This window comes from Danio aesculapii, chromosome 8 (genome assembly GCF_903798145.1).
Source record: "Danio aesculapii chromosome 8, fDanAes4.1, whole genome shotgun sequence".
In the NCBI taxonomy this organism is placed as follows: domain Eukaryota; kingdom Metazoa; phylum Chordata; class Actinopteri; order Cypriniformes; family Danionidae; genus Danio; species Danio aesculapii.
This window is the reverse complement of record NC_079442.1, coordinates 28,859,238-28,931,326: the sequence shown is the minus strand read 5'-3', so window position 1 is coordinate 28,931,326 and position 72,089 is coordinate 28,859,238. Positions and strand designations below refer to the sequence as shown.

At 35.8% G+C, this 72,089-nt stretch overlaps 1 protein-coding gene across 1 annotated transcript; it reads left to right on the top strand.

Annotated features, from left to right (window-relative positions):
* Nucleotides 1-23,896: 23,896 nt before the first annotated feature.
* slc6a17 (solute carrier family 6 member 17) lies at nucleotides 23,897-61,729 on the top strand. Its single transcript, XM_056463620.1, has 12 exons — nucleotides 23,897-24,299; nucleotides 30,876-31,293; nucleotides 38,050-38,207; nucleotides 43,463-43,589; nucleotides 48,503-48,684; nucleotides 49,385-49,495; nucleotides 51,032-51,273; nucleotides 51,812-52,004; nucleotides 53,472-53,664; nucleotides 53,787-53,946; nucleotides 54,131-54,293; nucleotides 60,092-61,729. Exons 2-12 carry the CDS (start codon nucleotides 30,999-31,001, stop codon nucleotides 60,458-60,460), a joined length of 2,193 nt encoding a protein of 730 aa, XP_056319595.1. The 5' UTR covers nucleotides 23,897-24,299; nucleotides 30,876-30,998; the 3' UTR covers nucleotides 60,461-61,729.
* The last annotated feature ends 10,360 nt before the right edge of the window (nucleotides 61,730-72,089 follow it).

The following is a 72,089-nucleotide window of genomic DNA, read 5'->3' as shown; positions in this document are numbered from 1 at the left end:
AACACATGGAGATTTAAGCTGTAACCAGAGCCGTTCGGAGAATTCATTCAAGGGTCAGCCACACAAACAGTGCTTTCAGATAACAGCCTCATCTCAAATATGGGGCTTGAGTTGCGCTTTTAGATGCATTATTGATTCAACTTTGTATCTGGTTTGATGATCAGATGACCGCATACAGTAAGTTACTATAAATTACTGTAATTACAACTCTGCATTACATTGTCTTTAATGAGATTTGATTTGTGAGAGCAGCTCATTAACTTTGATTGTATATAATAATAGATCAGCAATAAAGTTTGTTTGAATACAAATCAGGACCGTGGTAATGTATCTTTCAAGCATGATGTTTTTAGCACCATCTAGAGGAACATTTCATTGTTATGGGATGTCATTTCCTGTTCTTTGGACCCATTCCAGGTATTCAGTAGATTATCCTTTTGATCTAAATATCCACTGAAATGTTTGAGTTTCATATATTGATTTAGGCACCATTACGTTTAACTGTGAAGCTTTGTATATGAACCTCATTCATCATGTTAGAACAATATACAAAGTATTTTAAGGGATAATTCATGAAAATTCTGTCATCGCTCGTTTGAGTTTCTTTCTACTGTTGAACACGATATAATTGAGATATATTGAGAACTGGAAGTACTGCACGGTGGCGCAGTGGGTAGCACAATTGCCTCAAAGCAAGAAGGTCGCTGGTTCAACCCCGGCTGGGTCAGTTGGCATTTCTGTGTGGAGTTTGCATGTTCTCCCTGTGTTGGTGTGAGATTCCTTTGGGTGCTCCGGTTTCTCCCAAAATTCTAAAAACATGTAGGTCACTGGGTGCTTCCCAGTGATTGGGTTGCAGCTGGAAGGGCATCTGCTGCGTAAAACATATGCTGGATAAGTTGGCGGTTCATTTCGCTGTGGCGACCCCAGATTAATAAAGGGACTAAGCTGAAAAGAAAATTAATGAATGAATGGGAACTGGAAGCCATTGACATGCACAGTATTTTCCCTCTACTACTTAGTGTCAATGGCTACTGGTCTCCAACATTGTTCAAAATATCTCCTTTTGAGTTCAACAGGAAAAAAATAACTTCAGGGTAACAAAATGTTGAGTAGATGTTTTTAAAAAAAATGTAACTTGGTTATAAAATATGAAATTAAAACCCCTCATAATTCTTCAAATCTCAGTATGAATCATTCATGTGTGATTGTCCAAAGGAAGCTTAGAAAATCATCAAGGACTGCACACACACCCTTCACACAAGCTGTTTCAGCCGTCTGGCAGATTGTACACAAGCCACAGACTACCAAAATTCATTTCACTCCTGTCTAAAGCATTACAACACCTGTACCTCATATAATGCTTTTTTATAATACAAATATTAATAATAATAATAATAATAATAATAATAATAGCATAAACAAATTAAAACAAATCTTACTTAACCCAAAATTTTCAATATGTAAAAGTTTGGGGCGAGTAAGATTTTCTTTGTTACTTTTGTTCAATAAAGATGCATTAAAAGATCATATGAAAATGACCATAAAGGCTGTTGAAGGGTATACATAAGGGTATACATATACACACAAACAATCTCAAAAAATAGAAAAGAAGTCAAATTTCAAGTAAATGTTCTTTTTCAGCTTTCAATTTAAAAAACCTACAAAAATACAGATTTTGTATTCCACATAAATATGAATCATCACACCAATTTTAATAATAGTAGAAAATGTTTTGTCAAATTTCAGTTTATTTCATTTATTAAATAAATGAAATAAATTTTGCATTTTGATTTCTATGTCAATCTAAAGGACTCGCTTTGATTTCCACACTTAATAGCTCATTCAAAACTAAGACATTCCCTAGCAGGTCTCTGAAGTAACCATCACCATTATTTACCTTTGACAAACCTGATGTATAGCTTGTCGTCCAGCATGATGTTCTTAAGAGCCAGGAAAATCCCACAAATGCACCGCCAGACCTGGTTATGATATATGGCCCATTACCCTGGACTCCATTGCGGTAATCATGCAATTTTTTTTTGCATCCACTGGGCCAAAGCAAAGAACTGACCCTAATATGCAACTTCAAACAGCAAGAAAAGCGCACTGGACTTGAGAAATACAGCCATAATCATTCCCTGTAACGACCAGACCGCTTGAAGTTTGAGACCCGAGTGAAAGTTCCAAAAGCCCTCAACTGTATATCACCCGCAGGCTTACAGACCCTTCCTGCACATTCAGCACACAAGCCAACATTGTTTATGGCTATAATGGTGCGATATTGCCTGTTTTCATAAATATGGCAACCGGCAAGGTTTAATGTAAAAAAGATGAGCACAATCTTCTGTGCTACATCCAAACGCTGGCAAAAACAACTCATTCACTTCATTAAACTCCACTTATACGCATTTCTTAAACAACTTAGTGACTTAATTGGGTTGTAAAGTCAGTTGTAGCTTACATTAACACGGATCATTAGAGTTCAGCTTAAAGTGTTAGGTTGTTTTTTTAGGGTTTGTCCAAGAAAAGAGGCCGTGTGTGGTGGCTTGTTCGTGTAGACAGTATTTATGTCTTTATCTGATGGAGAGGAGCACAGAATCAATAAAGCAACAGAGCATGAAGACAGGCGGGCAGAGAGAGGAGACATAATACTGCCCACACTAGAGCGGCTGCGGCACCTTCATTTATCATCACTGTATAGATCTATATGTGTGTGTGTGAGAGAGACAGATTGTAAGACAGAGATAAAAATGAAACCGTATAGGGGAAAATTTACTGCAACTTGGGAGCACATGCTTCACATTAACCGGTTGCTTGATCATTTCTAGCATATTGGCAGTTTAGTAGCACATATTAGTGCCTTATGAAAATATGATAGATTCTACCTTATTCCTGAACATAACTTCTATAACAACTACATTGCTCAATAAGCAGTAATTGAGGTTTACTCAGCAAAAAATCTGAAGTTGTCTTAAATAGTACACCATGACATTTATATATAAAAAAAAGATTCAAATCTATATCATATTTGAATTAAAAAGAAAATAATTTGATATAATAATTGTAAAATCATTAATGCAATTATTCATTCATTCATTCATTTTCTTTAGGCTTAGTCCTTTACTTATCAGGGGTCGCCACAGTGGAATGAACCACCAACTATTCCAGCAAATGTTTTACGCAGCTGATAGCCATCCAGCTGCAACCCAGTACTGGGAAACCCCCATACATACTTGCATTTTGTTTATTCAATTCACTAATACCACATGTCTTTGGACTGTGGGGGGAATTAAATTATAATTAAAAATAAGATTTAGATTATTAGATTTAGATTTAAAAAAATAAATTAAACTACATAAGTCAGAAAACAAATAAATAAATACAAATTTAAATGGAATAGTTAATGAGTACATAAAGAAACTATTTAGATGTAAAACAAATTATGAAACATTCATTCATTAATTTTCTTTATTCGGCTTAGTCCCTTTATTAATCTGGGGTCACCACAGTGGAATTAACCGCTAACTTATCTAGCATATGTTTTACACAGCGGATGCCCTTCCAGCTGCAACCCATCACTGGGAAACATCTATACACACTTATTCACATACACTACAGAAAATTTAGCTTACCCAATTCACCTGTACTGCATGACTTGGGCTTGTGGGGGAAACTGGAGCACCCGGAGGAAACCCACGCGAACACCGATAGAACATGCAAACTCCACACAGAAATGCCAACTGAACCAGCCGGGGCTTGAACCAGTGAACTTCTTGTTGTGAGGCGATTGTGCTACCCACTGCACCACTGTGCTGCCACAAATTATAAAACAATATAATGAACATGTAATAATACATCTTAATAGAAGCTACATACATTCTAAAGGATATTTTACACAATTTATAGTATTATGTCTTCATATTATAAATCAAGTCTACATATAAGAATTTATAAAGATGTATTTACCCTTGCGCCAAGATGATCATATCTTGGGGGTTCATGAGTCAGTAGTTACATACCATCATTATATATATATATAAAAATGTTATATTAGATAATGTTTTGTAAAGAGGATTAGACAAAAATGACAGTATTAACAATTATTTTATTTTCAGAATAAATTTTTCCCTTTAAGTCATGATTTATTTACTTTTCATAAAGGTCTGTTTATGTTCATTGATAAAGATATGAGTTATGGCCATGATAATCCTAAAGATAAAAATCCATTTCAACTAAAACAATAATAAGTGGCAATCAGTGGTGTAGTCCTAAAAAAAGGTGGTGTACTATTACCCACCCAACCCGCCCATGCTGAATTATAATTTTACCTGAACGTTTCAGCGAGACATCATTCAGTTGACTTCGAAAAACAAATTAAGATGAGAGTAAAAAAGACATTTGGCATACAGTTAAAGAGGATGCGAATACACGTAAATTAGGGAAGTCTAATCAGCAAAACAGGTGAGTATACTGAGGGTATATGCAATTATTGATCCTCAGAAGTCGTAATACCCAAACAGCTAGTGGAAAAAAGTAGGCATACTGAGTATACGTGCGTATAGCCCCGACTACACCACTGGTGCCAATCAAATTTCTTCCAGCTGATATTGCATAAAAACGTTTACAGCCAATCAGATTTCATCTTACTTTAATGAGCTCGAGCCTTTAAAGCTGCAGAAACTTAGTTGTGTGATTAATAATAATAATAATAATAATAATAATAATAATAATAATAATAATAATAATAATAATAATAATAATAGACCTTTATTTTATAGTGTGAACGGGCTGGGGCATATTTGTCTGTTTTGTGGATGTGAATACTCCATCCTGAATTCCAATTTACGTGTGTGTGTGCGTGTCTGTCATCAGCGAAGAGCCTGAAGAGAGCGCTAGGTTCTTTAGTCTTCAAAAGGTGACCTTTACAGTGCCTGAGTAAATCTGCTCTCACACATTCACACAGCCATCACCCACACCTACACTGTATTGTATGTGTCCGGAGTAATAATAGATGCTTTTTAATGTTCACTGAAGGGTTTATGATTTCAGTTTCTTCCTAGTAAACATAAGTATTGAAGCCTAGCTCGTTTGATCACAGGTTGTCCAGTCTACAGGTACTGTATAATCTATTCAGTCTATTCATAGTTTTTTTTAACAGGGAGTCCCAATTAATACGAATGTTAAACAAATACTATGATTATAAAAAATACAAGCATTTAATAATTTTTTTATTGTAACAAACTGAGCTACTGTTGATTCCAGGTTAGATAGGAGAGGAAAGGAGGACACAAAAAGTTGAGCTCCGGTGTTCTAGAATAGAGATTGTATTTATAGTCCCTCATTTATATTTGTTTGCTGTAACTGTACTTATGTTGGGTCTCGTTTTACCTGACTTGAGGCCACAAGAGGGAGCTGAACATCCACATGGAATGAGCCGTGTTTCACTGTTGCTCCTATACTGATGCATGATGGGTAAGTAACATTTGGCTGCTTTATCCATGAACAGAGGCATTATATTTAATAGTGCCTTTCTATTCAAAGTGATATGAGCCTTGCTTAATGCTTGCTCGTTTAAATTCATGAAGTTCTTTATATCAATATATACATTGTTTTGACCTTTAAGGGATAATGTATCCAAAAAAATTGTGCTTTTAACTTGCATACCTTTGAGCCATCCATGATTACGTTTTTCTTAACTGGAACATTTCTATTATTTCCGGTCTAAAGTTTGGGGTCGGCTGGATTTTTAAATGTTTTAAAATAAGCTTCTCCTGCTCATCAAGGCTTCATTTATTTCATTAAAATACAGTAAAATTGTAAAGTTGTGAAATGTTATTGCACTATAAAATAACTGTTCAAAATTAGTTTATAATTAAATTTTATCATTTATAACAGTGATTTTAAAGATGAATATTCAGCTTCATTACTCCAGTCCTCAGAGTACATAATCCTTTAGAAATTACTCGAATATTAATTATAATATTAACAATAATAATTATTATTTTTAATAATATCAACGGTAATACTAATAAAAGCAATAATGACTGGACTAATATTTTCATTTGAATCTACATACAATAAGAAAGCAGTTATTTAAAATGTTAATAAATATTCAACTTTTTTTTTGATTTAATAAATGCCGCCTTGATGAACAGAATAATTTTCATTTTTTTAAAAACATGAAAAAAAAACTGGCCACAAACTTGAGCAGTACTGTGTGTACTCTGGTTGATCACCAATATTGCCCATGCATAAACACACCACAGAAAATATAATATGCCCCTTATGTCTGTCTCTAACATAAATAAATAAAAAAAAATGGTCATTTGTTATATTAAATGGCAAATTAATTAAATTGAGAAATGAAGTTTTGTAATTTTCTCATGCAGACAATATGACCAAACAGCATTACAAGCAATATTATGAGTCACATTCCCACCACAACTGTCAGACACAAGACAAATTACAGCAATTGCCATTTATTTATGTGTTATTTTGTATGATGATCCCAGGTTAATTAAATGCTAACACATTTTTCTCACTAGTTTTTTAAGAGTTGATGTCAATGGTTTCTGTTGTTTTGAGGTGGCTTGTCGTCAGCACTGTTTTAATAATGTGATAATGACTCATTATAATGATAATGGAGATGTATATTTCTAGGGAATATTAGTTCTGCTTGCTAAAGTATTACATCCCAGCCATTTGCTGTCTTTATGCAAATGAGATTTCTGAAGCATACAGGCAATTATCCGTCTTACCTGCAGCATATGTCTTGTTCCTGACTGGTTAAACAGGAGATGTGGGGCTGAAATAACATCAGCAACAAAGTTTACTCAATCCAGATCACTATATAGGATAGTTCTTATTTTGCATTTGTCCTACTCTTTATTTATTTATGTATTTATTTATTGTGTGTGTAACAGGCCTAAAGCACAAACTATACCTCGGCGTATAAACGTGCACAGTTAAGCACACAATACAAAATGTACAATATACAAATGCATGATACAAATGTAGAGCATATGAACACAGGTGCTCAACACAAGCACAATAAAATCATTCATCCATATCCAGTGCCTGTGCTTTGTCTTTATGAGCTACAAAGATGGTATTGTACTTATTTAAAATTGAATATTTATATCTATAGTGTATTTTTTTAACTGTCACCCAGCTCAGATATTTGCGCACGTAAAGGCCAGTGTGCAATTACAATATCCTAAAGAATGAACATGGCATCTGTATATAATGTATATGATGTTTGAATATATACAGCTCAACACAACATGCATGCCATCGCATATGTAAATAAACAGTCATAAATAAAGCAATTTCATTATTGGCTGTTGTGCTCAATGACACATTACATAATTCAAGTATTCAGCATGTTTCTTATAGAATTTTACATAAAATTAATGTGTAGTTTAAAGTATTTGGGTTTAATTGCTTGGTATTTTCATGCAAATTAAGTTCTGCATTTGATTATTTTGGGGGAAAGTGAGAAGTCATAAAAAACTACATGGCTTCTTTCTGTTCAGGTTGACATTTTTTTTTTTATCTTTTCAAGGGAACAAATAAAGAGTGGAGAGACACACACACAGAGAGAAAACATACAGCACGCACACACACACACACACATCTGGGGCCTGTACCATGATACTGGCTAAACAAACTCAGGATAAGTTTTGAGTTGAGTCAATGACACTGATCATCAACTTTCTCTGTTTACAGGCTTTGATCCTGAAGTTCAGAGTTCATGGAGCATGTGCACTTTAAAGCAGGCCTGAATTAGCAAACAGCCAATCACATGACTTGAACAAAAGATACAGGGAGAGTCAGCGCAATTCAAAACCAAAGATGGAAAAATGTAAGTAAAACTTTTTATACAGCAAGATGAAAAGAGCTGTCCATGAAAGAGAAAAGCTAAAAGAAAACAGCTTGCCAAGTTGGTTTGTTTAAATAAAGAGACTCAAATGTCTGAGCTCATATGTAATCTTTTACAAACGGTATCTTCTGATTTAAAATAAATAAATAAACAAATAAATAAATAAAGATTTAAACTGCAGCTGTATATACAGTTGAAGTTAGAATTATTAGCCCCTCTGAATTATTAGCCCCCTGTTTATTTTTTCCCCAATTTCTGTTTAACGGAGAGATTTTTTCAACACATTTCGAAACATAATAGTTTTAATAACTCAAACTGATTTATTTTATCTTTGCCATGATGACAGTACATAATATTTGACTACATATTTTTCAAGACACTTCTATACAGCTTAAAGTGACATTAGGCAAAGGCTTAATTCGGTTAATTAGGTTAACTGGGCAGGTTAGGGTAATTAGGAAAGTTATTGAATAATGTTTTTTTCTGTAGACTATCGAAAAAACTATAGCTTAAAGGGGCTAATAATTTTGACCTTAAAATGGTTTTAAAAAAACAAAAACTGCTTTTATTCTAGCCAAAATAAAAAAATAATAATAAGAAAAAATATTATCAGACATACTGTGAAAATTCCCCTGTTAAACATCATTGGGGAAATAATTAAAAAAGAAAATGGTAAAAAATTTCATTAAATTAAAATTGCTCAATTATAATGGATTGCATGTATAATAATTATTTAAATAATCTAAAATAATTATAATAAATTATTATCACTGGGTTGCTTTCCTTACAGTTGATTGGTGGAGTCTCCGTTTGTAATCCCTAATCCAGAGCATAACCTGTCCTGGAGCAGGTTAGCTGTGCAGCGTACATTTAAAGAGCCCCTATTATGCATTAAAAATTTCATATTTTGGTTTTTGGGCTCTCCAACAACAGGCTGATATGTATGCAAGGTCAAAAAACTTTATTGTTTTATGTATTTATTTTTACCTAATTATCCCAATGACCCTTATATGATTTGTTCAGCAATTAATTTGTTCCCAAACCCCTCCTCAGTTGGTCCGATGACAAAATACAATTAAATACACATTTTGCAAGCTAGAGAAAGAGCTTGAGTTCCGGGTGGGGCTAGAGTTCCATATCCACGTCATGCCGACACAGCTAAAGATTCTTTACAGCTGTGATTCATTAGAACCACTCTGAGGCGACTTTTTTATAGAGGAATAAACATGGTGCACTTTCGGCTTTAAGCCTTAGCTGGATATTTCACTTCACTTAGAGCGGTGTACAACCCATAATAGGGGTTCTTTAAGTTAAGATACTTTCATGGTACCTAAAACCCAGGTCTGGTGCAAACTAAACTCAAACTTAGCTGACTATCCAGCTACCCTGGCTTAATGGTACAGACCCGTGATATTACAAATCAATCTAAAACATAACAAAACAAATACCCCCAAAAAAACTAAACAAAAATATGACATAAACCAAGCTAAACAAAAACAAACGAACACACATGGAAAAAATAAATAAAACAAAACCCAGGAGATTCCCTGACAGATTCTTTGTTTCTCTATTAAAAGGCCTCTCTGTGTGTAAAGAACTCCTACTCATTAAGCTGATGGACGACCACGTGGGGCTTTAGGTTGCAGATTATGAGCGAACTGTGCTGAAGTGTATTCCCTCTAATGGAAATTGCAGTCGTGATGTGCACTTACACCAGCAGAATTTCAACAGATACACTATTTTTGCATGTCTTGCTCTAGTTTCTGTGACATCATTACGATAATCTATGTAGACCTATCCAAAATAAAAACAGCTCTTGAATCAGGCTTTATAGATGGCCATGTGACATGAATGATTTTTTGTGCTATTTATGCACATTTGAAGAATCTGACTAATCGCACAATTGTTCAGTAACACAATTTAAAATGCAGCATCTCACTCGTATTGAGGTTCCTTTCCTTAATGATAATAATAGAGCTACATTTTATACTATGTAGATATATTACATAAGCAGCACTCACTCACTCACTATCTGATCACTATCTGGCATCTCGCAGACTCCCTGGTCCATCTGTTAGGTCCTCACACCTCCTTCTATTTCTGTAATGAGGGCTTAGCAGTGGCTTAACCCTCTCCATTCACTGCCCATATAGTGTCTTATATAACAGAGAGACATATTAAAAAATGACTAAAGCAGAGATGGCTGGCTGGCCATTAATGCGCGTTAGGATTATTATGTGCGCTTATTCTGGACACTTAGCTCCGCAAGGGCATTGGGGAACTGGTTTGGGGCAGGATTTGATGGTGCACACATAGCCATTAATCAAATCGGTTATCGTGTCCATCTACTTTTATTATCATCATCACAGTATAAATGTTATGATGGGATTTTCCATGATTATGCGTAAAGCAAAACCGGATGTGACGTATTTTTGTTTGAGGTTAAGATTTTATCCCATTTTAATAATCTCATCTGACCACTGGAAGATGGATTATTATATTAGCAGCCCTAAAAATATTACTGACCATCCAGCTGTTGGAGTCACATTTTTTAAAGACAAGATTTAGCAAGAATTGTGTTTTTTTGGTGAATAATTTCTTTCAAGCTGTACTCAATATGATCCCAAAACACAAGAAAATTAAGACTTCGGGAAACTTTGAAATAAAATGAATGACCACTAATTCCCAAATTTTGTATTTAATTCCATTATATTCATTTTCTTTTTCGGCCTAGTCCCTTTATTCATTATATACTTAGTGTAATTAATGTAATTTATAATGTAATGTCATTTAATTAATATTTCAGTTATTTCCAGATCATATATAGATAATATTCAAGCCAATTTTTACTTCATGAATGTACAAAAATCTCTATTCATGCCCTATGAGGTGTTCTGTAAAGCTAATCCAAGTTAGCAACAGCAACCAAGAGAGATGGAGCTTAACAAAAGGTTGATTATTTTTGGTAGAACAGTGAACTTTTCATATTATTTATCATTTAATTTTTCATCAAAGCGTAGCATATCATAAAAATGTATAGTATCATAGGCCTTAATACCAAACAAATATATGAAACCAGAACCATAATCCATACAGAATGACACCTTATTAAAGGTTTAATGCAATGCGAGTTGGAATCAGAAACCATAAAGAATAACAAAACCATTTAGTTCAAAATCAAAATGACAGGCTGTTCTGGATTCTGTCTTTATGGATTAAGTGTTGCTGAAGGATGCATTAAAAATCCTGGCAGCAGAAAGCTTGCAGTTTCTCTGTTAACACTGTGGAGAGAATGTCTTATTCCTGCAGCCTTTGGAGTACAAATGAAAGATATATTTGGGGTTTTATCTTTCACACATTCGCGCTCTTATCTTGCTTGACAAATGTTGAATCCTTTCATGTTATATCTGTGATTCAAAATGCACTCAGTGCTCATTTAATTATGCAGTGTGTGGGTTTTCAGTGAAAATGATTGTATTGAATATGAAGTCATCAGTCTTCAGCTCTGGGATTTGATGAGTAACATCATCCCTATACATTTACTTATTTAATACAAAAGAGCAATGCACCAGTGGACTACATTGTGGGAAAATAACCACAGAATACATCGAAAAATGTCAAAAGTAATATAGAAAATAATCATTTTACATGTTTTGTTGTTATTTAACTAATGTGTGTGTCTCTGTGACACAAAAAGTCTTATTGTATGTTACACAGGTATATTTGTGGGAATTGCCAAAAACACAATATATGGGTCAAAATTATTCCCTACTGTATATACACTCAACGGCCACATTATTAGCTACATCTTACTAGTACCGGATTGGACCCCCTTTTGCCGTATTAACTGCCTTAATCCTTCCTGGCATAGATTCAACAAGGTACTGGAAAAATTCCTCAGAGATTTTGGTCCATATTGACATGATAGCGTCACACAGTTGCTGCAGATTTGTCGGCTGCACATCCATGATGCAAAACTCACATTCCACTGCATCCCAAAGGTGCTGTATTGGATTGAGATCTAATGACTGTGGAGGCCATTTGAGTACAGTGAACTCATTGTCATGTTTAAGAATCCAGTCTGAGATGATTCGCGCTTTATGACATGGTGGGTTATCCTGCTGAAAGTAGCCATCAGAAGATGGGTACACTGTGGTCATAAAGGGATGGACATGGTCAGCAACAATACTCAGGTAGGCTGTGGTGTTGACACTATGCTCAATTGGTACTAATGGGCCCAAAGTGTGCCAAGAAAATATCCCCCACACCATTACACCACCACCATCAGCCTGAACTGTTGATACAAGGCAGTATGGATCCATGCTTTCTTGGGGTTGACACCAAATTCTGACCCTACCATGCGAATGTTGGAGCAGAAATTGAGACTCATCAGACCAGGCAACTATTTTCCAATCTTCTATTGTTCAATTTTGGTGAGCCTGTGTGAATTATAGCCTCAGTTTCCTGTTCGTAGCTGACAGGAGTGGCACCCGGTGTGGTCTTCTGCTGCTGTAGCCCATCCGCCTCAAGGTTGGACGTGTTGTGCATTCTGAGATGCTCTTCTGCATACCCCAGTTGTAACGAGTGGTTATTGTGTTACTGTTGCCTTTCTATCAGCACGAACCAGTCTGGCCATGCTCCTCTGACCTCTGGCATCAACAATGCATTTGCGCCGACAGAACTGCCGCTCACTGAATATAATCTTTTTTCTCTTTTATAATCTCCATTCACCGAGATGGTTGTGCATGAAAATCCCAGCAGTTTCTGAAATACTCAGACCAGCCCTTCTGGCACCAACAACCATGCCACACTCAGTCACTTAAATCCCCTTCCTTCCCCATTCTGATGCTCGGTGTGAACTGCAGCAGGTCATCTTGACCATGTCTACATGCCTAAATGCATTGAGTTGCTGACATGATTGGCTGATTAGAAATTTGCATTAAAAAGCATTGGACAGGTGTACCTAATAAAGTGGCCGGTGAGTGTAAATATAAACTAATGATTTTTGTTAAGAACTCAATTTTCACAAAATTTAGATTGTCAAATACATAAAATAAATTTTATTTCATAAAAGAACTTTCAGATTTTTTTAATGAACAATTATTATTATGAATAATTATTTGCTTTGACCAAAGTTTAGCATCTATTATCAGTGTACCCTTTATATGTGTTTTGAATTGACAGGTTAGGATACAGATGGTGTTGTTCTTCCTATCATGCGCTTAATACCTCTACCATTTTCAGTTACTTTTCAATAAAATATCAACTTCATCAACATCAATCCTCACACATAAGTCTATTTAATAATATAGGACTTCCCAAAAAAACATGCCCTCTTTAAAAAAATGTTTCCCTGATTACATTCAATAATGACACATATCTAACCGGAATCCAGCCTAAAGCAAAAGCACCCCTGCAGCTTCACCTTTGCCACTGGCAAATTCTGTATCTCCATTCTGTTTCTGATACGTAATGCTGCAGCAGGAGATTATGACGCAAGCGGCCCTTAACAGAAGGCTGTTCCTAGTGCTCAGATCAGCATCGGCCTGAAATGTGCCCTGTTGGTGTAACACAAACCCTGATTCATGACAGCTGTATCTCAGCCATGTTCCCTGTCATCTTCTCAGTGATTAAGGGCATTAGTTGTCAGTTACGCAGCGATTGGTTGCTTTTCAGCTCCTGCAGGGATTGAACATGCATCATTAATGATTCGATTCATGTAAACCTATAAGTCTGACTTCACTACGAGAGAAAAAGGATGAGGTTTGCATACACAATCAGACAATTCCCTTTCCGAGCCTCTGAGTCTCTGACAGACTGGGCAAAAGGTACAGGTTGCTTGTCAGGTACAAGGCTTGAGGAAGTAGGGTTTGTCAAAGGCAGGTAAAAGGCGCAGAAAGTAAGACACTACAGGCCATTAAATTTGTGTTTAGGTTAAGAAGTGAGTAATGTCTTGAAGAAATAAGAAAGTATACAGATTTGTGATATTTATTGTTTGTTGAAAGTAAATTGTTGATTCCAATTGGTTTTCCTTTAATATTTTATAGATGATTTAAAATAATTCACTTAATGTTCATAGTTTAATAGAAGTGTATAGGAAAAAAGGTGGATATATTAAGGCTTACGTCTTTCTCTGCTACTCTCTCAGGCTTTGTAATGTTTACAAGAGAAGCACGTGAGGACAGAAAAGCAAAAGCACATCTTTGGATCACACTCGTGCTGACCAACACACAGCAGACTGGCAGCTCTACAAAATCTCACCCTTACCGCTGAGCTCTTGGCGAGAGATTCAGAAGCTTCAATTTGCTGTTGTGCGAGTTTGTTTAGAGATTTTTCATTAAAAAAAACTATATTATTTTGATTTATTATCTACGATGGTCAAAAGGGCTCAAACAGCCATTTAAGAAACACATGCAAATATAAAACTATTTGAGAAAATCCTAACTTCAACAGTTTAACAACGCGCATACATGCAAATATAAAAACATGCTGTAAATAGTACAGACCACAAGAGAAATGTGTTGGTGGACCCCCCAAAAAGTGACGCAGCAAGCTACTTCCTGTTTAGATTTAGCTGTGTAGTCAGAGATCTGAATAATGGGTTAAATGGTCTGGTGAGTGGTGAGTTTAATGGTCTGGTCACATGGCAGTATTTATAATACATGTATTACAAATACGTATTTTAAATACAACATAGTATATTGCCATTTGTATTTGCTAGGGTTGATGAAAATGGCCAAATATTTTGTATCAAAATACTTTAGTGTCTTGTATTTTTGTATTTTTAAAATACTGGAAATACTTCTATTGGAAATACTGGAAATACTTCTAAGTCTACATGATGACATCATAAGAATGTTGATTTCTTATATATCCTGTAAATCTGGATTTGAACACAAGCACAAGCACAAACTGTTAGATTTTAATTTACTCCAAGCAAAGCATATTATTGCTTTAAATTGGAAAAAAACTCAAAGGCCATCCTGTGTCCCTTGGATTAAAGAAATGACTAGCAATCTTGCTCTGGAGAAGCTGACATACGTACACTGTTAAAGGAAAATTACAAGATTTGTATAAAATATGGACCCCCTTTTAACACTTTTTGAACCAAGTGGACCATGCAACATTTTTTGAGGTTTGAGCTTTCAAACCCTTGTTGGCGTCTTATTGTATTGTTCAGATGTCTTACATTTCAGCAACAATTAACAAATTGAACCAGTAACACTGGAAAGCTGTGAAATGTAAGGTACAAAAATGCAATGAACATTGTTATTATATATATTTTTTTAATTATGTACTGTTATTATTTGAATTCATGTAATTTATTTACATATTTATTTTCAGATTTTTAACCATTTGTCTTTCTTTATGTATTTTGTTCTGTAGTTCAAAAAAACCCAATAAATATATTTTGGAAGAAAAAAATTATATATATTGGGGAAAAATGAAACATGGCAATCTCACTTTATTTCCAATAACTTGCAGCCCTAGACACAACATTAGGTTAATACAACCCAGCATTTTTTCTATGGCATAGTTAACTGTACTTTCCCTCTCTCTCTCCCTCTCCTTTATCCCTGCCGTGTCATAATTTTCCCAGATAAAATGCCCCGTGCAGCCATGTTGTAAATTCAAGCCTTGCTGCATGGCCCATTAGGCCAGTGATAAATATCCCCTCCGCCAGCGTCCTGAAGTCTGTGTGCGTGCAAATGAGCCTGTGAACACACTGTGAAGTCTTATCAACTCAGAGGCGGGATGCAGACTTCATGGACGTCTGAGTGACAGACACCGGTTGCAGTTTTTAGAATACTCGTTAAAAGCATTTAAAAATACCCCCTTTTTTGCCTTGTTTTTTCTATACTAAATGTGGTTTTCTGCACAGGTAAAATCTGGTGTGATGCATGAAACTAGCATGTGTGTGTTAGTGAAAAGCATCCACACAAATGCACTTCGCTCAAGGTCACAGTGACGCCAGCAAGTTCTCAATAATTAAAGGCTCTCTCTGAGACACTGATGCAGCCGCACAGCATGAAGAACAGCAGAGGAAATATGTTTATACTGATGCTACACTGCACACACTATATATATTGCACAGTATTAGTTTAGTATCATTTGTAAATAATACAAATTTTATTTTTACATCAGTAGCTTTTTTTGAATTTACGATATATTTATATAGATATATACACACACACACACACACACACACACACACACATATATATATATATATATATATATATATATATATATATATATATATATATATATATATATATATATATATATATATATATATATATATATATATATATATATATATATATATATATATATATATATACATACATACATACATACATACATACATACATACATATACACATACATAAAAATTTTTATGCATGTATTTTGTCTAAAGGGGTATACAGCTCTAAAATATGCACTATATCATAATCATACGTTGTGGAAGACCATAACAATCAGCAAAAATTCTTAAAACACATCCATTCATACTATCCATTCAAAATACAGTGTATTCTAAAAGTGTGTAAAGAAATAATACAGAAAACACTTTGTAATGTTAAGCTTTTTGTCATTTTGGGCTAGTTTATGTTTATTTCATTTAAATTTAATTTGTTTTTCAGTTTTGGATTTTATATTTGTTTATTATTTTTAGCATTTTAACTAACAAATATATTTTTTGTTTGTTGCCAAAGCAACATTTCAAATGATCTTTTTTAAGTTACAATATTTCAACTTTGACTAATTTCAGTTAGCACTTCTCTCTTTTTTCTCATTTATTGTTTTAGTTAACAATAGCAGCAACAATTATTTGAGATTTAAGATGCAGAAACTCAAATGGCATTTAAATAGCCTATATCCATATCAGATAATGCAGATATGCAGGTAATTATATTGCCATTTTCTCCCACATATGCTTTTTTCTTGTATGTTGACAAGATCTAAGCGTATATTCCTCATTCAAAAACTATGTTCGCAGCAATTAGGGCTTGTAGCTTGTAATGCCAGTTATTTACTGTGTGTCATTAGGGATTTGACTGTTATGAGTGAATAAGATGCTGGTGCTGTGGCTAATGATGTGTGCTGTGTTTGTCTGAAGTAAAAGTCTTTAGTTGTCCCTCTACTTAAATTGGCACCCCTGGTAAGTATGAGCAAAAATATGGCTTTACTGTTTCACCTTTTGCTCAAAATATTAGCAAAAAACTTTGCTGTCGTTGAGAACAAACTATTGCAAACACAAAAAATAATAATAATAATGTAAAAAGAGTGCCACAATTACTGGCACCTCTTGGCATTCACATAAGTCCATATGAATTCTAAAAATTTTTTGAAGTATTTTTCCATGGATATTTTACTTTTACACCTTGGGTGACGAGAAATAGCATGGGAAACAGAGCAATCTCATTTAGTCATTCATCACAATGTCTAACATCAAAGAGCAGGATGTTATTTGTGGCAAAAGGTAACTGAGCTTTACAAAAGCGCATACCAACCTTTTTCCTATACATACCATGATGCTTTAAGTGAATTAGGACTATATTCTGTTAAACTAGACAATCTGTGAGGTGTTTTTTAAAAAGCTGTATATGGCAAGGTATCGTAATTCACAGATTATTCTCTGAATATTTAAACAAAATTAGTAGAACGAACTACTTTCAGCACAATCAGCAGACCATGAATAACCCCCAAAACTCTAAACGAGTATTTCCACAGCACATTTTACAGATGTGTTAAATATTAATGTACTTTAGTTAATTGAAAGGGAAAATAATCTGAAACAACAAAATACAATGAACTCAAAAGAGCTTTTGCCACAGATACACTGTAAAAATTGATTAGCTACTTTACTTAAAAAATAATTTAGCAAGCTTGAACTATTAAGTTGACTTAATTTTTTCATTTATGCACATAATTCATTTACTTTAATTTTAACGCAACAGATTTACTCAGATTTGCTTTTTATTACAGTGTATGCTTGTGATTGATGTCAAGTTAAAATACCAAACCTAATGTTATTTTCAATATTTTATAAAACAAAGAAAGCACATTCATTCATTTTCCTTTGGCTTAGTCCCTTTATTCATCAGGGTTCGTCAACTTATCCAGCAAATGTTTTACAAGCAGATGCCCTTCCAGCTCCAACCTAGTAGTGGGAAACATCCATATATATTCATGCATACACATACACTACACTCAAAAAAAACTAATTGGATGAACTTAATTTAATTGAGGGCAGGATTTCCATCCAATAAATGTATTTAGCATCAACTACAAAACAAACATTTACGCAATTAAATGCAATTGAGTTGGTCCAACATGATTTTATCAAATAAAAGTTTAAATACATTTGTATTTTTATTTAACGTAAACTCAAAGGTCTGATAATATCATGTGTGTCTATTATGTGTTGTACATTTTAAAGTCTCTTCGTTTTATTTGAAGTTATCCTAAACAACTTAAAAAGACATTAAGCATATTTCATGAGTTACATATACAGTTGATATAGACCTGATCTCAGAACTCACTTTAGGACAGTTATTGCATGATATGAGCAACAAACTGCAGTTTTACTAATTAAGCTGCGGACACCAAAGGCATGGGTGCCTCTGCAATGTGGTAACCTCAAAACTCAAAGCATTACATGAAAATCTTCTAAATCTTCAAACTAAAGTGAAGATTAAACTCTAACAAGTCTTTCTGTTAACTTTAAACACCTAAGATTACTTTTTTTAATCAACATTTCGCTCTCTTAATTTAATCCTACGCAAAGCATGCTGGGAACTACAAATCCCCTAACCAGGTAGTTGGACCAACACAATTGCTTCATGTTATCCCAACACAAAATGCTTAAGTTAACTTAATGGTTTACAAATATAAGTGGACTGAACATAAAATAAATAAATTGGCCAAAAAAATAACAAGAATTGTGTTGTGTCAGCTCATTTTAAACAGGTAGTTTGAACAAGCAGCAATAATCATTTTTGAGTGTATGGTCAATTTAGTTTATACAATTCACCTATACCACATGTCTTTGAACTTTGGGGGCAACCAGAGCACCCAGAGGAATCCCACGCAAACACGGGGAGAACATGCAAACTCCACACAGAAATGCCAACTGACCCAGCCGGGACTCGAACCAGTGATTTTCTTGCTGTGAGGTGACAGTGCTAATCACTGAGCCACCATGTGGCCCCAAATAAAGCACAGAATATTAGAAGTATTTCTCACTCAGTTTCACTATGTATGTTGATTATTTGTAGTTTTGAATGGATGTTCCCTAAACCACAAGTGCGACCCTTAACGTAAAACACAACGGAGAAAATAGAGGATAACATTATGCAAACACATTGAAAATATCCATTTCCACCATCAATACAATAAGTAAGTGTTATAAATCAGCCTGGAACAGAATCTGGTCCTAATGCAAGTACCACCACCCCCCTCCCCCCCAAAAATATCTACAAAATTCATAACTGGAAAACTGCAAACCTTAGTTAAGCATTGGAGTCAGAAAGTCTTCAGAACTATAATCTGACATCAACAACTTCACCACAAAAACCGTCAATTGTCTGAAAGATTTCTGAGAAGAAAAAAAAAGTCTATATTCCCATCCAAAAACTCATGCATCTTCAGTTTTTTAAATATTTTGAGCAAAAGATGCAAAGGTTTATTTAATTTTCCATAGCTTTACTTATTCCATATACTTTCTATTTACCAGGAATGCTGATATTAATGGAGGGCTCTGTAGGTGACGGGTGTGGTGTGGGATTTCAGATGCCAAGCAGGCAGGCATCACTTTTACCATGATCTGACGTGCGTGTGCCACCACGACTCATTCATGCCACCAGAAAATAAGTACACACAAACACACACACACACACACAAAGCGAATGAGTCAGAATCATATGATCTGCAGTTGCCATAGCAACAGATCCCAGCAGTGGCCCTGGCGAGGTGAGTCACATGAGAAGGGTGAGGAGCTCTGTGTGCTCCATCAGAGAGAGCCAGAGCCTCGTGATTCACACACACACACATACACACTCGCTCACTGCAGGGCTGAGGATGCTCCAGTGTGCTCAAAGCTACAGGCTTCGGCACAGAGAGGGAATTGCTGAAGACTTCAGGGCTATTTTTAGCTGTGTTTGTTCACGTCTGCATGCAGCATCCTGGTGTCTAAGACATCTGTGGAAGGAGAGATGCTCAAATCCTCACCGAGCGTTTACCTATGCATACGTCTGAAGGCCACGTGGGGTATGACGAGGCCCACAGCGAATCTACGCCCATCTGTAGATTTCCACAGAGCAGGAATGTTGTGTTTATTAACCCGTTGATGTTCGATCCTCAAAGGGAGCCAATTAAATATGCATTTTCACTAAGTTCTTATTGTACACGTATAAAAATAACCTCAGGGTTTATTTTCTACATTTATGTTTTTATCTCACATATAAAACTGCCATTTGTTGGACAGAATGTTTGTCCATATTTTAAACAATAAATATACCTGTAACCCAGCAGGCATTTTTTGTATTTAGAAGATGTCTAATAGAAGTCAGCGCCAATAGCCTAGTGGTTAAGTGCGCTGACATATAGCAACTAGGTGCTCACGGTAACCAGAGTTCAATTCCTGGCTCGAGGTCCTATGCCGATCCTTTCCTTCTCTCTGCTCCCAATGCGTTCATGTCTGTCCTTCACTTGTCCTATCACATTAAAAGTGAAAACCCCTATATAAAAAAAATGTCTAATAGATGTCTAAACATAGTCATCTTGGCTAAATTTAAGCTGCCAGTGAAAATCGAAAAGACATCTAAGACTAGTCATCAAATAAACAGAAATGAATGACAACACATACAATGTCTAATCTGTTTATTTGATGACTAGTCTAGTTTTGAGCTATTCTAATATGTCTATTAGATTTTTACTGACAGCCCAAGTTTAGTCTTGTTTTAGCCAAGATGACTACATTTAGATGTCTATTAGACGTCTAAAGTAAACACAAAATTGTTTGCTGGGAACTTTGTTAATAGTACTTGGAAGCATGTCATAATCATCAAGATACACACAAGGATTATAAAGCTACAAGGCATATATATGAAGAGTTCAGATGCAAAAACCTCTAAAATGAGTATTTTTAATCAGCCTCCTATGTTTATGTTCAGTTATTTCACCTAAAAGGCAATGAAAAGAACTTATTCGTCAGTATAAAAGTGAAATTGCTGAGCCTACACATAGGAGTCAAAGAAAAATGCTTATTTTAGATGCATTTCTTCATATTTAGATATAAATAATGTGCTTCCATACATTGTTGTTGTGGTCAATGTAATATCCATAGTCATTGTCAATGATTTTAATTAATTTATTACTTTTCAAGAAATTCATCAAAACATTTCAGAAACTTGTATTTAAAAATGTAAAAACAGAAAGGTTTAATTGTCCAAACATTTGAAATATTTAATGTTTCACTTCTAATTAGTTCCACATTGTCAGTAGATTTGTAACTATAGAAAGCTGACAATACAAATTACTTGAGAAAGTCATTCTGCCCAAATGAGTTCATGTTAAATTCAGCCACGTCCTCGCATTTATTTGTCAAATGTAAACTTTCTTATACTGTACTGATGTTTCTAGTTCTACATACATACATATATACATATACACACACACACACACTTGACGTCAGAATTATTAGCCCCCCTTTAAATTTTTTTTCTTCTTTTTTAAATACTTCCAAAATGATGTTTAAGAGAGCAAGGAAATTTTCACAGTATGTCTGACAATAGTTTTTCTTCTGGAGAAAGTCTTATTTGCTTTATTTTGACTAGAATGAAAAGATCAAATGTACGTCAAATGTATTAGCCCTTTTCAGTTTTATTTTCTTTGACTGTCTACAGAACAAACCATCACGATACAATAACTTGCCTAAATACCCTAACCTGCCTAGTTAACCTAATTAACCTAGTTAAGCCTTTAAATGTCAGCTGTATAGAAGTGTCTTGAAAAATATCTAGTCAAATATTATTTACTGTCATCATGGCAAAGATAAAATAAATCAGTTATTAGAAATAAGTTATTAAAACTATTATGTTTAGAATAGTGTTGAACAAAATCTTCTCTCTGTTAAACAGAAATTGGGCAAAAAATAAACAAGGGGGGGGCTAATAATTCTGACTTACTACTGTATATGTGTGTATATATATATATATATATATATATATATATATATATATATATATATATATATATATAAAGAGCAAGTTTTGATGATCAATTCCAAATATTTTCCAATAAACAAAAATTCTTATTAGTGCAAAAAAAAAAAAATTGTAAAAAAAAAATGTAATTCCATAAATTAATTTAGACATTCAAATCAGATTTATCATTCATTCATTCTCCTTTGGCTTAGCCCTTTATTAATCCAGGGTCACCACAGCGGAATGAACCGTAAACTTATCCAGCATATGTTTTACACAGTGGATGCCCTTCCAGCTGCAACCCAGCACTGGGAGACATCCATACACACTCATTCACACACATACACAACAGAATTTAGCTTACTCAATTCATCTGTACCGCATGTCTTTGGACTGTGGAGGAAACCGGAGCACCTGGAGGAAACCTAGCCAACACGGAGAGAACATGCAAACTCCACACAGAAACGACAACTGACCCAGCCGAGGCTTGAACCAGTGACCTTCTTGCTGTGATGCAATCATGCTACCCACTGCACCACCATGCAGACCTTCATATTTATCAAAATAACAAAACAAACAATAGCCATGGCTTATTGATAAGCAAAACATTAGTCAGTGCAAGAAAATTAACATTCATTTCTACAGTTTTACTTTTAATACACAACTTAAACATTTCAAAGCACATTTACGACTATCTGGAGCATGAGACTGCTGTCACAGGAAACTAGAAGGAAGTATCCCATTAATTATGCTTCCAGCAACTAATAAGAGAACAGTTCTTTTTGATAACAATAACTTCTACAGATTTAACAATGGTAAAGTGCAAAAAATGTGTAAAAACAAATCAATACTGGTCATTTGGCACTATGAAAATCCAGGTGGTGTTTCTGAAAGTTCATCTGGCTCCCCTTAAAGTCTCCCTTTGGTGTCAGACACCCGGCCGCTTCTCTGGGCCACATCTGCTGATGTGAGTCGAACACACACTCACACATAAACAAACACACATCCGGCTTATGCGCTACCTGTTTGTTTTTCCAGGCTCAAAAACGGTAGCAGCAGATGAACAGCTCTGACTGGGCAATGATCTCCCACCCACAGGACTAAACATTCAGAGTCGAGAATTGAGCCATCACCCTCTAGGATTGTGCTTTTTAAAATCCTTTTTAGATCACAAGATTCATCGGACTCGAAAAATACTGTAGAACTGATTTACTGTAATTTATTATTATTAGAATTTTTTTAAATTAGTATTTTACATTTTAAGAGATGCTTTCTAAATCTTTAGAGGCGTGCAGACGTGTGACTAATGGGATGCCTTTATAAAACATCTGCTGAAGACATTAATCAGCCATCTGCGATATCCATCTCAATTCACACCACAAAATTGAAAAGAAACTCAATTGAGCCAGACCAGCCAGAACCAAGGACAATATAAATCCTCCAATGTCAAGAAGAAGAATGAGCTAGACACAATCAGACTCATCCGCATGTGAGAAGAAATAGCCTTTCTGATGGCGCACACTGACATTTCTGGGAGGAGAAAAGGCATCAATAGAGCTCTAGATTTTAACCAGTGTCATTTCTCACCGCGTTGACGGGTTTATAATGGAGTTTATTGATTTGAAACGTGGGAAACAAGCTTATCTCGAACTAAATAAGACATAATCATACAACCCAGGACACCTCTGGACAGCTTTTTCAATGACAGGACGTTTAGAATTTACTTTGCAATCGCCAAAAGGTATTTCATCAGAATTTGGACGGGATGGGATGCGCACATTACGCGCTTGCTGACGTACGAACGCGTTCGTGACTCATGCGCACACCTATAGTAATTCACTCTCTGCCAATCGCGTAAAGGAGACATAAGTTGCGCTTTGAAATTTAACCGCTTGAGGACCCTCTCAAAGAGAGGGTTGGTTAGAAGCGTTATCGCGGACAACGCCCACGGATGTGTTAGCGTGACCCCAAAGTTACTATTTTGGGCTGACGGAGAACACAATAGTGCGCGGTGGGCTTTGCGTCAGGCGGCGCGCTCACTCACTCTGCGCATTTCTGGACAGGTTCAGTCGTGAGCACGGAAACGGCACATCAACTGTCTCAACCAGGAATCATTCTACGGGAGCAGTCAAACTGATTCTTCGTGCTATTAACACTCATTGAGATCTAAATGAGCACATCTGCATCTGATTCCGATCAGTTAGGTGAGTGATTTTGGTTTCTCTTCTTCTAGCACCCGTGATGATGGAAGGCGCGATACATTTTTCATCGATGATTGCGTTGTGCCAACTTGCTTGGTATTCCAGTCATGTTTAGATCGTTTTGTCACGCTGCGCGAGGTTTGTGTCGATAATTCACAGCAGCAATTACTAGTCAGTTGTTTGTTATTTAGGAGGTTTGTCATGTTATCAGACGCGCGTCAGTTTTAGGTCAGCGTGACACAAATATTTGACCTTGAGGATGCTGCTCGACGCGTGGTACCCTTTACATACCTGACAACATGAAGCCCCGCGGGGTCCACGTGTTTGTGTTTTTAAACTATCGTATGCGTTTTGCTCGTGTCGATTTGTGTTGAAAGATGAGTGCATGAGGGAGGGTACAGGTGAATGCTATATCAATGTCCGTGACTGCAGTCAGGCGCATCCTCAGGTGATGCTGGAGCCGTTACTCCAACTTGACGAACATCACGTGATTTAATTACGCTACTCGTTTTAATGTTTTGTGCTGTAGATAATTAAATTTTAAAAGTGAATATGAAGGTATACATTTGGTATAGCATAGCATTAGGCAATACAGTAGAAGTTTGCATCAAGACGTAGTTGATTTGTGGGTTTTAGAGGTCTGAAGACATATTGACTAAAATATTGACTTTTTACTCAATACATGAAATGGCTAATCCAATTATAAACAATGTCTTAGTTACTTAATTTGTAACTTAATTTTTATAGGCCTGTATTTGAACAGTAAAGCACTTTTTAATCAACAACATTTGTAGTATCGTTTACTCATTTGACAAATTGCTTTGGGATTGTCGGCTTGGTTAAACACAGCTACAAAATGAATATGAATATATTTGTAAAACTAACGACATTGTACCATAGCCCTATTACTGTTCAACACCCCATCTGTTTGTGCCAGTGCCTGCCTTGGCTTCCATGTCAACAGATTGCTTTGCTTCTCATGAAATGAATGCTACAGCCAATAAAATAAATGCAATCTTAAGATAGATTTAATCAGTCAGAATCATGTTGAGGCTTGGCTCATAAAAACTTAAAAGTCAACAGAACATTCAAAGCTAATCTCTTCTGGCCTAATTTCACATTTGCATTTCATGTTTTTGTTCTGTAAAGCAACTTTTGACATGACAAACATTTGTAAACACTGTTAAAACATAGTATTTATATATGTCAAATGAATACATAATTAAGACAATTATATATGTACATATTTACAATGTCTATTTACCTAGCGCACATTGTGATTCTTTAGGTGAACAATTAATCTGTGTACTTTAATCCCCTGAATAAAAATGTTTGTTTTGGTAATCTTCAATCAAAGTCTGACCATTTGCTTCTGCGTCTAGTGGTGGTCCTTCTCTGCTGACATCAGTTTGACAGCTTTAGTCACAAGACTCTTAACCCTGCCCCTCTTACTGTTAGTTTGCTATGAGGGAATGATGCGTATAAAGTAAGCCCCATCATTCATTCAGTATTCTGTTTGAGTTGGAAGTACATCAACAAACTAAAATAAAGGTTTTAACAACTTCTGGTTCATGCAGACTTTAAAGGGCACCTATGATGAAAATCATCTTTTGTAAGCTGTTTGGACAGAACTGTTTAGTGTGTCCACAGTCATATTGGGGTCATATAAAGACAGTAAGGCTCTTTTTTAAAATTTCCTGATATTAAAATAGGATCCAAATCCCTCTCATTTTGAGGCCCACCGCAACATGGTGTAGGAATGCGGTTTCCCTGCCCACCGAATTGATGAAAGTCACATATTAACATGTTTCCATAGTAACGCGTATAATCATATCAACAAGACAAGACATGCGCAAAGCAACTGGGATTAAAAGATCTGTTCAGCTCTCTGTGATTATCAAATGTGATCAAGAATGAGTTTTACAAGTTTAAAGCTTTTTTAAAACAGTGCACGTTTGTAATGAATTACAGCGATTTTACCGTTTTTACTTTATCACCACAGCTGCATGTCAGTACAATTATAAAAGAAGACGCTTCAATCCCGGTTTGTGGATGTTAAATCGGGTTTATTTTGTACATTAACATAACGGATCTACAGTATACAGCAGTGGATATTAACGTGTATCCTGTCACATTTGCAGTGCAAAAACATTGCAAAGTTAAATGTGCACCCTTTGTGTGTGTGTCTGTGTGTGTGAATTTTGTAACGACATTGTGTGACTCATCATTGCAACTCTACAACAAATACATCAAATAATCATTGGGAAAGTTCTTACTGTAGTATTTCTCACAAACGTTACGTGAGATCTGCTTTCTGCGTCACTATGCTGTTTATTTGATGCAGCCGAGGCGAAGATTGAGGCACACTCTGACAGGCACGTAGGAACGATGGGTGGGGAGAACTAGCATTAAAGGCACAGGCAACAATAACAGCTACATTGTATTAAGAGCAGAAAATTCCAATGTTCTTAAAGATATAATAAATAATCTGATGGGTGTTTTGAGCTGAAACTTTACAGACACATTCTGGAGACACAAAAGATGTATATCTTAAATCTTGATAAAGGGGTAAAATAGGTGCCCTGTAAATAAAACAATCAGCAACATTTACTATAAATACTAGGTTGTTTCAAAGCAAATTTAAGAGAAAAATGGACAAACCCAATCATCAGATTACGTTTTGGGTTGAACCAACAAGCATTTTTTAGATCTCATTCTTTTAATGTTAAGTTTTACTGAAGATAATATGATAAAATGCACTGAACATCTAGTTAATTTCCCAAATGTCTTTTTTTGTGTCAACCACCCAGAGAGGCTTACATAATCTCTGCCTTCAGTTTATTGTTCTTTATTCTGTTCTGGCAATGTGTGAGCAGAATTTTTCTTCACAGTATATGCTCACTTAAGCAATTATCGTAGTGAAACAATTACAGTACTGTAAAAATAAACAATCACACACTCACAGAGATAGAGAGAGAAGGAGAGAGAGTACTATTCATGTACTTCTTCAAATTAAAAACATTATAAAAGATGAGAGATTGCCTGATAATTACCATGATTATCTTTGCAGCTGCTCAACTTTAAGTTGACATCATCACTGTGTCATTTCGGCCATTTTCTGAATCGTAAATATGGTACGGAATGATTGCTTGCTAAATTTGAACCGTGATTCTCATGACCCGTCTTGTGTATTTCAAGGATCTGTGTAAATTTGGAGCAGTGAACAGACGAGCTGCCACTCACTGTTCTCATATAGTGAGCATGCAGGTTCACAGGAAGCAGAGATGTGAGAATTTCATCAAGCTCCATTGCCTAGCAACTCGGACAGATAAAATATGTGCATTTCACATTATAACGTGCCGTTGGCTCACCAGGATATTTATCTATATGGACTATTACTATTAAAGAAATGATCTGATCTGCATTATATATTATAATCATGGCCAAAATGGTGAAAATGTAACCACCAGCAGAGAGGCTCAGATTTGCTTGTGTTTGTTGAATTCCTCAGCATCAGCTGACTGAGCACGTTCACTGCATTATGAGTGATCAGCACCCTTGTGCTTAATACACAGCAAATTGGGACTGACTGAGCACAGGGTGAGCAGCATTCTTCAGGTCTAGTTTGCTCCCTACTGAAATATAATCCTCTCCATAATGATGACGTTGAACTGACTGGCCTGCCGCCCAGACAAGCTGTTTGGGACTTCAACACTGCAAAATTTCACAGTGGGTGTAAAAGTTCAGACTCAGCTTGCGATGGTCCATTGATGGTCTATAATCACTGACAATGTCACAAAAATACAATACAAGTGCTAATTGTGGGTTTGTTCAACACAATCTCATGGCAATTTGTAACTTTTTGATTTAGTGGCTAATTCGTATGAATTCGTACAACCTAATTCGTACAATTTTGTACGATTTGCTTATCCCCCAATGACGGTTAGGTGTGGGTTTAGGTGCCACGCTTCCTTTTTAAAATCGTACAATTTTGTACGAATTAGCCACTAAACTGACAAAACGTAAAATACATAGGTTTTCTTGTGAGATCAGGCTGGTTTGTTTGATATTAACCCTTATAAAGCATCTGTAGATTATCTTTGCATTACAAGTCTGTTTAGACCGAATGATGCATTATTTATAAAATTGCCATACTGGACAGAGAACTTGAAGAGCAGAATCAAAGCTTTGATTGGGATTTAATTTGGCAAAATATTTCAGTTTCATCTAAAAATCCTGCCCACCAATTGATAAACTAAAATACAGAATACAGAATTTATTATACACCTCTAAAATGTTTTAGAATGAAACTGATTTCTTCACCTGTCTCCCAATCTACAATTTTTGGGTTACGTCTTCACCATCTTGCAAATTTTGGAAATAACCATTGACTCTGAATCTTGCCTTTTCCTATTAAATGATAATTCTTCAATAACCCTGACTTTGAATCAAAAATGAATCTTTTTTTCTCAGGATTAACAGTTGCAAAAATAAACAATAATCAGTCCCTGGTTCCCTCCTAATCTCCTGTCAATTTAGCAATGGTTATTCTATTTTATAGACATTGTTCAACTAGAGCAGGGGAGTCCAAACTTGGTCCTGAAGGGCCGGTGTCCTGCAAATTTTAGCTCCAACTTGCCTCAACACACCTACAAGAATGTTTTTAGTATGCCTAGTAAGAGCTTTATTAGCTGGTTCAGGTGTGTCTGATTGGGATTGAAACTTAACTTTGCAGAACACCAGCCCTCCAGGACCCAGTTTGGATATCCATGGACTAGAGGAATCCACTTCCTTAATTAACAGAGCAATGATTTCAACAATTCTTCATTGGAACAAAATACATGATCCTTTGATCTCCATTATTAAAACCTATGTGATTTAATATAATGGTGTAGAAGAAATGATTAAGTTATACAACAAATTTTTTTTTTCTGTTTAATCTTTTACAATTATTTTGTTACACACTTATTTCCTTTATGTACTTCTCTGACATTATATAGTTTTTTCCTTTTATACTTATATACTTACAGGTTTCTGTATGCATATAGGTTTATATTCATATATGTGTGTTTGTATGTGTGTACATATATAATCTGTAATTTTATTTTGTTTCATATTGTTATCAACCATGCTATACACATTGAACAAGTCAATGTTGAGGAATTCTGCTATTGCATGTTTACTAAAAACACAATTAAGTTTAAGTAAAAAAAGAAATTGCCTATTTTTTTGTCCTAAAGCTATCTTTGATCTCGGTCACTGAAGGCAACCAAGACAAAACCTTAACCAAAATGAAATGTCTTATGAAACCGTAAGTCCGTATGAAATAAATATTTGAATAAAAAAAGTATAACTGCAGTGATTTAGGAAAGGTAAAGGTTTATGTATGTTTGAATTTATCTTGTGTTGTGTGAATGTCCTTTGTTGCGTTCTCTTTTGGGTCAAAATGGACCTGAGTGCATTATGAGTCTTTCTGAACTGCGGTTTGTACGTTGTGATGGGCAGTGGGTGGGCATCGCCTAGCAACACAGCAGCGTTTTTTACCCTCTTGTTGTTTGAGATAAGCTGTATAGATTTTTCAGCGCTTCAGGCTGCTTCTCATTACCAAAGATAAACAAAGATGGCAAGAGCAAAGATGGTGGCTTTGTTGCCACATTCCCAAGTCACTCCAGAGATAAAAATCTCAGCTCATGCATCACCTCTCCCATATTATCATGAAAAAGCGGCCCTGTGGTTTTGATTAAAAGCTAGGCAGTGGCTGCTTCTTTTTTTAATCTTCAGTCTGTGTTTTGCTCAGATTTCATCTGTTAGTTTACACTAAACCAACATTGCTTACAATGGGCTCCTGATAATTATAATTTAAGACTAATTAAAAAAACTAATTTACACTTCAGTTAATTGTGTTTAGTTAATTGTGTCTAGTCAGTGTTGCTCTGCTAGACCTAGCAGAAAATGTTGGCTTTAATATATTGTAACAGCGTTTTGGAACCTTAAGCAACAGCCTTGGGCAATGTAGAGAGAGCAATTCATGCTTTCTGAAAATGCAGTGTCAATGTTAATGTTTAGTTCTTTTGTAAAGGAAGAACAAAATACTGTTGGGTTCATAAATTAGTTTGGATGACACATGTAGCAGAATAACGTGCAAGACAAACAAGAGCTTGATTTCAGCAGTGGTGCCCACACATTTCTCAAAATGCACAACGAATACAAAAGCGCAACTCAGTCCAAATCTGCAATAACTTTCTTCATACTGTACTTGCATTTGAAACAAAAATGCTTTTTGTTGCTAAGATGCTTTTGAAGAAATTAATTTTATGATATATTAAAATAAAAAAAGTTGTTTCATATTTTGTAAATTATTGTTTTGACTCTACATGAATCTAACAGTAGGATTTCAAAAAATTAAATCAAAATAATATTTAGACATGAGTTCCAAAATAAGATTTGCCAGAAATGATTTTGTGCAATGCAACACATCATTTGGATGATGACTTGTTCTATATAATGACCCTGCTAGTCAGGTCTTGGTGGCCTGATTTCTCATGTTTTCATTTCTCATGTTTTCGTTTTTTTTCACAGGAGCACAAACCTTCATCCTCCACACCTGCTTCAAGCCAAAAGGCAAGTTATTGTGACCTCTGTTCTCTCCTGCTTTCCTTTAACACCTTTAATTGTCGGGATAACCACAATAACGGCACAGCCATGCCCAAAAGCAGTAAAGTGACTCAGCGCGAGCACAGTAATGAGCCTGTCACGGAGTCTGTGGCCGACCTCCTGGCGCTGGAGGCCCCCATGGACTACAAGAGCAGTCAGATGAGCATGAACATGACAGGAGGAAGCGCTCCACCCATAGGCAAACCCGACATCTCTCCTGATCTGGAGGACGGTCGCCCTGCGTGGAACAGTAAACTGCAGTACATCCTTGCCCAGGTGGGCTTCTCTGTGGGCCTGGGTAACGTGTGGCGCTTCCCTTATCTTTGCCAGAAGAATGGAGGAGGTGAGTAACTCATTGATGATGTGGATTTTTAACTGCTTTGAGGCTAAAAGGATAGTTCATTCGAAATCATTGTTATAGTAAGATTGGTCTTGAGACAATGCAGATCTGAAACCATTTTTTATAAGATGCATTGATACATTGTTTAAATAGTTCTTGAACTTAAAGCTGATCTATTTTTCTGAATAAGTTTTCTACATTCATATGAAACCTAATATTTTTTTATTTAGAAAATAAGCAGAAATAAATTATCATTGTTGTAAATTCACTAGGAAACAGGAAACATTGTGGCCAATGAAACACTGCTGGGGCTGTGCATGTTAATGAATCAGTGTGGAATGTCACAATCTCCGTATTTTGTTCCAATTGGCCTGTTTTTCCCAAACTCTTATTAATCATCTGATACACTGTAAAACCCCAAAAGTGAATGTAACTCAAACCATTTGTGGAAACTGATTGCAAAAAAACATTTAAGTTTAAAAACTAATACTAATTAGTAATATGAACCTAATCCATTTGAGTAAAAGCAATTTGAGCATAGTAAAACCCAATAAATGAAAAGAACTCAAACCAACTGAGTACTGTAAAACCCGATAAGTTAAGGCAACTCAAACCGTTTGAGGAAACCGATTGCTACAAACCATTTGAGTTAAAAAACTGATGTATATGAGTACTGTAAAATTACCCCATTTAACTTGAGGTAACGAGGTATTTAATTAGCTCATTACCTTCAACACTGAGTTCAAAACTCTTTTCAAATGAGTAGAATTATCTTTCAGTAAATTTAGAGTTTGTTGGAGTTCTGGATATTGTTATTGACGATTTTACATGATTCAGGATCATTTCGTTCTTTAAAATTCATCCGAGAGATGTTGTCATAGCTGGTCTGGTTGCTCAAACCTGCTCGGGAGCAGGCTTATTTTATATAAACAGGATTAGATCGGGTCATTTCAAGCAAAGGTAATACTAAAAGCATGTACCAAATGCTGATATTTTCTTGCAGTAGTAAGTACACTTGGGAAAATAGTAAAATAGTTAAAAAAAAATTGAGAGAGAGAGAGAGAGAGAGAGAGAGAGAGAGAGAGGTACGAAGAACGAACCCTTGGTCTCAACACATTAAAGATTTGTTTTTGTATTGAACTCAGCTTCTCAGAGTCTTGGTCTTGGTCTCAACCTCTCAAGAATTTGGTTTTATCTTGGTCTCAGCACATCCTAGTCCTGATAGGTTTCAGCATAGATGGTCTTGCTTACAACACTACCCAAAAAAAAAGAGCATTTCTGTCACAATTACAAAATATTGCAAAATAATTTGTTAAATCATTGGTCATATTTATACATGCAATAACAACAAATGTGCACTTGAGTTTTTAACTGTCAAAAATGCACAAATGTTTTCAGTGCAACATTTTTTCTCAATATGAGAACCGTCAAGTAGTGTTTTGCACTGATTTCATGTGGTAGTTGAGCAGTAAAAGAACATTTCTTCCATCGGGCTACTAAAAAAATCACCATGATCCCCAAGCACTAATTTAATCTTTCAGGCAATTTGTTAAACCTATCAGTAAATACGCGCTTTAGAATTACTCCAGCATCTAGAGCTTTTAATTTACAAACTCATTTGAATCCAATAAATAAACAACCAAACACGACTAAATGAGTGAAATTTAGGCTGTCATAAGATGCAAAAAATCTGTATGGTCAGTGCATTTTTGTAGTTGCATTAATAGAAAACACTGTGGAAAATGCTAGTCCTGAAGTTCATTTGGATGACACATGCTGCAGAATAATGTGCATTTCTTAAAGCAAACAAGAGATTGATTTCAGCAGCAGTGCCCACACACATTGTGTATTCCCCAAACTACATGAAAACCTTGAACTCGTTCCAAATCCTGCAACAACAACAACAAAAAAAAATCACTTTCTCTACACTTAACTTGCATATCAGCGGTCCAGAAAAAAACCATATAAAGCATCCCAAATGTTTTCAGTACAGCATGTAAGCTAAATTTCAACTATATCTCAACCATATGTATTTGCAAAACAATGGCTTTGTGTGACTGTGCTATTCTTTGATAATCTTTTCCTCCAGTGAGTTAACCATTCCCTGCGTCCTAATATGCAAGCTTCCATACTATGTAGTATATAGCAGAATGCTGAGTGTTATGTCCAAATTCATAGTATTCATAAAAAGTAACAAAAAGTGCCCAAAATTACCTACTACTTAAAGCAACATTCTCAAAAGTTAATTAAATTGACAAAACTGAGGCTGCAGAAGATTAGATACACATTTCAATGTTTCAAATTGAGTTTCAAATTAAATGTATAACCTTTTAGACTTTCATTGGTTTTAGAAACCGAAGTAGTAATAGGATCATTCAGTCAGTGCTCAAGAACTGGATCAGTCAGTTTGGTTACTAAATGGATCAAGCAAGCTGGTTTTGTGAATATGTTTGTGGCATAACTGCTTCTATAATACAGAGAACTGGGTCTGGAAATGTATCCACATGTAATATTGTTTGCATTGTATGTTATTTTTTAAACATCATTTTCGTAGTGACCTAAACTGTGGACTGTGGATGAAAAGTTCCTTTTGGTTAAATCTAAAGTGCATTAAATGGAAGCATTTATTTAAAAATATCAATATAAATGTATACATTTTTCATATAAAGCTTCTTTTTTAAAAGACTTGCAAGCACACAAGTCTAATCTATGTTTGATATTGTACAAAACTTCACATTTTGTTCCATGAATACAAAAGTTTTTGCTTATTTGGAATGACGTGAGAGTGAGTAAATTACTATTATTATTATAACATTTAGTTTACATTTATAAGTTTGTGATATCTACCTCTCTAATGTTTTCGCTTTTTTATTATTTTCTTAAGCTCTGTAAAATTTCCACTGAGACAGACTTTTTTGGGTCAGTTGAGTGCCTTGTGTGCTGTGGTTCCTCTAAATTTATTAAGCAGAGGGTAGCAGTGTGTGTTATTTAGGGCAGCCGATGTTATACGAGCTGTTTAAAATGGTAAATTCAAGGCTGGTACAGTCTTGAATTGTGAATCTACGTCATAATTTTACTGTCGTCATTGTTCCTAGGTTGCTTAGACTATTTTTCATGGTTCATATCCTCCTTTAATCTGAAATGTGCTATTTCATGTTGTTTCACACTCAGTGTATTGCCTGGTGCCACAGGTATTAATTTTGTTTTGCCTGTATATGTTTTGTGGCTCTAAAGGTGCTGACAGCCATTTACTTGCATTTGAATCACCAGAGATCACAGTGTCAGCTAAACAATCTTCTTTAATGCTCTACTGAAGACAACAAGTACATTTATTTATATGAAGTCTATATATATCATCATATCATTATACCGTAAAAAAAAGCTTCAAAACGGAACAGGATAATCTTACTGAAAGTGAAACCTGACTCCTTAATTAGCTCATCATATCTTGTCTTTGCTCGTCTAGTGATTATAAATCTTTCCCAGAAGGCCTTGTTTCCGTTACGCTCTCATACTCTCTCCATTTTCTCTCCTCCATCTGTCCATCCATGCCTTTCTCTTCCCTCCAATCTCCTCTTTTCCAAGCAAGACCCGCTGTTTCCTTTTATTAGTCGTATGCATAAATAAAGCACAGACAAAAAGCCTCCACAGAACACAAAAGAAAAGCTGTAATCAAACTGATAACAAGCAGTCGTTCTTCATAAACAGAGGCCAAGGAAGGGCTGTTCTGTGATCATCCCTGGCTCTAATTACACTTATATGCTCCCGAGAGGATGAATTTATGGTCATCCGCCAGCAATGTGCACTCGGATTCTACAAAAGAGGTTATTTCAGGATTGTTCTTTGACTTCAAACAGAGACTGCTTTTGCTCAGACCAAACTCTTCGTCACCATGGAGCTGCTTTGACGTCAGCGGCGTGACTTGCTGTTTTATTCTGTTGTCTGTACGTTCATTCATTGATGCCTGCCGAGACTCAGGCTTTCATTAGCCTATAGCAGAAACCATCTGCTGCATATGGGTGGTTGAAATTTAGCATGCACATTTAGGCAAAACAAAACATGACGACTGAGGCATGAAACTAATACAGCATTGCTCTTGTGGTACTTGAATATGATTCATTTCATTCAGCCTAAATGTTGTTGTATAGGTTTTAAATTAAGCTGAATGTTTTAAATGGTTTGACAAGTCATCTATTTTGCATGAATGCATATTTTTTTCAAGGAAAAAGCTGAATTATCAGTGGTTAAGTGAATTTAAGCTTTTTTAATGTAATCAAAACAGAAACATAAAGAGCTAGGAAACCTATAAATATAGATCTTTCACATCTACTGCACTATTTTTGCCCTTTTTTGTCCCGAATTAATGTTCGGTTTTATTTATTTTATACATTTTTAAAAAACATCTTCCTTCTTCAGGGAAAAATAGATTGATTTGAAAATGAGAAATTATATCTGCATGTGTTAATATCACTAGGCAAAGGAAACATGGTGTTTTAAAACAAGTTAATGTTAGTAAATTTAAAAACAAAAGGTTAATTAAGTATATCTGATATAAAAAGTACTGTAGTAGTAGTAGTAGTAGTAGTAGTAGTAGTAGTAGTAGTAGTAGTAGTAGTAGTAAAACTTTATTGTCCTTGACAGGAAATTTGTTATGGGCATCGCCATATTGCTGCAGACATTCACTAAAAACAATACAAAATACAACAGTTACAAAATTTATAATGGTAATTAAGATAGACTCTTATTAAATAAACCCACTGATACAGGTACAAAGGATTTCTTATAACGGTTTAACCTACACTTTGGGACTCTATATCTACTCTGTATGTCGGTCAATGACATGTGTCTACATCAGAAACTAAGTTTGAAATGTTACAATAGACCCTTTTCACATTTACGGGTTTCTCGGTAGCGAAAGTCGTCATAGTTGGGAAAACTTAGAGCGCTGTGAATGTGAGAGAACAACAAATATTTTTTTTACAATCTTATTTGCTCAAATAATAAAAGAAAAACTGCACAATTTTGTTATAAAGACATTCGGAAAAAGGAAAGAAATTGTGTGAGACTGATAATGGCAGCCAGAGGAGAGAATAAAGAAACCTCTCACACAAGTGGTAATTAGTTTTTTGTAATTTGAAGCAAAGATGATATAATACATACATAAATACATATAAATGTTCACATCTTTTTGCTTTTTAAATATTAAAAACTTTAAAAGATTTAAGATGCTGATGACGGTTAAATGCATCGTAACAGACTTGTGAAAAGGGTCCATTAAATGAATGTGATTTTTTACAATGTAAATAATGTCAATCGACGCATAGAGGACTATGCAGAAGACATGAGTGAGCAAATCAAGGCAAAAACTAGTGTAACTCCATTCTGTCATAAATTGATTGTTTTTACTGTGACAAATTCATTATAAAAATGTAAAAAAAAAATTATAATAAATAAATAAATAAAAATAATAAAAAAACATACTGTATTAAGCAATGTTTTCTAGTTATTTTTAAATAATAAATAAACTAGGAAATGACCCATGCCAATTATATTTACCCACCAGCCTCAATCCTTTTTGTTTGCGGCCCTTCATAAGAAAAAGTTTGGGCACCCCTGGTCTACTACAAATTAAACCTACAAATAATTATATATAAAAAGAAAGCATATTAAATCAAAGCAAGGTGAAATAACATTCAGAATATAAAATGTCAAAGCGATAGAATACTTTCGAAAAATATTGATGGAATAATGTCTTCATTCAGCATAACTGGCAAATTTATATGAACATACTTATTCTGATCTCTAATTATTCAAATATGTAAATATAAATGATCACGCATTTTATTATATATTACATTTTTTACATTTACAAACCTTTTGCTGACAAAGCCTAGTGGTTTGAAGTAAGCCTAAAGATTTACTGTGACATTTAATTAGTCATTTGGTATATTAAATAATCACTTAATATGTATACCAGAATTAATTTTCTTCTAAATGCCACTGAGAAGATTTTTTGGTAAATAAAGTGTTTCACGACTTTATAAAATGTAATTTGGAATCTTGATAAATCTTGATAAAAACATACTACAGTCAATATTTTTGATCTATACATACATTTTGTTTAGCTTGACAGATTTATCAATATTGGTCTGGCCATATTATTCATTCATTCATTCATTCATTCATTTTCTTTTTGGCTTAGTCCCTTTATTAATCAGTGGTTGCGGAATGAACTGCCAACTTATCCAGCAAACACCCATACACTCTTATTCACACATACACTACAGACAATTACGCTTACCTAATTCACTTATAGCGCATGTCTTTGGACTTGTGGAGGAAACCGGAGCACCCTGAGGAAACCCACGCAAACACAGGGAGAACATGCAAACTCCACACAGAAATGCCAGCAGACCCAGCCCAAGCTCGAACCAGTGACCTTCTTGCAGTGAGACGACAGCGCTACCCACTATTATTTAATGTTTTCCAAAATTATATTCAGGCAATTAGGAAAATTTAAGGTTTAAATGAAATCAAACAACAAAATGTCACCCCTTTATAATGCATACTTTAGAAGCAATAGTAATGCTAAAGCAACATGTTTATGTTTTATGCTATTATATTGTATGTAAAAAAGTTTTTTTTTTTTCATTTAAGTGTGCAGTAGCTTGATTGATCGTGGCTGTGTTGGTCATTAAACACACTGCTGTAAAGCACATTACTCTCTGTGTTTACAAGTGTCGTTGTGTCTCTCTACAGGTGCCTACCTTGTCCCATACTTCATTCTTCTTATCCTTATTGGCATCCCACTCTTCTTCCTGGAGCTGGCGGTCGGCCAGAGGATCCGTCGAGGAAGCATCGGCGTGTGGAATTATGTTTGTCCTCGACTCGGTGGCATTGGAGCGTCCAGCCTGATGGTGAGCGAATGAAGTTCACTGAAACACACGACACAAATGAGCAATCACTCAAATGAATGCACTCCTGTTGCAGACTTTAAGATGTGCACAATTTGATTTAGCTTTTTTGATGCATGAAAATTGCTTGGAACAAAACCTAAAACAAAGGAACAGTGAAAATGTTTATGGCAAATGGTTACTAGTACCAGTATTTACTGTTACTGTTATTGGTACTTATTTTTAGATAAGAATATAGGTTGCTCATATTTTTACAGTATACTTACAGTATGTGCTTACCTAAGAAAGTACTGTTACTGTATATAAGTTACCTAAGAAAGTTATGGGTAGGCCCACATGGAATCTGTGCACTCAGAAATCTGCAGATTTCAGCAGATTTTTAGCCAATGATTGAGTCTATTTATTTACTCATGTAAATATGTGTGTACATTTATATTTATTCAGTTTTATATTAATTTCAGTAATATTATTGACTAATATGAACATTTTGGACAGGGCGACGCAGTGACGCAGTAGGTAGTGCTGTCGCCTCACAGCAAGAAGGTCGCTGGTTCGAGCCTCGGCTGGATCAGTTGGCGTTTCTGTGTGGAGCTAGCATGTTTGCCTTGCGTTCGCGTGGGTTTCCTCCGGTTTCTCCCACAGTCCAAAGACATGTAGTACAGGTGAATTGGGTAGGCTAAATTGTCTGTAGTGTATGAGTGTGAATGAGTATGTATGGATGTTTCCCAGAGATGGGTTGCAGCTAGAAGGGTATCCGCTGCATAAAGCATATGCTGGATAAGTTGGCGGTTCATTCCGCTGTGGCGACCCCGGATTAATAAAGGGACTAAGCCGAAAAGAAAATGAATGAATGAACATTTTGGATGATTTATTTACAATACAGTCTATAAAGTAATATTTTCGGTCTTTTAGTAGATATATTATATAAGAGACTTGCTTTGTTTACCAAATAAGTGGATCTAATTGGATTTGCATTGTAAACATTAAATAAAAGTTTAAAAGGTATTATTGTTTATTTCATATATTAATATTTTTAGTTATGAAACTCCCAAAATAATTCCACTTAAATCCGCAATTTTTTTTTACAAAATTCTCTGCAGAAATAGCAAAAATGTCCACAAATTCTGTCTGGCCCTAGTTATGGATTACTGTATATAAGCTAAGGTTCAGAGGTACATATTATAAGTAGTAAGTATATATAAGTAGTAGTACATATGTACATGTTATATACATATTAAGTGCAAAATGGAACTGTAAAATAAAGTGCTACCTTAATATAAATTCTGTTAAGTACTAGCACTTTTTTGATGGCTATTATAGCATATTTAGGTACTAGTGCCTTCATAAAAGATACTAGTACTTATACTGATGAGATACCTATTAAATAGACACTAGTACTTATTTATTATATATTAGCACTTGTTCATTACATACGTAGTATAATATAAAAGTGACTAGTAACCATTACATTGTTTCCAGGTAAAACACTTTTTTAAAATACTATTACAGTATTAAATACAGTATTTAAAATACTATTATGTATTATTGAAAACCAGGACTTAATCATTACATCTTAAATTAGTACTTAAAATACTGATACTTATTAAATTGATTTTGTTTACATGTTCTTTAGAAACTAGTTCATATTTATTAGATACTAGTACTTATTATTTACATTTACCAATAAAATAAATACTAGTACTCATTGATTAGCAACTAATACTAAATAATATATCATACATCACTAGTAAGATTTTTTTTATTATTATTTTACTAGCTACATTTTTCATTGAGATTTACAGTGACTTTTCTGACTATTAATGAAAAAGACAAGTTATTTAGATACAATACAAAAATCATAATGCATAATAAATAAGTACTACTACCTGATAAAAACTATAAGTATTTATTGAATCGCTACTAATAGCTAAACTATAAGAACTAAAATCTATTTTTTAGACAGAAGTGTCTAATTAATAAGCACTAGTATGTAATAAATCAAAAAGTTATACATTTTAAAAAGGTACTAATCCTTTAAGAGTAAGCAATGGTAGCTAATATATAATAGAGAAATTATAATAATAGAAAAGATACCATAAATCAAAAAAACTAAATATAAATACTATGAAAATAGATAGTTTAAATGTGAAAATGGCTTCTTATACAATGTGCAGTAAACATGTTGTAAGAAAGTATGCCAAAATAAAGTATTCATAATTGGTCATTTGAATGCATGTTAATACCAGGTGAAAACAGGGCCTATACTGATTAGAAACATAACATCTAGATTGAAAAACTCCAGACATCACATCATAAGTGTCTGTGCACATCAGCTTGCAATTGCAGACCAACAATTATTTTACCGTCTTCCCTTATTTTGTTGTCACGACTTTAATAAAAGCATTTATTTTTGATGAGTCACTATCATAAAAGTGCTCATTCACCAGCCACTGTGCTAAGACATTCATTACTCAATCCTGTTCTCAGATCAGACTATCACAAGCAGAGTCACACAACCAATCAGACAGGCTTCGATCTCAAAATATCACTCTGTGGGAACAATTCATACATTTGCTTTCAGTGCCGACTGCACCTGCTCTTTCTGGTGTCTTTTTCCTAGAATAAGCAGCTGCGCTTTGGAGATACTTTAGCAAGTCAGCAAGTATGTAAGGCCTTCTGGGAGATGTTGCTTATATTCTATAAGTCGATGCACCAGTGGAGAAATCTGCTATTGTGTAAATGCTGTGTCATCAGCAGAATCCTGGAACTGGCTTTCACATTAGTTAGAGAATGACCTGAATACATATTGTATTCAAATATATATAAAATACAATGAGGTCCACAGGGTTTTGCGGTCTGTAATCATTTCAAATTATGTAATAATTAGTATAATTGTGAAATGTTTTTAGTATTTGATTCTAATTCTAAATTATAACTACATATAGGTATATAGTTTATCACTATATCTGAATATCATTTGTATTTCATGTATTGTACATATGTGGTTTGAAGGATATAGCTGGATCCGTTAACTATAGACTAGCAAACACTTGGTTGTGTTAATATGATGCTTCACCAAAAAATTAAATTTTTTATTCACTCATTAAAGAACAGTTACTGGCAATTTAAAGGGGAACTATTATGCAAAAATCACCTTTATAAGGGGTTTAAACACAGTTTTGTGGCAACAGTCTGTGAATATAACCAGCTTCTAATGATAAAAAAAATATTAATTCTATTTTTTATAATGAGAATTCATAACAACAGTCTCCAGAAACACTGATTGGCATTCCCCTGTTGTATATGCAATCAGAGGGGCAAAGTCCCACCCATTAGTGACAATCTCTGCCTCCTTAGCATAGTCTTGTTTTTGAAGCTGCCACTATGCTGACACACAGGCATTTGTAACTCCGGCTTCTTTTGAAAATAGGCCTGGTAGCACAATCTCTTTTAAATTTAAAGCAACAGTCACCAAAATGGCACAATTAGCATTACAGCCTAAAAGGGGCAGTTTTGAAGAGTTATAAAACATTATTTGTGGGTTACTTGGAGCTGAAACTTCACATACACACTCTAGGGACATCAGAGACTTATTTTACACCTTGTAAAAGGGACATAATTAAAAGTAGAGTTTAAAAGTCAAAGAAGACAAAACATTAATGATTTGTGTGGCTCCAAATGATGCACTGATGCCTTATGAAGGGAAATGAGTGTCTGTTCAAGAAAAAATGAAGGGAAATGAGTGTCTGTTTAAGAAAATGTTTTGCTTCATTCAAAACCTCATTAGCTTGCTTTAAATGGACCGAATAATCAGTTTGCATCTAGACAATATTCCAATTCAGACAGAAATAATATTTCCAATGAATTGGAAGTGGTCACTTAAAGGTTTTCTAATGTGACTGATATGACATATAAACACTAGATTGGATTGAGAGGTCATACACTGGGAAGTTCTTTGCATGTGCAATGATATCCAAATCATATAATGATGTATGGCTGTTATGTCCTTTCAAATTCCTTTTCCACTGTCTGTGAAGTGATGCAGGACAATGTTATGGACTGATTTTTCAGCCTGATAAAAATAGCCAATGTAGCACAAAGCTTTATGTACCAACTGTTCCCCGAAACAAATAGATAATACTTTGTAAAACAAAGTAAATAGGAAGGAGGATTGGCTTAAAATGCACATCCTAAAATAGCGGGAATCTATATTTGTGTAATGAGCACAAGTCAACTTGCAATTTAAGATACGGTTTCAGCTAAAAATCCTCTTTAATATTCAGCTGAAAAACAAAATCTCAGATAGCCTAAAGTTGAGTAAATGAACAGCAAATGTTCATTCATGTGAGAGCTAAACCTCTAACCTTACTCAAAGACAATGAAAAACATGTCCATTTGGATAATACAGACCTCTAAATAAAAGCAAAATAAAAAAAAGAGCGTAGCAAAACACTCAGAGACTATATGTAGCTGTTCTGCAGCAGCCTCAGCTATTAATACCCATGACGCTAAAGCAGAAAGAATGTGTTTCAATTATTTACTAACTCGGTGTGCGGTGGACTTGTGACGCTGCAAAGAGCCATTACTGCCCTATTACAGACTGCAGAGAAAAATCATGGCATAGATTTGCAGGCACAAATTGATAAACCTTAAACATACTTAGTATTTTAGCACATTATGCATTCGCTTGTGTTGTACTTATAACTATAGACTATATAAATGGAGTAATGGAGTTAAAAGACTTCAGATTTGATCCATTAAGGCATGTATCAGATGAGACTCCAGGAGCCAGACTGTCAGCACATCAGTACTTAAACAACTGCCAGGAAGAGCTACTCTGACTGAAAAAACTGTAAACTGATGACTTACACTTTGCTGAATAAACAGAAATTGATGACACCACAATACTAGGTTGGCATGTTAGCTCATTAAGACAACACCTATGAAATTTGTGGAAAGTATGTGTAGATTATATAAGTAGCAATCCTCTCTGAGCCTGTAGTAAATCAGAAAACATCACCAGAATAAGACAGCCAGAAGTTGCCAGACTGTTAGATTGGATTTTGACAGCTCTTGCTATTTTTAGTACACATGATGTTTGATGTTCAATAAATTGTCTGCAGTCAGACAAAATGGGACTTAGACTCAATGAGACCTTGCCAGGGGATGTTTTTTTGAAAGTATTACCACCATAATTGTTTTTTTTTTTTAAAGTTGTTAACCAATGCTTTTCGTTCTCGCCTTCTCCAACTCTGCAGGTGTGTGGTTTTGTGGGTCTGTACTACAACGTGATTATCGGCTGGAGCATCTTCTACTTCTTCCAGTCATTTCAGTATCCTCTACCCTGGAGCGACTGCCCCATCAGGAGGAACGGCAGCCAAGCCAGTGAGTGCTCTTTAGTTTCTCACATAATGACCATAAAGACTGGAGAGGATTCATTTAATGCAAGATATTTCTCTTGGTACAACCCTTTGCATAATGAAATGAAATGTGGCTTTCTGATTGCTTGCCATTCAAATCGTTAGTAAATTGTACACTGTAAGTACAGTAGTAAATAAAAGTGTAGGAGGAGTATTTCAAGTTTTCTGCTTCAAAATCTTTTTTTAATTCAAAGTTACTTGCAGTTTCTTTGTAATTGCTTACAATGAATTTCTGAATGAAAGATGTTTCTATACCAAATTGCTAGCAAACTTCATTGAGGAATTAGATTTTTCTCCATTTCTTTCTACTTCCACTACAGTCATTCTGTTATACATTATCATGAATGGTGGTTGATATCTTTTAGCATTGCAGTCTCTCTTAAAGAGCCCCTATTATGCCTTAAAAAAGGTCATATTTTGGTTTTAGGGGTCTCTAACAACATGCTGATGTGCATGCAAGGTCAAAAACACTTTCATTGTCTTATAATATGCATTTTTTAAATCTAATTACCCCAATGACTCCGATATGATTTGCTCAGCAAACATTGTTCCCAAACTCCTCCTTAGCGTGATGTCAATCTGCCCTGATTTGTCTGGTGACCCAGTCTGTTGTTATTGGTCGACTGCGTTCAGCAGAAATGCCCACCACTTGTGCCTACACATCATTCGAACCAATATGAGTCGACTCTTTTATAGGTGTATCATTAGTTTTAAACATGGCGCACTTTCAGATTTAAGCCTTATTGTAGCTGGATATTTCACTTTACCTAGAGCTGTGATACACACAGCTGTAGTAGCTTGTTCTTATGACGTTTTTCTAGGCAATGGGCAATTGACTGTGGAAAGCCACATAAAACAAAACAAAAATATGATATACAGTATGTGCAGAGTTCAGCGGCTAATCAGCCTGAATCAGTTGAGGAGACGGCAACTAGTGAGACCTAGCTGTCACTCAAGTGTCAACGCCCTTAATTTTGCAGACTTAATATAAATTAGAAAAACATTCACTCCCTCACAGTTAAAGTGTAACATTTGCTAAATAGACCAAAATCGTTTTTTGTAGCAGGCTGTAAACACCTTTTTTTTTCTGCTGTAAAGTTGGCCATTTTAACATTGGGGTCAATAGAAATGTGTTCTATTTTGGAGCAAGGCCTTGCTGAATTTCAACGAACTGCAATTCAGTTATATCCATATTAGCTTCACAAGAGAGAGCTGGATGTTGCCGCTTGATTCTGCCCTATTCACACCTTGTCACATTTCCTATAGATGCTTTTTATGAGCATCGCTCTCAAGGGCATGTTGTGTGTTTAAGGCTTCCCAGAATGTCACGCGGTACTGTCCTCTGGTCAATGAGCAGAGGATGAAATAGACAGAAGCTTTGACCTGCAGTCAGTGTCGATCTCTAGCTTTCTTACAATAGATGTATGTAGACGTGCAGGTTAAGTGCTCAAAACAAAGCACAAATATTCTTATATAGCCCAAAACTGTTAAATGCTAGTGTTTTTAAATGTTATGTAGATGTTCTTTAATATATATTGCATTATGGTCACACTTTATTTTAAGGTTCAACTCTCGCTATTAGTAAACCTTTAACTATGACTTTTTTTAACCATTAACTATGAATTTGCTGCTTTTATTAATATAGTTTAGGTATTGGGTAGGCTTAGAAATGCAGAATAAGATCATGCAGAATATGTAGTTTAGAAGTACTAATAAGCAGCCACAATTTCAATAACATGCATGCTAATAAGCATAATAATGAGAATTGGTCCCTAAAGTATTATCAAATGTAATATTATTTTTGATTGACTGGGATGATTCTGTACAGCAGTGAATCATGCATGAAATGGAATAAACTACCAGCAGAACTGAATGTAACAGCGGATGCTTTGTGGTTTTGTATATGTAAATGTAAAAAATACACTGCAAAGTCAACTCAACGTTGAATATCTATGTGATGTGACTATTGTGGATGCGCACATTGTGATATCGATGCTGAGATAATATGTTGTGCAGCCCTAATCCACATGAGTTTAAACTATGTCTAAAGAGAATCAGCTTAACATGTTTAAGACCCGGTTCACGCCTGTATTCAGCACTAGATTGGCACAAATGCATCTTAATATCAGGTGTAAACAGGGCCATGTATTACAAACTTTAAAGCCTCTATGTAGGTCAAACTATAATGATTCAACCCCAAATTTTGTTGGTTTGTGCAGTGTTTCATCAACAAGTAATGATTCTGTTTCTGTATTCATTTCCAAGACACTATACTATGCTGTTAGAAGCAAAGCTTAAAGATTCCCAAAGCACTGGCAGAACTGGAAATAGCAGCAAGTGACCAAAACATGTAGGGTATTTGGATGATGGGCTCCCAAAAAGCTTATTGAATGTTTTCAATTAAAAATTCTTGGGGAAGCAATTGTTAATGATATACCCAAGTAGATCATGTTTCCTGGATAAACATCTTTTATTGATCCTAGAATAACTTTCCAATCAAGGTAGATTCGAGTATAGGTTTATAATAAATGTCCATTTAGGATTACAACAAGTTCTGGGCCATAGTCACCATTTTTAATCACTTTTTATCCTCACTCTCATTCAGTTTAATCTGGGGTCGCCACAGCGGAATGAACCGACAATAATTCTGGCATATGTTTTATGCAGCAGATGCCCTTCCAGCATCCTGAGAGTATATTAACTCATGAACCCCCAGTGCTGGGAAACACTAATACACTATTCAACTTTTATTTCACACTAATCTTAGTTATTAATTGGGGTTAGGCCCAAGGGTATCCCTCCATAGGCCCAAGGGTATCCCTGATTTACAACTATATTTTTGGACAGGAATGTAACACTTTATTTTGATGGTCTATTGGAGTTTTAGTAGACTGTCTGCTTAATATCTGTTGATACTGTTCCTTCAACAAACATTTAACTAACTATAAGAAACTTTGCAAGTACATGTCAACTTACACTAATCCTAAACCCAACCTAACAGTCTACTTATAATCTAATGAAAATTAGTTGGCATGTAGATGCAATGTAACTTTCTGTAACAAATGTAACTGGTAAACGGACCATCAAAATGAAGTGTGACCAGATAATAATCAAGGAACAGTCTTTACTATGCAAAATCTTGGCAACCTGATCATCTGTCATCACATAGGCAATTCATTTAGCTAATGTCAGATTATTGCTTTACCCAATTGTTCTAATATTTTACTTTATTATGTGTTCCCTGATGTTACTCCAGGATTCCACTGTGGTTCTAGAGCATGTACTGTATGCTCTTTTTAAAAAGGGTTTTAATTCTAAGAGTGTTAGAAATGATTTTGTCCATTTATAAAAATTGTACTGCAAGTTAGCTTGCTTATTTTTATCACAAACATTTTCTATTAAAAAATGTTTGCGATGTTCTTGGTCAATATTCCTAGGAAGCATGGTTTCAGGAAAAACAACATAATTTCAGACCATAGTTGGCTAATTTGCTTTTGGGAAATGCAACCCTGAAAAGTTTTGCTCCAAACTTAAACACACTAATCAAACTCATTCATTCATTTTCTCTCATTTTTCGGCTTAGTCCCTTTATTAATCCAGGGTCGCCAGAGCAGAATAAACCACCAACTTATCCAGCACATGTTTTACGCAGCGGATGACCTTCCAGCTGCAACACTAATCATACACTTCAGGATAACTAGAAACTATAGGCAAGTGTGTTTGTCAATAATTAATATATCGACTTATCGTACAACACATGGACATGACCTCAGTCATTTTTGGTGATACAATATATATCGGCCATACATAAACTATTCTAGCAGCATTTTATTTATAGCAGATTGTGCAACATCTCTATCTATATTAGAGGAGTCAGTATAGTTTAAAAAGTATTTACTATTAATTACTTTAGTATATTTTCATATGACAACTGAAAATAGAGCTGGTAGCAGATAGTGCAGCCTTTGTTACTTTTTCCCCCTTTGAACACATCATATTTTAAATCGGTAACAATTTAAAATATTTTGGAGCAGTAAACCTGTCAGGCTCAATAATTAAAATCAATCATTGACTTCTAGGGATTTTTGCAGCCGATACAGAGTATTGAGTGATGCTTCAATCTTTATAATGCATAAAGCACATTTTAAGTATTGTCCTTGCCCTAAAAGAATAAATTAAGGATGCAGCAAATAATCCCTTTAACACATATCTTATAACCATTTAGGTGTGAGCATAAATAATAATACATAAAGTATAGACTGTAAACAGAGGTTGCTCCACATCGGTATATATTATTGCTGTAATCGCTCACACTTGTAAACTCGTAAACAAACATTTGCGATCGGTTCATGAGATCAGCCAGATTGGCGAGTACAGATTGAGTCATTAAATCTGATTATCGGCCGATCAATCAGAGCATCCTTATTGACTTCTGCTGTTTTCATTAAAGCAGATTTCTTTACAATTCAAACAGCTTCTTTGGATATATTTTCTGCTGGAGATACCATTGTCCTAAAAACTTAAAAAATAATAAAACGTAAAAAAAAATCCTACACATACCTTAGGAATGGTATAACAGAAAATGTTGGCAGTTTTAGAACCTTGACTTTTCGAAACTGCGGTATACCTTGAAAACAGTTATCGTCCCATGCCTAATTGTGATGATATTATATTGTCATTATAGCATTATACAATGAGTGTCATAAAATGGTCTTAAAACTATGATAATATCGTTTATCGCAATATATTTTGGTGCAATATATCATACAACAAAAAACAGATATTGTGACAGGTCTAATCAGGTTTAAAATTAGACGGAAAGAGTAATCTGAGTGGCGAAATTGAGCCTGATTTAATATGAATCTTCTGTTTGGCTAGTTGTGGAGCCCGAGTGTGAGAAAAGCTCAGCAACTACGTACTTCTGGTACCGGGAGACCCTGAACATCACCAGCACAATCGCAGACAGCGGGGGTCTGAACTGGAGGATGACTCTGTCACTGCTGGCTGCCTGGATAATTGTCTGCCTGGCTGTAATAAAGGGCATTCAGTCTTCTGGGAAGGTGAGGCACACTTCTCACTGCATGAGATAATGAAACGAGAATCAACCGAGATGAGAAACACACCAATTTTCAGATAGAGCTCGAAGGAACAATCTGCATTATCAAGCACTTCTGAACAATTACACAATCACTGCATGCAATTATGATTATTTTCTCAGAGCAGAACGACTGAATTCTCCTTCAAGCTACTGTAGTTCAAGGTTTGATAGCGCTGCTGGTTTTGCAAACACTAATTCTTTAGAAAAATACACATCTACTGGAACAGTGTCTAGACAACAGGGACACGTAGTTCTCGATTTCAGTTAATCTCATCAGGCCAGATTTACCTCTGTTTTAGGTCATACAACTAGAAAAGCCTATAACACTGAATGTAATTTGTCTTTCTTTTATTCAGATTTTTTTAAACATACTTGTCATAAGTTAAGAAAGCTGATTGAATACTATATAAATCAACAACAATAAAATAATAAAAAACTAATACGAAAAGGTACAAAAAGTATGAATACAAAAGTTTTTATAAATTAAACTAATTTGCAAAGTGTAAGGATTTTATGAGTTCTTATAGATTTATTATACTATTTACTAGAAAGTCTTATTATTTGAGTTAATTCACGTGTAGATTTTGATAAATGTGTCCACAAACCATTGTAAAACATTTAAATAGAAACCCAGTTGTAATTGTCATGCTGTATTTGTGCAGGTGATGTACTTCAGCTCTCTGTTTCCATACGTGGTCCTCTTCTGCTTCCTGGTGAGAGGACTGTTTCTTAAAGGAGCCGTAGACGGCATCGCTCACATGTTCACACCCAAGGTAAGTATATGCACACACTCTCCTAAATACACATGTAATATTTATGTGATTCAATGTCTTCAGATTTATTCTTTTAGTCACAAATTTTATGCAGTGTAAGCAAAGCTTTAGATGAAAAGTCAGCATCGTAAATAAATAAATAAATAAAATGTAACGCTTTGTCACATGGTTGGACTCCCTCTTGTGGTGTGGTTAGGGTATGTAATAACTTTAGAGAAAAAGATTGTAATATCGCAAACACATACTTGACTCAAAAATGAAAACAGCCTTTTAAGATCTGCAAGACTTTTTCATCAGCCAAAAAAATAATTGAGATTTTTTAGAGGGAAACATTCTAGGATTTTTCATTCAAGTGAATGGGGCTCAGCATACACCAGGGGTGCCAAATCCTGTTCCTAGAGATGTAAACTTCCAACAAAGTGCAACTCCTGCCCAGTTCATGACCTCTCATGTGGCGTATGTCTGTCGAAATGTCCATATCTGCTGCAAGAACTGACTCAATGTTTATAAGCAGAACAAGCAAAGACTACATGTCAAGCAGCCAGTTCAAATTAGAAGATTTTGAGAGGTTTTATTTTTCATTTAACCCTACCTATTTAAACTCAAGTACATAGACAAAGAAAACAACAAGACAAAGATCAATTAAGATGTGGTGGTGCATGCCAAAACAAAAAAATAATACTACAACAACCATTCAACAACTTGTCAAGCAAGAACTAAACTAAACTGTCACACAGAGCAGGGTCAAGCATTTGTAATTTGGGCTATAAAAATAAATAAAATAAAATAACTGATTTCACCAGAGAAGACCCTTGTTTGTCAGCTAAGGGTGTGTTTTTTTCATTTAAAGCTGCTTAATGTATATGACTTTTAAATGTGAATTATGAAGCATCAATAATGGTCTATGTTGAGCTCTATACATTGTAAAAAATTCCTTCAGGGTGTGCCAACACAAATCGATTAAGTTAACTTAATCGTTTTTACAAATTTAGGTAGATTGAACACATAACAATTAAGTTGTCTAAAAAAAACAGAAGAATTGTAAATAAGAACTGCAGTGATTGCAGAATCCAGTGATCGCAAAACTTAAGAATTGTAAGAAAAGTAGTTTGAACAAACAGCAAACATATTTTTCTTGAGTGTACAAGAACAAAACTTTTTTGGTTCACTACAGTATATTTTAGTTAAAAATCAGTATTTTTAAATAGTATAAAGAATATTTTATTAATTTAAATACATTTTTGAAACAACAAAAAACATTTTGCAGAATAAAAGAGACTATAGATATTAAAGGTTCTTCACGAAGCCATAAACACCAATCAAAATAATCTCAATATATTTTTAAGCATGCTAATCTTAGATTATCTGGAGATGAGTGATTAATTAGGAAGTGTTCATTTTGGGAACACAAACTCGGTCGTAAATATATAAATATTTGTAGGCCTTCACTTATTGGTCACCTCTCATTTACTTAAATAATTATTATGAATTGAAATCAAATAAACATATTAATTGATTTAATGAATGTCATTTTAGCTGGAGATCATGCTGGAGCCACAGGTATGGCGTGAAGCAGCCACTCAGGTCTTCTTTGCTCTTGGTCTGGGTTTCGGAGGAGTCATCGCTTTTTCCAGCTACAATAAGAGAGACAACAACTGCCATTTTGATGCCGTACTGGTCTCCATCATCAACTTCATGACCTCTATACTAGCCACGCTCGTGGTGTTCGCCGTGCTGGGCTTCAAAGCCAACATTATGAACGAGAAATGTGTGGTGGAGTACGTATGACCTACTATTACACCTATATTTTATTCATTCATTCATTTTCTTTTCAGCTTAGTCCCTTAACTAATCAGGGGTTATCACGGCGGAATGAACCGGCAACTTATCCAGCATATGTTTTACGCAGCGGATGCCCTTTCAGCTGCAACCCAGCACTTGCAAACACCCATACACTCTCATTCACACCCATACATTACAGACAATTTAGCTTATCTAATACACCTATAACGCATGTCTTTGGACTTGTGGGGGAAACCGGAGTACCTGGAGGAAATCCATGCGAACATGGGGAGAACATGCAAACTCCACACAGAAATGACAACTGACCCAGCCGGGACTCAAACCAGCGACCTTCTTCCTGTGAGGGGACAGCGTTACCCACTGCGCCACCCCACCTTTATTTCATTTCTCTCATAAAAGGATATATTTGTTTGTGATTGGATTAATCGCATGCGCAATACTTTAAATCTAAATGTAAAAGCTAGGTTTTGAGGTCATGCTTCAGCCTCATGTCTATGATTTTTTTCCTTGTAGGAATGCTGAAAAGATCCTGGGTTACTTAAACTCAAATGTGCTGAGTCACGATCTCATCCCTCCTCACGTCAACTTCTCGCACCTGACCTCGTCCGACTACGCTGAGATGTACGGCGTAATAAAGATCGTGAAGGAGGACAGTTTTGCGCAGCTAGGACTGGAGCAGTGTTTGCTGGAGGATGAGCTCAATAAGGCAGGTGTTCAGCCCGTGAACTCTCTGCTTTCATACACAAGTTTCAGCAATTAGGATTTAAGATGGAGGACACTTTTTTTCTATTTAACTCAATAGACTTAAATGTCAAATGTTACAATTAGAAATGTGCCCTACAAGTAATTTCATGCTTAAACAGAAATTTTGAAACCGACTAAATGATAAGTCTTGCACATCCCCAGATGGTATTGCCCCTTAACACAGGTATTGAAACAAGCCTAGAGTGTAAGCAAAGCTCAATTATTATATGCAAATTTGACATATTGTACAGCAGGGAAAATAAGTATTGAACATGTCATGTTTTTTCCTAGGTATATTTCTAAAGAAGCTGTTGACGTGGAATTAAACTAGATTTTGGTAAAAACTCAACATAAAAATAAAACAAAACAAGAGAAATATGAAAAATGAGTTATGTGTAATAACAATGAGAAAGTACTGAACTACTGAAAAGTGTTTAATACTTTATACAAAAGGCTTTTTTGGTGATGGCAGCTTAAAGACGCCTCTCATATGGAGAATGAAATCATCTTTATTTTGTATTTTCTATTGGGTTCAAGTCAGGTGATTGGCTGGGCCCTTCTACAGCTTGATTTTCTTTCTCTGAAAGCATTTGAGTTTCCTTGGCTGTGTTTTGGATCATTGTCTTGCTGAAATGTCCAACCTGGAACTACTAAAAGATTTCAGCTGCTGTCTGAGCTTTCACTGCCTTTCTACACCTACATTTCTTCATGTGTTCAATACTTTTTCCACTGTGTTATTTCATCTTATTACACATAACTTAATTTGTAAACTAATTAATATTGTTTTCTTTGCATAATATAGATTTCTTTGGTTGTTTCCAAATTTCAAGTCAATGGCACCTATAGAAATGTTTTCTGTCAAAAATGGTGCTTATTTTCCCTGCTGTATTGCAGCTATATTGATGTCTATTTCAATTTCATCTATTGGATCGTTTTCATCATTTTCATATAATTATACATTTATTTGGGACATTTTAATCAGAATTTTTATATTTAGCCATAATATATATTTTGCATTTATTGCATTGAGATTTAGTTAATTATCATTTCACTTTATTTGTTTTAGTACTTTTGTGTTTAGCTTATAAAAGGATAAATTATCAACATTCAATCTGTCTGAGCCATCATGTTGCATTGGATGCAATGGAAATTTCATTCATGAAAGTAGGTTATTCATATTGAACTCATTACAATATATTCTGGATCCGAAAATAAAATTAACTCTTATAGTGGATCACGTTTTTAAAATTTTTCAAATGTTGACGACTGTATACTGCAAGAATAAAATATAAGCTTTTATTTTTATTTCATTTTATTGAGATTTGGAGTTATTATTGATTATTTTAGTTTAATCAATATGTTAATTATTTCTATTTTCCAAAACAAATATAATAATGTACTTTTTTATGATCTTTCTTTTTCCTGTCAGGCTGTTCAAGGCACTGGTTTGGCTTTTATTGCCTTTACAGAGGCCATGACCCATTTCCCAGCTTCTCCTTTCTGGTCAGTCATGTTTTTCTTCATGTTGATTAACCTGGGCTTGGGCAGCATGATTGGCACCATGACTGGCATCACCACTCCCATTCTGGATGCCTTCAAAATTCGCAAAGAGTACCTTACAGGTTAGAGTCCCACATTTATGCCCTTCGTATTAATATTGTTCTTAGTCATATTGTTCCAAGAGACATTATATCTGACCACTTTTGAGAGCCACAAAATAACAATCTTTTGTGTCTCCATTCAGTGGGCTGCTGTATTGTGGCCTTTTTGTGCGGCCTTCTGTTCGTCCAGCGTTCAGGGAACTACTTTGTCACCATGTTCGATGACTATTCTGCTGGTTTGCCCCTCACTATTGTGGTGATCCTGGAGAATGTATCTGTGGCCTGGGTCTATGGCACCAAGAGGTAAGCAGATGCACTGTTTACTGCTAATAAAGATCTTCAAAGAGCGCCTTAAAATAGGACTGCATCTCTGAAATCAGATCTCATCATCATCTATATTGTTTTTTCCAAATATAGTCTTAGCAATTCAGTTAGTTTTTTTGCCATGTGTCTAATTTTGAACTATATTGCTGGTTGTTTTTTGCAGGTTCATGCAGGATCTGGAGGACATGCTGGGCTTCAGACCGTACACTGTTTACTTCTACTTGTGGAAGTATGTGTCTCCAGTGTGTCTGATCATACTGATTTCTGCCAGTGTCGTGGAGATGGCCATCAGCCCTCTTGGATACAATGCATGGGTGCAAGACCTGGTTAGTTATACACTAGTCTGCTTCTTTTGCTCCTGTTTTATTCCTGTTTACTAATTATACCATGGTATTAAACTTATTCTGCAATACAGAAGTACTGTAATTTTTCCGATTCAGCTACCTATAGGAAAATGACTAGGAATTAAAAAAACGGCAGAAAACGGTGAAACTACTTGCTCTACAAACAAGTGTGTTCATGACTATACAAAAAAAGCAGAATAACATAATAAGGAAATATCTGTTTGCAAGATCAAGAAAATAACGAGCAGTTTTTAATGTCTAAAAATCAATAGGACTGGAAGTCTCAAGCCAAAAAAATTCCAACTCAAACGTTAAGAATAAGGTCAATATATGTAAAAAAAAAATAATAATAAAAAAATAAAGAAAAGATTGGGCAGTAATATATTAGTGATGAAATTTGATAATGTTATTTTATAGCAGTACCTGGTGGTGTAAATAATTATTAATAAGTAAATATTAGTTTCATTAATAATTTTACAATTAATGTGCATATTTTGTTGCTGCAAACACTACTAAAAAATTCAAATAATGAAGCAACTATACGTTTTTGTTGTTTCATTTCTAAAAAGCTTTTTGCTACACCTGTTCAGAATTTCTAAAATTGTATTCATATAAAAAACAGAAATTGCAAAAACTTTTATGGTCATAATTGTGTTAATCATTTGCTTTGCATGGAAAGGGAATAGAAATGACCAATTTTGTAGGGTGTAACGGAAAATAATGTAAAGAGCAATGATAAATTACTGTTGCCAAAAAGCCAGATATAAAGGATAATATTACCATAAAAATATACTATATAGACATCCATTGTTTAGTATTAAGATTTGGTTCCTTATTTTACATACTCCTTAGTTCCATATATGTATGTACAGGTACTACACTTGCGTTGTTATAATTTATGGTTGTTAATTTTTTTTTCTATAAAAAGTACGCAGTATTTGGTAGTTTGTATTAATTATTTTACGATGCTGGTCTTTTTTCCCCTTACTGTATATATATATATATATATATATATATATATATATATATATATATATATATATATATATATATATATATATATATATATATACATATATATATATATACATATATACACAGCTATATTCATGTGATGCTAAACATGTTCACAATTAGATATTTACACTGTGGTTGAAAGGTTTATGCTCAGAGAGTGGGCTGGGTGATTTGGCCTAAATTAAAATTCTCGATTGATTGAACATTTGAACTCGATTACGATTAATAAGCGATTTTTTTTTTTAACCCTCATAGTTCACTGACAGGTTTTGCACATTAAATATGCTCGCATATTAAACATGAGATTTCTGAATGCATTACTTGATTTTAACTAATTGAAGTTAACACACTCCATCTACTATCAATGATTATTTATTGAACATCAACGTTGAACAACAAATTAAAACACACATTGCCTAAAACCAACGATCCCTGTTGTCCTTATGAAAAAGTGAAAATAACTTGCACTTCACTTTTGAGAACAAAATTAATTATTTTCAATGATTTTCATATTAAAAGTAGAAAATAAGCAGCATCTCTTCTAAATAAAAAAACATAGTATATTCTGTAACTAATATTTCCTGCATCTTCTGTAAACAAATATTTTAATGTAAATAATCATTTTAATGTAATGAAAAATATGCCGTATCTCTGGCGCAGCTTCCATTCATCATTAATGTAGTGCAAAGTAAGGTTTGAAAATGAGTCCATGGTCCAACATGACCAGAGATCAGATGTGGCTGCAAAGTGGCCTCAGAAGAATAAATCAGCCTCAGCCTTTAACGCAGCGGGGTCACGTCACTCCACACGCAGTAGGGAAAGTAATTTAAAAAATCGTCCTGGAAAAATTTGATTGATTATACCTGTAAGTATTGACCTCATCAAGATGGCGCCGCGGATGGCCGCTTCGGCGGGGGGCTCTCCAGTGTTTGCACTGTTTTTGTTAGTCTGTCCTGTTTTATGTTTGTCAAACACGATCAGTTACACCAGGGACGAGCTGCTGAACATTCGGCAGTGCACACCAACCAATCAAGAACTGGATTTTGATTTTTGTGGCGTTTTGCGGAACATTGTAGTCGGCGGAGCAGCCGCATTGTGGAAACGCTACAAGACGCGCAAGCGTGGGAAGCGAGCCGGCGCGCTCGTCAGGCTAAGACAGCGCGGCTTCAGAACGGCGCTGCCCAGCATTCACCTGGCGAATCTCCGCTCTCTTCCTAACAAAATGGACGAACTATTTCTGCTCACATGCAAAAACAAGAACTTTAACAACTCTGCTGTCCTGTGTTTCACGGAAACCTGGCTAAACGAAGCCATTCCGGACAGCGCATTAAACCTACCGGACTTTCAGCTGTACAGAGCAGATCGCGATACGGAGTCAACGGGCAAAACGCGCGGTGGTGGGACATGCTTTTACATCAACAGAAGGTGGTGTACGGATGTAACTGTGTTAAAGAAGATGTGCTGTCCTGATGTGGAAGTGCTTTTCATTAACTGTAAGCCGTTTTATTCACCAAGAGAGTTTTCCTCGTTCATTCTCGTCTGTGTTTACATTCCACCGCAAGCACACGTGAGTACTGCACTGCAACAGCTGGCTGATCTGATCACAGAGACAGAACAACAACACCCGGACTCTGCTTTTATCATACTTGGGGACTTTAATCAGGCAAAACTCACACATGAGCTGCCTAAATTCAAACAGCACATTACATGCCCCACCAGAGGCAATAAAATTTTGGACCATTGCTACACCACAATAAAGGATGCATATCGCTCCGTCGCCAGAGCAGCTCTAGGACTCTCCGATCACTGCCTGGTTCATCTTATACCAACTTACAGGCAAAAACTTAAAACTACTAAGCCAGTATTAAGGACTGTCAAGAGATGGACCAACGACACAGAGCAGGTCTTACAAGCCTGTTTTGAATGCACTGACTGGGATGTTTTTGAAGCTGCAGCCACAGATCTGGACGAGCTCACAGAGACTGTAACATCATACATCAGTTTCTGTGAGGAGTTATGCATCCCTACCAGGACCTACTTGTCATTTAACAATGATAAACCATGGTTCACACCAAAACTCAGACAGCTTCGTCAGGCCAAAGAGGATGCTTACAGGAGTGGTGACAGGATCCTGTACAATCGGGCCAGGAACACATTGACAAAGGAGATTGGTGTGGCTAAGAAAAGCTATGCCAAAAAGCTGCAAAACCAGTTTTCAGCTAACGACCCTGCATCAGTGTGGAGAGGCTTAAAAGATTTCACTAATTACAAGACACCGTCCCCCAGTATCGACAGCAATAAACATATTGCAAACGAGCTGAATATGTTCTACTGTAGGTTTGACACCTATGACCAGACACCTCACACCCACCCGGACCATCTCCCTACACAGCCATCAACACCACATCAACACAGCCCGGACCATCGCCCTACACGGCCATCAATACCACATCAACACAGCCCGGACCATCGCCCTACACAGCCATCAACACCACATCAACACAGCCCGGACCATCGCCCTACACAGCCATCAACACCTCCAGCCATCTTCCTCTCCCCCCCTGCTCTTCAGATCAGTGAGGAAAATGTGCGTCAGATCTTCAGTAAACAGAAGAGAAGGAAAGCACCAGGGCCAGATGGTGTCTCACCAGCCTGTCTGAGAACCTGCGCTGACCAGCTGGCTCCCATTTTCTCCCATATCTTCAATAGATCACTGGAACAGCGCAAAGTTCCATCCTGCTTTAAGCGCTCCACCATCATCCCAATCCCGAAGAAGCCAAAGATCACAGGACTCAATGACTACAGACCTGTGGCCTTAACATCTGTGGCCATGAAGTCATTCGAAAGACTGGTGCTAGCATATCTGAAGGACATCACTGGACCCCTGCTGGACCCCCTGCAGTTCGCCTATAGAGCAAACCGGTCTGTGGATGATGCAGTCAACATGGGACTGCATTATACCCTACAACATCTGGACAAACCAGGGAACTACGCAAGGATTCTGTTTGTGGACTTCAGTTCTGCCTTTAACACCATCGTCCCATCACTGCTTGAGTACAAACTGGCCCAGCTCTCTGTTCCTAGCTCTGTCTGTCAATGGATCACCAGCTTTCTGACAGATAGACAGCAGCTAGTCAGAATGGGCAAAATCACATCCGACAGCCGCACCATCAGCACTGGTGCCCCCCAGGGATGTGTTCTTTCTCCACTGCTCTTCTCCCTGTACACCAACGACTGCACTGCAAAAGACCCCTCCATCAAACTCATTAAGTTTGCAGACGACACTACTGTTATCGGCCTCATCCAGAACGGTGACGAGTCTGCATACAGACAGGAGGTGGAGCGGCTGGCGTTATGGTGCAGACACAACAACCTGGAGCTGAACACGCTCAAAACAGTGGAGATGATAGTGGACTTCAGGAGAAACCCCCCTGCACTCCCCCCACTCACCATCATGAACAGCACTGTGGCTGCAGTAGAGTCATTCAGGTTCCTGGGCACCACCATCTCTCAGGATCTGAAGTGGGACACTCATATAGACTCTATTGTGAAGAAAGCCCAGCAGAGACTGTACTTCCTTCGTCAGCTGAGGAAGTTCAACCTGCCACAGGAGCTGCTCGTACAGTTCTACTCAGCTGTCATCCAATCCATCCTCTGCACTTCAATCACCGTCTGGTTCGGCTCAGCTGCCAAAACCGACCTCCGTAGACTACAGCGAATAGTCCGGACTGCTGAACGAATCACTGGCACTACCCTTCCTACACTTCAAGAACTGTACTCTTCCAGAGTGAGTAAAAGGGCTCGCAAAATCACTCTGGACGCCTCACACCCAGCACACTACCTGTTTGAACTGTTACCGTCTGGTCGGCGCTTCAGAGCACCAAGCACAAAAACAGCCAGACACAGGAAAAGTTTCTTTCCTCAGGCTGTCTACCTTATGAACAGTTAAATATTCCCCTACTGTGCAATAAATATGTGCAATACTTTCTCATACGCACTTGTACACAGCACCTTATATCAATATACAATGCAATACTTTCTACATTCGCACTTGTACACAGCACCTTGTAACCTGTATATTTATAACAATCTGTACATACAATTCAACATCCAGGTTTCTTCACTAACCGCATCTGTTTAATGTTCATCATTTTTTATTATTATTATTTTATTTTTTCAGATTATTTTGTGTTGTCACATGTCACTTTATGTACACTGGAAGCTTCTGTAGCCAAAACAAATTCCTTGTGTGTGTGAAGCACACTTGGCAATAAAACCGATTCTGATTCTGATTCTGATTCTGAAGTTCTGAATGCCGATTTCAATTACTTTTCAATAATCACCCAGCTCTATCGAAGAGGCTTATTTTATTACAATACAGTCAAAGAGCATTTTTTGATGGAAAAATATTATTAATGTCATTTATTTCAGTGATTGCAAAGCTGATTAAGCACAATTATAAATTACTCTTAACAGTTTTAATTACTTACTTAGTTTTTAACTATTAAACCACACTAAACTGAGCTAAACTGAACTTAAACTCTGAAAACTGAACTACACCGTTACAATTTACCATGATCTTTTATGTGAAGCTGCATTGACACAGTCTACATTGTAAAAGCGCTATACAAATGAAGGTGAATTGAATTGAATACTTTAATATTATATTTCTAACTTCAAAGATTTGAATGTGATTGCTATGAAAATATGATGTAAAGATTTTCCTTTTCACTATTCCTTTCTGTTTTTCTCTCTATAAACAGGCTATGGAGCGCTTTCAGAGTTATCCTCCTTGGGCAATAGTCATGTGCTTTGCTCTAATCGTCGTGGCCATGCTTCCTCTCCCACTGGTCTTTATTGCCCGCCACTTTAACTGGCTCCCAGACGGCTCCAACAAGCTGTCAGTCTCCTACCGCAAGAGCCTGGCAAAAGAGGCTTCCACCCTGGAAGACGAGACACGGTTCATCCTCGGCAAGAACCCCAGCGAAGCCCCTTCTCCAATGCCAAGCCACCGGGCGTATCTGGGCCCTGGCAGCACCTCTCCAGTGGAGCTCATCACCAACTCCACCTCCATCAGCGGCTACGGCAGCGGTTACCAGACCAACCCCGCTCCTCCCAAATCTGAGTCATGATCCTTTAAACCACCAACCAGAGACTGAGATGAAAAGACAAGAAGGTCCTAGTGTTGCTCACACCTTAACCCAAATACGAGAGAAGACACTGAGATCCTGCTGTATTCCCTGACTGGACAGCTTCCATTGGGCCCAATTATTCATATGGACTACAGATGCTGGTCTGAAGGTGAAAAAAAAAAAAGTCTGGAGCTTTCAGATCAGGGTTTAAGGTGACGTATTTGGTAAGTTATTTATGCGTATAGATTAAAAAAAAATGTAAACACTAAGAAAGATAACATTCAAGCGAATGTCGCTCAGGTTAAGGTGTTACCAATGCTGCTGAACTCCAGACTTCTTACAAATTGTGCAGGATAAGAGAGGCCATGCAAGGAATTCCATTCAAACCCCTTTTACAGTTCATAAAGGCAGACGGCTTGTTATAATGAGTCCTCTAGAGGATATAATGCAAGCATCACTGTTAAATACAGACCACATGACAGTAGAGAGAGAGAACTGATAGCTTGATTTTGGTTACAGACTGAAGCACATGTTCAAAGTGTTTCTTGGTTTATAGAATTTGCACATCAACAGTCTGTCACGTCCACATCTCACCACAGGAGGGCGATGTATATGTATTCATAAACCACACACGTACTGTAGTCTCAGTGCAGTATATCAAGTATATACAGTATCAGTGTCAGGCTGTTGTTGGATTTAGAGATCATTATTGGAAAGTTTTATCTAGATGTTTTTATTTTTGTAATCTAATCAAACGTCACTGCCTGACAAAAAGTGAAACAGCACAAAAAAACAACGAATTTAGGATGCAATAAGGGTTACGGTTTGAGCAGGGAAAACTCCACCAGGCACAATAACTTTAAAATACCACACAAATAGAACGTTTAACAATATTATTTAATTTCCATTTCTGCAATGGCAATAATAGTGATGAAATGAGTGGCATTTACTGCCATTTGAAGCTTTTTGCTGCATCCTAGTTCTCATGCTTCCTGGAGACTAGCATATGTGACAAAATTACATATAATTATTCCAAGAAAATCATAAAGGTTCCAAACAGGGAAGCATATATATAAACTTAAAGCCACAAAACATTTAAACGACTATTAGGTGGTGTTTGTTTGTGTTTTACAGTATAAAAGCCAATGATTATTTTAACATAGTGCACAAAAGAAGCATTTGACCCTTGTTCAACACTGCCTGCTTTTAAACTAGCTATAAAATTACAGACACAGATAAGATATGAATGAAAACTGAAAATATAATGAATATATATAATGAATATATAGTGTACATCTGTGTAAATTTTGCTGAGGTATTATAAGGATTTGCAGGAACAGCACATTTCGACCACTTAAATAGCATACATAATTTTAAACACTACTGTTCAAAAGTTTGCAGTCACTTTTTAAATAAATAAATATTTTATTCTGCATGTATCCATTCAGTTCAATAAAGCACATCTTGTTTATTTGATATATGAGCAATATCACACGAGTAGCAGTGCGATATGACTGTATTTTTGCACTGCTACTCATGTGATATTGCGTTTATACAACAGTTTGGCTGCATAATCGTGTATAAAAAATAAATAAATCAAACATGGAGAGTCTCAAAAACCCTTTTGTAAGAGGAACTACTTTCTTCCACCATTTATTTACATCTGCAGCTGACGTCAGAACAGCAGAAACCGTTGCTACTTCAGAAACATCATTTTAGGGCAAGTATTTGAATGATTCTCTAGCATAATATCTAAAGTGATGACAAAACAGATAATTTTTGCTCACAATTTAGGATTATATGGCTGAACGGCTTGAAATGCCATCAATCTAGTATTTCTCTGTAGCAATCAGAATATCCCAATAACTAACCCTGAAAAGCCAAAGCAAAGCAAGCACTACCAGCTTGTGTGGTATAAATACAGCACTATAAGATACAAAAGACAGAGATCAACTTAGAATGTCACTTACCTGATTTATAATGATTTGTTCAGCTGTAGTTTGAAACTTGAGAAAATGCTGTTTTTCTCCCTCTAAGGACTTATTATGTGGTCTCTGTCACAATCTTGTGGTGGAACATCAACCGTCACTTTCTTTGATCTGCTCAGACAGGCTGATGGTGGCTGATGCACTGAATCCGATGCTCCAAAATTAAAAATATTAAAAATAGGCACTATCCTTATAAACTGCATAGTTTCAATCTAAACAACTGCATTCTCGACTAAAACAAGCTTCAAAAGTACATTATGTTGTCCAACAGCTGCAATATTTGTCAAACTGTAGAGTGTCCTTTGCTTGTCGCTGTATGTGGGTGGAATAATACACAAGGGTGAAGGGTGAAGAGGCTATATACATACATACCATACATACATACATACATACATACAGAAGTATAGTCGTTTTACTGTATTCTTGTCAAATGTATCTTTGGCATGAATCAAAAATTCTTACCAAAAAATGACCCCAAACTTTTGAACAGTAGCTTGTATTTTTTTCTTCTGCCAAATTAAATTTCAGGATATTTTTGCATTCTCTCTAAAAAGCTGCAATACATATAAAAGTAACAAAGTATAAAAAATTTCATCATAAAATTAGTTTTAAAAAAGAATAATGAAAAACAACCGTTTTTTTAAAAGTAGATACATTTATTTATAAATTGCTATGTTAAGCTGGAAGACAAGGACTATTTTCTTTGAGGAACCAAAGTATAGGATTGTGTAATGTGTAGTCCCTTTGTGTACTGTCGAGTGAATACTGTGAAGCCTGACGTGATTGAGAACTGCTGCCCTTAAAAGCTCACTGCCTAATAATCTGCAATCTTAACCGTGATTTCCCTTTTATTCTGGTTTATTTGTTCTTAACAGACACTCTGGTCCTACTGAAAGAGGCTCATTTACAGTATTTATTCCAGTAAGAATAGATTCAGGGAGTAGAGGAGGGCTGGAGAGCGGAGGAAAGTGTGGAACAAGAGTTGTGGGTTCTTATTGAAACACTGTTGAGTGCAGCGGCAATGCTTTTGATCATCCAGCTGCTTGTAGCTTTTGCATCCATCACAAAGACTGCTGAGGTAAAAATAGATACGGACTAGGCTGGTTACCCAGGGGAACCTGTGTCAGAAACAGCACGGCTGCATGTTAATGAATCCTCCGTTTGTGTGTGAGTGTGTGTGTGTGTGTTTGTGTTGGGAGGAGACTTCGAAATGTTCTTATAAGGCCTTGTATCCTTAGCAACCGCTGCATTTTACAACAAGGGGAAAATAATTTAAAGGGACAGTTCACATGTATTCTAATCATTCTGCTTCCTTATAAACGCAACCAAATAATCCATTAAATGACCTATGGAATGAGCTGCCTTGTTTTGTTCAGGGTGTAGGGCATTATTATTGCTACACTGAAAAAAAATATTCAAAGATGATTCCTTGAATTTACTTAAAATGTTTAAGTGGTTGTGAACAATTTATTTGGGTTGAATTTAAACAAATTAAGTTGACCATTACTATATTCAATTTGTTTGTTTAAACTCAACACAGAAAGTGTTTGCAACAAATTTGCAGCCATCATTTGTTTCAATGTAGAGAGCTATATAGGCAGCACAGCACAAAGCTTTATAAAGCCTACCTGTCGTTTACAGGAACAAATATTAAAGGGTTAGTTCACCCAAAAATGAATATTCTGCCACGATTTATTCACCCTTCATTTGTGCAAAACCTATTTGAGTTTTTTTATCTTCATTTGAACACAACAGAAGATGTTTTGGAAAATGTTGGTACAGTAGCTGGCATCCATGAACTTTTTGGCGATGGATGCCAGCAACCAGCATTCCTCAAAATATCTCCTTTTGTGTTCAACAGAAGAAAGAAACTCAAAAGGTTTAAATCCACATGAGAGAGAAAAATGATGAGGTAATTTATTTATTTTTGGGTGAACTATCCCTTTAGGAAGCAGGAGTATGGTCCAGAAGCTTCAGAAACATTGGAAAAGTCTATATTCATATTAGGCACGTATATCAAAGGATCAAATTCAATTTAAAACTTGTGACATTCATATGCACCTCAAATCGATTACTTTATTCAGCATTCATGTAAACACTATGTTTAGATTCATTAATCAGAATGAATTTATTCCAACCGAAACAAAAAATTACCATGTAAACTTAGCCACTCGTGTCACTTCACACCCCTATGACTCTATTGCTAATATGGGACATAAAATATGAATTTATTTAGGAATATACTGGGTGCTGTTTTCTGTCCATTGAAAATTAACAGGGATTGGGACTGTCAAGCTTAAAAGTAGACTAAAAATGTGCAGAAAAGCAGTGCAAGTTCCTTTAACATTCTTGAAAGAACAGATGTACATTTAAGTGAAGCCTATTGTAATGCTTGTGTGATGTTTCAGAAACTTGGCGACCATTTCCATTCACATTCACTGTTAAAATTAATGTCTCAAACACATTTCCTTTTGTGTTAATATTCAAAATCAAGTCACATGTGGTTAATGATTTTTAAATAACCCAAAGGTAACTGTGCTGCCATTCACTTTTTAAAGCCATGCTGAACTAATGTGATGTGCTTTGAGTCTGCCTTTATCACAGTCAGATGAGAATGTCAGAAGAGCACATTTACTCGCGTCAGCACAAATGCACCGTTTTGTTTGTTGTAGTTGTGTAGCTGTCCAACGTGTGGTAAAAGTACAATAATTTAAGTGTTGCTCCTTGCAATAGCACAAGATTGTCCACAAGGTGTCGCTGTTTGCTGTTGATTAGTGTGTTGAAGGCGTGTCTCTGTCTCTGAGTTGAACATGCTCTCTCTTTCTCTCACACACACACCCCTCCTCTGAGCACAGCTGGTGCCTCTCATTATGGCTTACACTCTGATGATTAATGTGAAACATATACTGTTTGTTTTGTTGTTTGCTTGTGGCACTTTTGTTTTTGTGCACTTTACCTTCTCTCCGCAAGAGGCCCCAGAGCTGCACCTCAAGCACAATCACTAGTTGTTATATTTTATAGTTTTAAATAAACCAATTAAAAAGTTACATCTGTTTGTAGTTAAATTAATCTAAAAGCTAAATTTGAACTTGTGCAAAAACAAAAAAATCTTTTGATTTCCACAAATTATGGACAAAAAGAGACGTAGAAAAGAGAAGACTGTATGGCTACCCAATTAAAAATTTCTACTGTGGCAGCCGGAATATTCAATTCAACATCAGAGATCTTCAACAGGCGTCTGTGACCCCTAGGATGTCCGCAACGGTAGTGCAGGCCAATTATTTCACAAAACTAATTTTGTGTAAATAGATGGATGCATTAAGCACAAATGCAATACAAAGTTTACTTCAAAGCTAAGAAGCTTAATTATTTTATCTCTTCAAATGTACATATATTTAAATAATTAAATTAACTGACATTTTATGACTGTGCATTAATTCAGATGACAATTAAATACAGAAACAGTCCGTGTTAAAGATTTTACTTTAACAATCAAATAAAAAAAGAATTGTCTCTAGCTGAATTATTTCTCATTTCTAGCTGTAAAGTTTTACATCAATGTGTTCCTTAACAATATCACAAAAACATCAAAAATACGTGAAGAGTTTAGATGCAAAAACCTGTAAATGCCATCTGAAATTTTCCTCTAAAATTAGCATTTTTATCAGGCTCCTGTGTGTATACTCAGTAATATCACTTTTATGGCAAAGAATAAGTAATTTTCCTGTTATTTAAAGTGAAATATCTCAACATAAACAAAGGAGGCTGAGAAAAATTTTCAGTTTCTATGTAAATTTGACATGGCACTTGGAGGTTTTTGCATTTGAACTTTTCATATGTAATGTATTTTTTATTTAATGCCATGTCAGCAACTAAGGCTATTTTCATGGCAAGAACATTTCAATAATAAACATTCAATTAGAAATCAACAAGCAAACTAATACAAAATTAAGTAAGCTTTTTAGCGTTGATACATGATAAAAATTCTACAATTTGGTGTCACTTTGCTAAAAATGAAAGTTAATTTCATAAAAAAGCCTTGTGGAATCATTAAAAGCAGAACAGTCCAGTAAAATATGATTTACTGTAAGAGGAATTGTACAAACATTGTGTAGGATCTTCACCTTTGAGCAAAAAACCATGAGTTGTTCTTGTAGAGCATGTACAATATGACATCTGGTAAAAATCACTTGAACAAATCTAGCCTTAAAATGTCTTATTCTGTTTTCAACAATATATTTACAATAAAATATAAAGGAATTAACAGAAAACATAGCACAAAAAATAAACCACATGGAGGTTTTTCACTTAAAACATTTAGGGTATACATTCTTCAGTTTAGTTTATGCCTAATGCCTCATTCACACTAGCAGCGACTTTGCAGCTGCCTGTTGCTCTGGGTGGCGAACTGCTGTAAACGCAGGTCTGTGTAGGTTCACAGAATGGAGAGTACAACTGGCCTCTGAGTGAGCTAAGGCACTCTACTGGTGCTCCTATTGGATGTCGCTCAAGAAAGTAACACTTCATTTGCATAAGGATTCTCAACTTTGCCGCGTCGCTCGACACGCCCACCTGGTTGCCAACATTCGCTGTCGCTTGGGTAGTCAGAGGTCACCGGAAGTCGATCACTCTCCGTTGAAATGAACGGTCACTAGATGCTTTGCCGCTGCGAGTCGCTCATAGTGTGAATGAGGCTTAAGTTTTATTTACATCACAACAATTTAAATAAAAATACTATACTTATTTTAGTAGGGTAGGCATAACTAACATTTTTTTTAACATACCCAAAAACTTTAATCAGATGGATTAGCACAAAGCCAAGCACAAAGTTCAGTTGTAGATTGACATAGCATTATCTGAACATGCATTAACAAGCATAATACGAGCATTAAAATGCTATGACTTTTAGGCCGGGTGGTATTACTCATTAAGTCACTTTACACTACTCTAATACGATAAGCACATGCCTCTCTCTATTTGTGGCGGTAATAGATCACAGTTGTACATCCTGCTGCGATGACATGCAGCAGCAACTCATCAATAGATAATTACAAATGCTTCACTACAATCTAGCTATAGCTCAGACTGAAGCACTGAGGTTAATCCGCTAAAAGTGTCAAAGTAGACAATCTGGAACCATGTGGCACATCTTTTTAAAGCACACTAACTGTACTTTCACTTTGCCCTGAAAACTGCAGCTCTGAGACCTCTTCAAATGTTCATTCTAGCGTAAACGTTGAGCCATATTTTAGTCGACTGCAACTAATGAAATGTACAACAAGCATCTCTTCCTTTTTCCAAGAGGTGCAGGAGGCCATAATGTTTGTGAGCAAAGTGCTATAACTGTATATTTATGTACAATGTGATTGGGAATATTATATCTGTAAATATCGGTGTACATTTTGTTAAACGGGCGGTAAGAAATCTATGAAAGGCAAACAGGTGAATTCTTGTAACACTGACGTGTATGATATTGTTGTACAGTTAAAGCGTAGAATATTTAACTATTTTGTACATTGTGTAATAGTGTACGTGTTGTGTATGGGGGTAGAGTCTGTTGTATCAAGTGTGTGTGTGCGTGTGTGTGTATGTAAAAAAAAAGCTGTTTTATTTTTGCTATTTTGATGTTGTGAGTCCCTGACCTCCTCCGATTCACCTCCAGCTGTGAGTTTTGGTTCCTCTGTGAACACGGCTCACTTATTTGTGTGTTCACACCGCGAAAATTGTTGATTAGCGCACTGAACTGAAGTTTTCTTTCACGCTTTTAATGTAAACGTCGGTTTCTATTTGATGTAAACATCAGCTTACCATACAGAACGCACCTTCTGTACGCTCCTCTGGCCTTAGTATCCGCAATATTATTGTTTGCTGCTTCTAAGTTTCGTCTAAAGTCAAAATGTTCACTTTTTATGTTTGATTCGCCTATATTCAGCGCAATCATTTTTAGTAGTGTTAACTGACTGTAACGCACACACTTAGCTGGGACATTTCCACTCTTTGTGTCTCTATTGTATACGAGCACTGAGGAGGAAAAGTCAAAAATAGAGTACTTTGCACTCTGGAAGTGCTATTTTAATCATTAGAAATATACTTAATGTGAATGTAAATGTATTTTTAACCCCCTAAAGTACTGTAACGATCATTTAGCAAGAAGGACACTGATGAAACGTGGACTATTACTACCCTCCCGTCTACACTTGTGTGCTGTACTAGTCTTAGATTTATAAGCAATATTTCTGCAGGCTTTTCGTTTGGACGCTGGTCAGACAGTCCGTGAGGCCACAGGAACCGCTGTTACTCTGAGAGTAGCGGCGCCGGAGGGCTTCACTGCTCAAGAAGAGCAATGCTCTTAAAACTTTAGTCAAACCCTATTCTGTTGGGTGATAGCACATTCAGATCACTAGCCACAGTATGCTGTTAGCTATACATGGACTATTTTAATGTCTCTTAGTCAGTGTCATTGATATTGTACAGTATTTCCGATTCACTTGGGAAAACGCTGAGTTATGAATATTGAATATGGACCATCACAAAGCTGAACAATAAAATGTTGGTTCTCACGCTGATATGTGTGTGTCTGATTTGTTCTTTGACTTAAATTACCTACTGCACATTTAAAAAAAATTATGGCAGGGCTGAACATCTTCGCGCCAACCTGATTTCACCAAGTAGGACATGTTTCTGGATTAAAATCTTTATTGATCATGGAACAACATTCCAATCAGCCAATCAGAATTAAGGGAAAAGTTTATCTGTTATGTTAAATTTGGGCTTACAGTTAAATGTATGCACTTTTAGATGATAGTTCTCCAACTATTATTCCCCACTGATTTTGGGAATAATTTACAGTTATGGTTGGGTTTAGGGGTAGGGAATAGGTATGATTAACATTTTCGAACAAAAGTGATGTTCCAGAATCAACACAGATGTTAATCCAGGATCGCATCGTACTTGGTAAAATCATCACTGTGTGTTGAGCGGTGGCCAGATCCACTCATAGACTGAGAAGGTTTATGCCACAATTTGGAGAAAAGCAATAATGAAAGAGACTTTCAAACCTAATTTAAGAATGAAACTGATACACTGACAATATGAACAGTACATGAAAGCTGAAAACACCTTCACATTTTACAAACTAAAATCTCATTTTGTTGGAGTGCTCAAACAAGCTACAGCTCAGCTGTTCTACTTAAAAGAAAAAGGTTTGAGCTTTAGGGGGACATTGTCTTTTCTTTTTTGAAGGATTTTTATACAAATGTACAACATGTATGCTTAATGTTACTGAAGACATCCATTTAATATAAACACACTTTCTAGCCTTTAAGTCAAAGAAACTTTAAAGATAAACTTTAAAAATAAATGCAAATAAAAAATGATTAAAAGCTGCAGTTAGTATTAAAATAAACAAAAGATATTTAAATTATTTGAAAAATTACATTAAAATATTTTTCCTGATGTTATTTAACAATACATAATTTATAAGTATCTAATATGTCTTAAATAATACATAAGACATTAAACAGCCCCTATTATACATGAAATAGGGTCATGTTTAGGTTGTAAGGGTCTCCAACAACAGTCTAATATGCATGCAAGGTCAAAAAACACTTTAATGGTCTTATAGTCTGCATTTATTTTTACCTAATTATCCCAGTGACTCTCATATGATTCGTTCAGCGATTTATTTGTTCCCAAACCCCTCCTCAGCGCAAAGCTAATCTGCACTGATTGGACCGATGACAGCCTGCTGCAATTTGGTCAAAAATGACAGCCTTCAGCGCGAGACAGAGTGAAATGCCCAGCAGCTAATTAACAATATAAAAGTAGTCACAGTGCATACATGCTTCATAGTGTAAGGCGTGGATTTTGCCTGCCAGTGAGTGAATGTAAATACAGACGATGGACTTGAAAATACTGAAGACTAACTATTTTATTGAGCAAAAACTCCAAGAACTGGCGAGGAGATCTCCTAGAGGTCACACTCTGTTACACACACACACACTTCCCTCCTCCTCAGAGGACACAACACACAAACATTACCCTCAGAGGACACAACACCAAAACATTCAAAAACAGAGAATGCACTTTCGGCTTGAGGGCGGTGTGATCACCGTTCGCCTAGAGCGCCAGTTCAGCTTGCTGGGTGCAATTTAGACAACTCACCTCGAACCTGAGCTGAACTATTTTGTGTGTAGGAACAGCTGATGATCCGTAAACAAAGTGGCACACGTCGCGTTTTCAACGTGGCCTTACACGCAATATGAGAATATAAAGAGTTAACCGGATACAGTACACGCGGTTACAAGTAACAAAACACAACTAAATAGATCATTTGCAAGCTAGAGTAAACGAAACAACAATTTTAATTACACTTGTGAAACGGAGGAAGAAACTGCCTGCATGCGTATGTGTAGCTTTTTTTCTGTGTTAGTGGGCGGGGCCGCAGGTTTCAAATCTCCTGGGTTTGCGCACACAACTACTTGTGTTTCGTAGTCGCGTCATCGCGAAACACCTAATGACTCGTTATCAAGACGACTCTTTTATAGATGAATCAATAGTTTTAAACACTGTACACTTACAGATTTAAGCCTTAGCTGGATATTTCACTTCACTTAGAGCTGTGTTACACACTACATGGAAGGGCATTTTTAAAAACCCATAATATGGGCTCTTTAAACAAAACAATAATGCGCTAGATGAACAGGCGTTTTAAGGAAATTAATGGAGTGATGGTATAATGCATAATTTTATTTGATAAAAATTGGCTCTATACTGCTTTCCCAGAGGAGGTCCAAACAATATTTACTCACAAATGTCCATTTTAGCAGCAGTAGTACTTTATTCATGATTGCAAAAATGATCCATGACAGAGATCAGGCATACTCAAATAGCAGACAGTCCAAATGAACCACGAGACATACGAGAGGCAGCACCATCCATTTTACGATTTCTATCATTTACAATAAGCACCATAGGTGCATCCCAAATCGCATACTTATGCACTATTCTATGTATAAACAGTGTGATTAGTGCATTTACGTTGAAAACTCTAAAAAGAATAAGTGCAATTTAAATACCCAGATGATGCACTCATTGAACCGGTAAAATGAAGTGTGAAATGGACACTTCACACACTCAAGGACCACAGCTCTGCCCATGTAGCGGAAGGGGCGGAGCTATCGGGCGCACGTGTTGGATAACGTTATTTATTTTGGAGTGTGAAAGCAAAATTCTCCTACGAGTGATTATAGCGCCTTCCAACAGTGAATGCGGTTATACTCATGGCAGGTATTATTTGGTAGTTTGGTCATTTAATTTTACTAATTTGGCAACCGTCAAACGTCATCCAGGAAACGGTTTTGAATAAATATATTCATAATGAATAAGCATACAGTATATCATTAAATATACACAATACATAAGTTGTGTCGATTGTGTGAAATTGTAACATGTTTTTTCTAATGCTATTTTAGGGAGAAATGTTAACAGTTTTGTTAATAATGAACATTTAGGGTCGAGAATAAAATATGATAGGCTTTATATGGTTCAGGGGAAAACACAATCTCATTGTTTCTCGGTGTGCCCTTCATATTGATGACACAGAGCAATGCTTCCTGAGGTCAAAATTAAAGAAATTTTAA

Excerpts from the sequence above, each read along its gene's own strand:
- slc6a17 (XM_056463620.1), top strand. The coding sequence starts at position 30,999 with ATGCCCAAAAGCAGTAAAGTGACTCAGCGCGAGCACAGTAATGAGCCT. Across the intron at positions 31,294-38,049 it reads TTGCCAGAAGAATGGAGGAG|GTGCCTACCTTGTCCCATAC; the intron begins GTGAGTAACTCA and ends GTCTCTCTACAG. Across the intron at positions 48,685-49,384 it reads GCATTCAGTCTTCTGGGAAG|GTGATGTACTTCAGCTCTCT; the intron begins GTGAGGCACACT and ends GTATTTGTGCAG.